Source organism: Lolium perenne, chromosome 1, assembly GCF_019359855.2.
Source record: "Lolium perenne isolate Kyuss_39 chromosome 1, Kyuss_2.0, whole genome shotgun sequence".
Classification (NCBI taxonomy): Eukaryota; Viridiplantae; Streptophyta; class Magnoliopsida; order Poales; family Poaceae; genus Lolium; species Lolium perenne.
The window spans coordinates 207,828,298-207,899,653 of NC_067244.2; the positions used below are offsets into that span (position 1 = coordinate 207,828,298).

Consider the following 71,356-nt stretch of genomic DNA (forward strand, 5'->3'; position numbering starts at 1 on the left):
CTCGGGGGCTACTGACGTGGGCACTACCCTTCGAGTAACCAACGTTGTCCTATCCTGTATTGACTAATTGGAGGCCCATGAAGACACCCGAAGGCTAGATGGGCCACCTGGACAGCGCACCGGAGGAAACCTTGGCGGGCAAGACAAGGAAGCAGCCAACAAGGAAAGATTAGATCTAAAAGTACTGTAAACCTAGTCGTACTCGGTTAGGACCCTTGAGACCTGGCCTCCTATATAAAGGCCAGGAGAGGGGCTGCCGAGGGACACAAGCAATCTTAGCGATCATAGCCAGCAAAAGCTTAGAGCTAGGTAACCCTAGCAATAGCCATCTCGCCGAGATCTCAGCCGAACTATTTGGCACCCCATTGTAACCCATTGTCATCATAATCAAGAACAGACAGGCAGGACGTAAGTGTTTTACCTCACCGAGGGCCCCGAACCTGGGTAAATCGCTCTCCCCGCTTGTCTATGAACCGATGTCTCGTGTCAGCTTGCAGGATTCCATCAACCCTAAGCCCCTATCGGAGGGCATTGGCGAGGAGTACCCTCGACAGTGCCCAGTTAGGCTGGACAGCGAGGAAGGACTCGCAAAGGGTGATGAAGATGGAAATATGGAGGATAGAGTTGGGAGTGAGGTGATGAAGTTGCAGACCATAAACAAAAAGCAACCCCCGAAGAAAAAGGTGAATGGGGGCAGAGAGACCGCGGATGAGATGATCGACGAAACTAACCCGATACTCCATTGGAGGGGTTGGGTAGCTCTCTTCGCTGGGGAAGCACAGCGCCTTTGGCTTCTTGCTGATCCCCAGTTTCTTCAGGAGGTTGATGTCTTGGGTAGAGATTTTGGATCTCTCCCACTCAGCGCTCCCTAGATTTGCGGAAGCCATCTTTGATTCAGGAGTGCTGTGCCTGATCAATCTGCGCGGTGGCATCAACAATGGCGTAGGAGTACAGTGTGAGAGTGGCTGAGCTCAAGGAGTTATGGGGCGCAAGAGGGGATTTTTGCAGAGGAGAGCAGAGGAGCGGCGCGAGCGAAAGTGCTGGAGGAAGAAGATGGAGACCTTAAATAGAGGTGCGGTGAAGCGGCGTACCGTTGGATGGAAAAAAGCGTGAGGCAGATGATGTACACGTGGAACAGGGGTAAAAAAGTAATTTCACCCTGGAAGAGTTACAGTGCGTGCGCCAGGAAAAGCGGAGGACGTGTGTCCCCCACTTGCACGATGTGTCAATACGATGCGTAATTTGGGCCCGCAAGGCAGTGAGAGAGAACTTCTCGCGATTTCCAGGAACAGCGGTCGTGGCTATCGTCAGCAATGATGTCATCTTAGCAGAGAAAAAATTTCGACTCAACAGTTTCATAAAAAAGGCGACAGCAAAAGATATTGGAGAGCCTTTGATCAAATACAAGTTTTTGATCAAATGCTCGGGGGCTACTTTGGAAAAATGAAAAATTCGAGAAAGACAAAATAGAAATGGTGTGAGCCTATGGTCAAATACAAATATTTGCTCATAGCCTCGGGGGCTACTCCCATTGGGAGCGCTGTTCGCGCACCCGAGAGATTTGAAAATTTCGGGAGAGAAAGAAAATATAGCGGCATAAGGCGTGGAGCCTACACCCAAGCACAAGTCCTTGGCTGTAGCCTCGGGGGCTACTCCCATCGGGAACGCTGTTCGCGTACCCGATGAAATTATAAAAAAAGAAAGATAGAAGAACAAGAGAGTATATTTCGAGTTATAAGTAACTCTACATATACTCCCATCGGGAGATCAATATAAGTCATCCGTTGACTCAATAAAATGTGCCATTCCAAGAGCCGAATAAGCACTCAACAATATATTCTCAGAACGCCAAAGTTGCGAATAATTTCTGAATGCCGCAAAACTTTGCGAAGGTAAGACCCCAGATCCGTTCTGTGTGGCGTGGCGCCGTCTCTGACGTCGGTTTGCTACTTTTATCCGTATCAACAGATATGAAGAAAAATCCTAACGGACGCGTTAGGTACCCGATAAATATGACTGGGACTCAATAAAATGTGCCATTCCAACAGCCGAATAAGCACTCGACAATATATTCTCAGAACGCCAAAGTTGCGAACAATTTCTGAATGCCGCAAAACTTTGCGAAGGTAAGACCCCAGATCCGTTCTGTGTGGCGTGGCGCCGTCTCTGACGTCGGTTTGCTACTTTTATCCATATCAACAGATACGAAGGAAAATCCTAACGGACGCGTTAGGTACCCGATAAATATGACTGGGACTCGACAGAATGGTAAGACCTTAAGCGGCGCCTGTCGAAGTTTACACCAGTATCCCGAGATCATGTCCAGGGACATGATCTTGAAGTAGGTTTTTGCGGATTGCCACTAGAGCAGTTAACTAGTACCTGATCCGTCAGATGAACTAGCCCCAACTACCATTATCCCTGTACAAGATAGAAATTCATATGAAAAAATATAGAAAAGTTTAAAGTTGTAGAGTAAAAATAAACAGTGGAGATTTTCCCTGACTCTACTATTCAAGCAAAATCTCGGGGGCTACTGACATAGGCATCCCCAATGGGCCTGCCGAAGATAGTACCCGGGGTTTACTGGAGGCCCACGACTCGAAGAATAAGAAGAATCGGAAGCCCAAGTTGTTATTAAGGAAAGCTAGAGTTGTATTAGGAGATAATGTTTGTAATCTTGCGGGATGAGTTGGAAACCCTCCCGGACTCTGTAACTTGTACAATACGAATCCCTCGGCTCCACCTCCTATATAAGGGGGAGTTGAGGGACAAAGATAGCATCGAATCATTGTCTCACAAACCCTAGTTTTCATATCGTCGAGTACTTTTTGGCTGAAACCTTCGAGATCTACTTGCCCTCTACTTCCAACTAAACCCTAGTCTACAACCCGTAGGCATTGACAAGTTAATCCCTTGTCATACTACGTGCCGATAAAGGAGTATACAAACCGTGAGCCTTCAGCTTGGAGTTGGACTTGTTGCAAGTAATGCACCTCTTCACATATCTGTCCACATCCCGCCTCATCTTTTGCCAATAAAAGTGGTCAGCTAGCATGAGTAGCGTCTTCTCACGCCCAAACTGACCCATCAAACCTCCAGCATGAGATTCCTGCAATAAGAGCAAACGCACAGACGATTCTGGAACACATAGTTTGTTAGCTCTAAACAAGAACCCATCATGTATGTGATATTTTTCCCATGCTTTACCAATAGCACACAAGCGATATGGTTCAACAAAATCATGATCAGTAGCATACAAATCACATAGTATCTCTAATCCAGGAATTTTAACATCAAGTTGAGTTAATAGCATATTCTTCCTAGATAGAGCATCAACAACAATATTATCTTTTCCCTTCTTATGCTTAATAATGTATGGAAAAGACTCAATGAACTCAACCCACTTAGCAAGACGCCTATGCAAGTTAGACTGAGCTTTCAGATATTTTAAAGCTTCATGATCAGAATGTATGATAAATTCTTTTGGCCACAAATAATGTTGCCAAACCTCAAGAACTCTAATTAAAGCATACAATTCTTTATCATATATAGGATAGTTCAACTTAGCACCAGAAAGTTTCTCAGAAAAATATGCAATTGGACGACCCTCTTGCATCAACACACCACCAATTCCAATACCACTAGCATCACGTTCAATCTCAAATTGCTTATTAAAATCAGGAAGTGCAAGCAACGGTGCAGAAGTTAACAATCTCTTCAGTTCATCAAAAGCATGATCTTGGGCTGCGCCCCACTCAAAAACAACACCCTTTTTAGTTAGTTCATTCAAAGGTGCAGCAATAGTACTAAAATTGGGCACAAATCTTCTATAAAACCCAGCAAGATCATGAAAACTTCTTACTTGACTCACATTCATGGGAGTAGGCCAATTTTGAATAGCTTCAATTTTAGACATATCTACTTCTACTCCATGCTTAGAGACAACATAACCTAGAAATATGACCTTATCTTTGCAAAATGTGCACTTCTCAAGATTACCATAGAGTTTATTATCACACAACACTTGCAAAACATGTCGAATATGTATAGTATGATCAGATTCATAGCGGCTGTAGATTAATATGTCATCAACGTATACAACCACAAACTTGCCAATAAAATCATGCAAAACATGGTTCATCGGTCTCATGAAAGTGCTAGGTGCATTAGTTAAACCAAAAGGCATTACTAACAACTCATATAGACCAAATTTTGTTTTAAAGGTTGTTTTCCATTCATCCCCCTCTTTCATCCTAATTTGATGATAACCACGCAAATCAATTTTAGAGAAAACACCAGCACCACTCAATTCATCTAGCATATCCTCTAAACGGGGAATAGGATGACGATATCAAATAGTAATGTTGTTTATCGCTCTACAATCTACGCACATATGCCATGTACCATCTTTCTTAGGAGCTAAAATAACAGGAACAACACAAGGACTAAGGCTTATGGGGATATAACCTTCGTCAAGTAGCGCTTGTACTTGCTTCTGTATCTCCTTTGTCTCTTCGGGGTTCGTCCTATATGGCGCCCTATTGGGCAGCGAAGCTCCGGGGATCAAGTCTATTTGATGCTCAATACCACACAATGGTGGCAATCCTGCGGGTACCTCCTCCGGAAACACGTCGCTAAATTCCTGCAAAACACTAGAAACACCAAGAGAAATAGGGGTCATGTCGTTAGAAACCAAAACCTCACCCTTGTACATGAGCACAAGAGGCATGGCTATAGGATCCTCACTAAATTCTCTCATGTCCTCTTTGGTGGCTAATAATACTAAGGAATTCACTCTCTCACTTTTCGTTATATCACTCACGGTATTACAATTCTCTCGCCTATCTATAGGTGCATCCTCCAAGTGTACTTCAACTTTTTGACGAGATTCGTTGACAAATTGTTGTGGTGACATAGGCTGCAAGTTGATTTTCTTGTCCTTGAACTCCAAGTGATATGTATTGGCACGGCCATTGTGTTGCATAGAACGGTCATAGAGCCAAGGCCGACCCAATAGTAGGTGACACACCGTCATAGGAACCACATCAAAATCAATGGAATCCTTATACGATCCAATCTCAAACTCAACACGCACCATGTGGTTTACCTTCACCTCACCATTGTCGCCCAACCACTGAATATAGTATGGATGCGGGTGCGGTAGATACTTCAACTTCAGCTTGGTACACAACTTCTTGCTTGCTAAATTGCGGCAACTCCCGCCATCAATAATGACCTTGCAAGCCTTGTCAGGACCAACTAAAGCCTTTGTTTGGAACAAATTGCAGTACTGAGTAGATGCACTGGGCAATACATTAAGAGCATGCTGAGACACAACAATAGTGCGAGCTTCAGACGGATAAGCATCTACACCATCACTATCATAGTCATCATCTTCTGGAGCATATGGATCAACATCATCTCCAGTCTCATACTCATTGTCCTCATTGATAATCATAACTTTGCGGTTAGGACAATCTCTCTTGAAGTGACCCTTGCCACCACATGTATGGCAATTCATATCGCGGTTGCGTGCAGTAGAGACGCTAGAACCACTCGTACTCGCAACAGGTTCGGACTTCTTTGTGTTGGACACATTGGAAACCGGCTTGCTAGACGGAGTAGAATAAGGTGCGGAGCGAGAAGATGGCGCCGGCGCCGTAGATGGGGATGCCCTAGGCGTGTAGCGCCTAGCTCCCGTAGCACGTCCTTTAATTTGTGCTTCTTCAAACCAACTGTGCTTTAGCTTCTCTTGCATGATGTAGCAACTCATTCATAGTAGTGTAACTGTGATGACGAACAATGCCTTTGATATCATACTTCAAACCATGTAAGAAACATTGCATTGTCATCTGAATTGATTCACGGACACGGCCGGGCTGCATAAGCATCTCCATCTCCATGAAATATTCATCAACATTCTTCACACCTTGTCTCAATAGGGTCAACTTATCATATATAGTTCACAAATAATTAGTGGGCACGAAACGAGATTGCATTGCCGCCTTCATAGCACACCACGTGATAATAGGCAGCTCACCATCCTCTTCTCGAGCATGAACAAGTCCATCCCACCAACGCAACGCATAGCCATCAAATTCAGAAGAAGCAATCTTGATCTTCCTATCTCCAGTATAGTTATGTAAGCGCCATAACTTCTCAATCTTCAACTCCCAAGTGAGGTATTCTTCAACATCAGCTCCTCCCTCAAACTTGGGTATGGAGAACTTGGCTTACCCAATCCATCTTCTTCATCAAACCCATGACCATGGCGTCCGGGTTCAACAAAGCCACGACCACGGTTACCACGTCTAGCACCACGACCAGGTGCTTCATCCTGAAGATTAGGATCTTCTTCCTCTTGTTGTTGTTGTGTAAGATTGTCAACAACCAGTTGCAATACTTGAAGACTGCGCTGGATATCCGTCATTTGATCTTTCATTGTAGTGACGGTCTCACTAGTAGCATCCAGATTCTGGGAAATCTCCTGAACAGTCCCCTTAAGTTCATCGTCCTGAGTGCGGAATTCACGTCGCATCTCATTACGAAGAGCTTCATACTCTCTCCATGTCATCACATCAACAGAATTCTTGTTTTTCTGGTTAACAATTTTCTCATCACTAGAAGACATGGTTAGTAGGTTAGTGCAGTAAAACAAAAATATATATGATGGTACTCTCACAACTCACTCAAAACTGATAAGAAAAGGAAATCTTACCGCTCCAAAGTGAATTAGTATTGCTTACCACTTGTAGTGACACTAGTGCACGGATGCAGTGAAGCGAATATCAAGGGTATAAGAACCAATCACACATCAAAGCAGGATATATGTGGGGTTGTAGGTAGGCTACCTATTTGCACCAATAACAAGCTCTAGCGCTAACCGTAGACAACCAATGATACTCACACAAGGCGATAAATGTGGCAATGCAACAATATGGATGAAAGGTTGCGGTGCACTCGAGAGACACTAGCAAAGCTCAACGAAACAGGCACAAGATTGCTCAACTATAGGTGCAGAAAAGTAAACTAGGCCTTCACTTGATCTTACTAGTACTTCACTTTTTTCACTCTTTTTTTGAATACTTTTTGTTTTTCTCTATTTTTCACTCTTTACTGAAATCTGATACCAAGATGATAAGGGGTTGCCCGATCTTCTCAGTAAGCACGGTGGTGATGATGATCACGGGGTGAACACAGCGGAGATAACTTGATGATGAGTGGTTGATAACTTGTATGACGCAACGAGATCTTTCGATTGGTCCCTGTCGCCAATGCAACAGCTCTCAACCCTGCAAGATATTCGCAACTCCACACTCTTGCGCACGTAGACGCCGACCACGAAGCGGTAAGTTGCAACCGTCTAATTCCCAATGGAACATCAGATCACGCAAGACTTTTCAGGATCTACACCAAATCAATGCAATATGGTGTAGGGATTCAATAGAGTTGTAAAGCAATCAACTATGAACTAGGGTTTATCTTAAATGTGGTCTAAACCTAATTTGGGGGCGTCCTGGGCACTTATATAGGGGTTCACGATGACCAGGGTTCGAGAAAATACAAGAATAACCGACCCAGATCGGGATCTGGTCGAGACAGACTCGGACACGGCCGGCTCAGGAGCCGGTCGACCGGGCCTGGGACCGGGTCAGGCCGGTTGAAACCAGGCCTGGCGTCGGGTGGTGACCGGGCTACGATTCCGGGCATACTGGATAGTGCTCGGTTGGCACCGGCTGAGGATCCGGTCGGCGCCGGGCTGGGCCGGTCAGGCGCCCGGTTGGACTGGCCTGGGACCGGGCGCGCCGGCGTGGCGGCCGGTCTGACCGGGCTTGGTGCCGGCCTGAACTTCTTCTTCTCCCCTCGCGCATGTCTCCCTCTCCTCCCTCGCGCTTCCATGGGATGTCTTCATGTCCAGCTTCATGGCCAGCTCCATGTCCAGCTTCACGTCCAGGTTCTTGTCCAGCTGCTCCTCTCCTCCTTGTGCGATGCTTGCTCCCTCTTCATACCTGATCATACATAAGTAATAGGACTTAGGCAATAAAAATTTCTCATCGATCAAAGTATCACTTAGGAACAAGTTCACCTGTTGTTTGAGTAGCGTCGCACGAGCTCGTGTCATTGGTCCAATCCCACTTCATTGGACTTGAGCTTCACAGCAGCATCGTCTTCATCTTGCAATGACGGAGGTAGTAGTGTAGTAGGGATGTCCTCATCATTGAGTGAAGCAAGTAGATATAGTATAACCACCAATAGTAGAGCTAATTGTACTTCAAATATAGACAGTCGTAGAGCACTAAAAACAGATGATTTATGGCTTCATCAGTGGGAGACAACTTGCATGTATAGTTCCCAGCCTAATTCATTTTCTTCATGTTATCTTAAGTGAAAATGGTATTATTCCAAATCATCCATAGCTACATTGGAGTTTCTTTTCCTTTAGGCTGCTTAATTAATAAAACTACGTGCCATTTTCCTTTCTTTGTTTTGCTTTATTGGTTTGCAGATTGTGTAATTGGTGGCGGTTTCTTTAATGAAAAATAGCGAGGGGGCTTGTTGTTTTGTTAAAAAGTTTTCTTATTGCTTTATTAAAAAGTTGTCTTCCATTGATACAAGGTCATTAAGGATAGAGAACCAACCTGGGGTTATGTGGTTAGGAGGGTGGTTGTACCCCCAACCCACCAGAGTTCAAACACCAGGTTTAACATATGTGTTTCTCATAAAGGCAGAATATTCATTCAGTGGGAGGTGATGTTTCGGTCGACAACGAGGTGCCAGTGGTGACTTCGTCAATTTCAAGATTCAATCCGTCGGGTCAATCTTTCGGAGGTCGCCGGTACCCAGGGCGCCGGTTCCTTTGGCGCGGCCAAGGACGCTGGGGGAGTTCCTTGAAGCAGCAAAGTCGCGCTCGGATGCTCTCCTGCAAACTCCAGCTGTCAGAAGGAGGTTGGTGGAACTAAACTTCCAACCACGTCGTAGCTCGAGGATCGAAAAGCAGCCGGGAGGGATGAACGCTGAGATGAAGGCGGTATAGAATCTGATGCGCAAGGTTGGCCTGCTCTCCGGGGATGAGGCGCCGTCAGCGGCTGCCCTTGAAGCTTACCACAAGATGTATGAGCTTCCATTGACGGATGACATGATTGAGGCGATCGCGGAGTTCTACGGATGGACGCTTTCCTCGATTAGAGGTTGCTCCCCACCGCTGCTGGGGATGTCGGGTGGTCGCCTCGTGGAGGCATGACCCTGACATGGGTTGCTCGGGTGTTGTTTGATCGCTCTAATGTTATACGAACCTAAGGTGATGGTGGACAACGTGCGAGGCCTTAATAATCGCGCAAGGCGTACAAGTGTTAGGAGTGTAGTTGGTACCACTGGTGCGTCTATCGTCTGTCTCCAGGAGACAAAGCTATCAGTTGTAACCCCTGCCATTGTTATGGAAGCGCTAGGCGCGAACTTTGATGCGTACTTCTGCTTGCCTGCGTCTGGTACTCGGGGTGGGGTGATTGTGGCCTGGATGAGCAGGGTGGTGCCGCTCGAAAGCGCCCACATAGGTGCTAACAGTATCACTGCTAGGGTGGCACCCTTAGGAGGGGAACCATGGTGGTGGTTGACCTGTGTTTACGGGCCACAGGCGGAGGCTGACAAGATCGCCTTCCTGGATGAGCTTCGCGATATTCGCGGAACCCACCAAGGCCCATGGGCGCTTTGTGGGGACTTCAACATGATCTACCGGGCTGAGGACAATAACAATGGTAATCTAAACCGTAGGATGATGGGCAGATTTCGCCGCTTCTTGGACGACTGCGAGCTGAAGGAGATCTACTTGCATGTCGACGTTACACATGGTCGAACGAACCTGAAACCCCTATTCTAGTTCGGCTTGACCGGGTGTTTGTCATGGTGGCTTGGGAGGAGCTCCACAGTAGCTGCAGCTTGTGCTGCTTGGCGACGGTTGTGGCAGATCATTGCCCCCTCCTCCTTGACTGTACCACACAGTCGGCGGGGCGGAAGCGGTTCCAGTTTGAACGTTTTTGGCTGCGGCTTGACGGGTTCGACGAGGTGGTCCAGAGAGCCTGGGATGTGGTCCAGTGGGACATTGACCCCTTCCGGTGGCTCACTGCTAAGTTGAAACTCACAGCACGCCGTCTCATGAGCTGGAGCGACAAAAAGGTTGGATGCATCAAACTGCAGCTTATGATAGCGCGGGAGGTGGTGCTGAGGTTGGACATCGCCATGGAATCCCGACTGCTCACCCCCGATGAGCGTCGACTCTGGGTGCACCTCAAGCAAGCCTACCTAGGGGTGGCCTCACTCGAGTGGACGATGGCTCGCTAGCGGGCAAAAATCGCATGGCTAAGGGAGGGGGACGCCAACACGACCTTCTTCCACCAGCATGCGGCCTACAGGTGCCAGAAGAATGTGATCCATAGCTTAAGGGTGGATAACGCAGTTGTCTCCGACCACGCGGCCATGGCTGAAGCTACCTTCGCGCACTTTGAAGGCCTGCTTGGCACGTCGGTGGCGAGGGCGCACTCGCTGGATTTGGACTTCCTAGGCACCACAACAGAGGACCTCTCCGAGCTCGAGATAGCGTTCACAGAGGAGGAGGTTTGAGAAGTGATCAGACACTTGCCGCCAGGCAAGGCTCCCGGCCCCGACGGGTTCACAGCTGAGTTCCTTCAGAAATGTTGGGGGTGGTTACGGCTGACTTCATGGCTGCCTTTGACAAGCTTTACACGATGTGTGGGCGCAGATTCCAAGGCCTTAACCAGGCCCTGCTGGTCCTGCTGCCCAAGCGCTCGGACGCCATGGAGCTAGATGATTACAGGCCGATAAGTCTAATTCATATCTTTGCCAAGTTGGTGGCGAAAACTTTGGTTACTAGGCTGGCACCTCGGATGGAGTCGCTGGTGGATCGCAACCAATGCGCCTTCATTCGCAAAAGGTGCATCCACGACAACTTCATGTTGGTCCAGCAGACAGCTCGTTTCCTGCACAGAGGGAAGGAGCCGAGGGTGATGCTGAAGCTGGATATTGCTCGGGCTTTCGACTCGGTATCCTGGGGTTTCCTCATGGAGGTTCTCCAGAAGATAGGGTTTGGGCTGAGGTTCCGAGAGATTGTTTCTCTGTTGCTGGCCACGGCCAGTACTCGGGTGATGCTCAACGGCGAGCCGGCCCCCAAGTTCTGGCATCGGAGGGGACTGAGACAGGGGCACCCCCTGTCACCATCGTTGTTTTTTCCTAGTGATGAACTCGCTTAACAAGGTGCTCGCCAAGGCAGCCGAGTTGGGTATGCTGCGACGGTTGGCGCAGCGAGATCTGGCGACCTCTGTGTCGCTATATGCGGATGATGTGGTGATCTTCTGTCACCCGGACGAGGCAGAGTTGAGTGCGGTCCGCGGCATCCTGGAGCTTTTTGGACAGGTTTCTGGCCTACGCACCAACTTCGCTAAGTGCTATGTGTCCCCTATTGCCTGTTCGAATGAGGAAGCTGTGGCTGCTGCGGAGCACATGGAGTGCGAGATAGCGCCTTTTCCGGTGAAGTACGTGGGTATTTCCCTATCAGCTGTCTACTAGGCGTCTGTCGGCCGAGACTTTCCAGCCGCTTTTGGACAGGCTAGCTGACAAACTGCCAACATGACGAACATCCATGATGCCGCAAGCCGGACGTTTGGCGCTGATCCGAGTTGTGCTCGCGGCGATCCCGCTGCACCAGCTAATGGTACTGGCCCTGAACAAAAAAGACCCTCAAACAGATCAAGAAGATCCTGCGAGGGTTCCTCTAGGTGGGCCGGGCAGAGGCCAATGGAGGTCACTGCCACGTGAACTGGGCAAGGGTGTGCCGGCCGCTTAACCTAGGGGGCCTGGGGATCCCCGACCTTGCACGAACGGCCATAAGCCTTAGGGTGCGTTGGCTGTGGAGGATGCGCACGAACCTCCTACAACCATGGCGCGGGCTGGACATGCAGTTCTCAAAGGCGGAGCTGGACATCTTTGCGGCCACCACCTCGATGATAGTGGGTAACGGAGAGTCCGCTCTCTTCTGGGAGGACCGATGGCTGGACGGCAGGTCCATCAAGGAGATGACGCCAGAGGTGTTCTCGCTGATTCCTAAACGGCGCAGGAAGGTGCGTACGGTGCGTCAGGCACTAGTAGACCGTACTTGGATTCCCGACATAGCTGGAGCACCGAGTCCCCTTGCACTATGGCAATATGTGCAACTATGGAGCAGACTGAGGGAAGTCCAGCTTTCAGAGGAACAGGACACGATGACCTGGTTGTGGCCGACGGACGGCTAGTACACCTCCCATTCTTGCTATGAGGCCCTCTTCCCGGGGGGGTCACCTCAGCATCATGGGAGTTGAACTGGAGATCTTGGGCGCCTCCTAGGGTGAAATTCTTTATCTGGCTGGCCTGTCTGGACAGGTGTTGGACGGGTGAGAGGCTGGCGCGTTGTGGTCTACCACATGCGCCCAGATGCCCGCTGTGTGACCAATCCGAGGAGACTATGATGCACTTACTCACTGGATGCTCATTCTCCAGGATGATCTGGTTTGAGGTCCTCTCGTGGATTCGATCCACCTCAGGACCTCCGGCTTCGGAGGGGGACTTCGTGGAGTGGTGGTCGCAGGCGGTGCGGACTGCTCCTCGCCAGGTGCGCCAAGGTACATCGTCGATAATCATGCTCACGGCATGGTGGATCTGGAAGCACTGGAATACTGCGATCTTTGACAACGCACAGCCTTCGGTGCCTTCCCTGCTCAACGACATCAAGACCGAGGCGCAACAGTGGGCGAGCGCGGGAGCCCGGGGTGTCTGCCAAATCCTCCCCTGGACTAGGTCTCCTTTCTTGGGTCGAGTTGTAGTGCGGGGTGTTTGTCCCCTGAACCTTTTCTATCTATCAATGCATCGAAACGCAAGTCTTTTGCGTCTTCGTGAGAAAAGAAAACTAGACTTTATTTATTAAGCATATATTCTGCATACATACGAGATACCAAAACGCACACTCGAGCTTTCAGTTACAAGAAGCCCGGCAAATTAAGAAAATTCCGCACAACACCGACGTAATTAATAAAGTGCATATACACGCACATCTAACTGACAAACACGGCCAATCGCCTGCGAAATCAATTAGAAGGAGAAAAAACACATCACTAAAGGAAAGAAAGCATCCCGACCAACTCGCTGGACACGGGCGCGAGAGCAAACGATCGAAGCGCAGTTAAAGGTTGTTGTGGATAACAATGTCGGGCGGAGGCAATGAAGCAACCAATTCAATTGATCTTCTTCGATCGCCACCAGTGGATCTTGAATTTCACGTCTAGCATTTCGGGAGATCCGCCGGCGGCGGCGGGAGCTTCTGTTCCTGACGGCTACCGTCCAGCACCAGCCACGCCATCTTCAGTCCCCAGCTCATGTGCACCTCCAAGTGGCAATGCATGAACCATACACCTGCAAGAATGCGAAACCAGGTCATATATGAGAATTCCGTCAATGGCGCGATCATAGCAGGGGAAGCACTGAAGCAGCAAACCTGGGTTGTCGGCGCGGAAGCGGATGGCGACCCAGCCGCCGGCGGGGACGCCGACGGTGTTGCGCTCGACGGGGTCAACGAGGTTGAACCTGGCCGGGTCGCTCGCCGGGTCGTAGTTCCCGGACCCCTGGCCAACGACGAAGAAGTTGAAGCCGTGCAGGTGCAGCGGGTGGCTCTCGGCGCCGATGATGCTCGTGTCCTGCATCACCAGCTCGACGGCGGCGCCGAACGGCAGCACCAGCGCCTTGGTCCCGTTCATCACGTTCGTGTTGTTGGGCGGTGTGCCAGTGTAATTGAACGGGTGCGCCGGGGCGAAGGGAAAGTTTGAGGCGTACACGCCGCCGGACATGCCGGTGTAATGCGACTGCAGCAGCGCCGTGGTGGGGAGCACGAAGGAGACGTTGTTGATGGACGCCGCGAACCGGGCCGTCCCGTTGGGGCCCTGGCACGTGCTCCCGTTCACGGGGACGCCGGCGGCGCACGGGTGGGTGCCGAGGCCGACGGTGAAGAAGAACTCCCGGTCCAGGGTTAATGGTACAGACGCCGGGTACGCGGCGCTCGCCAGGCTGCGGAGCTTCGCGGTGTAGTTGGACACGGCGCTCGTGTCGTTGATCTGCGGGAGCGTAGGCGTGAAGATTGGCAGGCGATTCTTGACGGCGGTATCGTGCTCCTCGTACTCGAGCACGCCGGCGACCGTGGAGTTGTCGAACGTGCCTGGGCGCGTGGTGCTATAGGGCCGGGCCAACATGTAGTACCTGGCGCCGGGATAGGTGGGCTTGGCGGTGAGGAGCACGTTGCTGGTCTGGCCGGGCGCGATGAGGAGGCTGTCGACGGCGAAGGGCTTGACGTAGAGCGCGTCCACGTCGACGACGGTGAGCGTGTGGTTGGCGACGGCAAAGAAGAGCTCGTCGTTGAGTGCGGCGTTGATGAGCCGGAGCATGTACGTCTTCCCGGGCCTCACCCTCAGCGTGAACGCGTCCTCCTTCTTTCCGGCGCAGCCGCCGTAGAGCGGGCCGGGGAGGCCGTTGATGGTGAAGGCGTCGGAGACGTTGGGCGCGCCGCCGGAGAGGAGCGCCTGGGCGATCACCGCCTCGGTGTCGTTCCGCCACCACTCGCCGAAGATGACGGGGAGCTCGTGGTCGGGCGCCGGGAACGGGTAGGGCACGCCGGCGGGCGGGAGGATGACGATGGGCCCGTGCACGGTGGCGCGCAGCCATGAGACGTGCGCGTGCCACCACAGCGTGCCGCGCTGCCCGGCGATCTGGAACCTGTAGACGTAGCTCTGGCCGGGCTGGATGGGGCACTGCGTGATGTACGCCGGCCCGTCGTACCAGCCGCTGAGCAGCTGCCGGACGCCGTGCCAGTGGATGCTCATGTTGTAGGGGGAGTTGTTGACCACGTTGACCTCCACGTGGTCGCCCTCCCTCGCGAACAGGGTGGGGCCAGGGTACTGCCCGTTCACCGTCACGATGCTCTTCGTGTTGCATAGCTTCGTCACGCTCGTCATTTGCACCTGACATCATTAATTTCAATTTTCATTCTACGTGTTAAACCCAATTAGTCGCATGCATGGAGCTAGCTGCCCAATATATATATATATACTATGTTCCCTCAAAAAAATACTATGTATGTAGAAATATATTATTCAGTTTTGCCATGAATGAAGAAAGTGGTGTTTGTTCCGTGCACGGGACCTCCCATGTATGTAAATCATTAGGATTTGTTGCATAAAAAAACTTAATAAAAATTAGAATTTTTTGTCGCACGGATCTCGAAGTATAAAACAAAGTGGATTCGATGGTACAAACATGTATGAGATGTCCCGTGCACGGAACATATGCAAATCTCCACAAATAATACTACTACCCCGCCGTTTTATATTTCTTATCGGAATTTAAACTAAACCACCGCAAGAATTATGGGAAGGGGGAGTACTACAAGTATATGCATGACACACTTACATCGAAGTGGTACTTCCTCGTGACGGCCTCGGCTCCGGGCACCGCCGTCGCGCACAGCACCAGAGCCGCCACGATGAGGAGAGAGCACCGGAGAAGAGACATTGCTACCTTGATTTCCTTGCTGATCTCCGTGTGCTTTAGTGATCGCAATGGAGGCGCTCGAGTTCTGTATATATACAGGAGATCAGAGATTCATCCGTCCACAAGATGAGTGGGGCCGACGCAACCTTTACAATCCAAGGTCCCTGTTCTGTTTGGTTACTTTCAGTCGGTTTGGTGTCCGGGTAGCTAGGATATACTTGGCTGATGAATATGATGATGAGCATGCATGCACGCGGGTCGCCTCCACGTCGCGGTTCGCTAGCTGGAATTAGATGAAACTGTTTTTTGGCAGTAGATGGATAGACTTGTAGCTTTGGAGTGTGGCGAAATTAAAGTCAACCTGATGGGGCTGCACTGTTCCATATATATTGTGCCATTGTGTAGATCAAGACCACTCTTCATTTTCGTTCCTTAACACCCAATACATTATTCTTCCCGAAGACGAAATGAACTGGTAGCATTGTGGTAAGTGGTTGCTCGAAAATAACACCCCTACATTGTGTGAGGATTGGACCTACTCCGGGATGAAAACACGTGGTCTGGCTATGATGGTTAGAGCATCTCCAACATATGAAGTAAATTATACATCACCTGTGTTTTTGTTGTTTTTCAGATTTTTATATGATCAAACTTTGTCCTTAAAACTCAAATAATGTAAAATATATCACCTCTTCTCTAAAGTTGCTCCACCAGATGATGTATTATACCTTACCTACAACACTTCAAATAATTGTTTTAACTTTGACATATTTAAATGAAATTTAAACTTTGACAACTTAATTAAATATCCATAGCTCGATAGTCACACATATACTTCATACATCCATAGATCGATACTAGACACAATTCAACATTGAACACTCGATCGACACTTCCACGGTAGACGCTAGACACTCGATCGACACTTCTGATGATTGCCCGCCGACCTCGCGGACGAGATCATTCCACCAGCCGGTATCCATCTCCGTGCTCGAATCGGCTGCGGTAATCGAGGATGATGTATAGACCGTCGATGGGGCGGCAGAGGATGGCGTCGAGGATGGCGCAGAGGCTACTGCACCAGCCGCCGTGGCGGCTTGCTGCGCGTAGTACTCCAGCTCCGCAGAGACCTACTCCACACGTAGTCATAGTTCTCATTAGTGTTTTCTACAAGTTTGGGGAGTGATGTTTTGGCACATGGGAGCGTATGCTCCCTTTATTTTAAAATACATGTTAGACACATTTTAAAATATCAAAAAATTGAAACGAAAATTCCACACGTACATCTTCATGTGCTACGCGCTCACAGAGTCGTTTCATGAAAAATCGACATGTCATGTGACTTGTGTAAAAAAGACAAAAATCGGTGCTGAAACAAAGACTTGTCACAAGATAAATTTTCTTTTTTTCGTTTAGACTACAAAAAATATCTTTTTTTTCGTGAAACTTGACGAATACACATATATTATGGAGATGTACATGTAAATTTGTTTATCAAAAAATTTTAACACTTGGAAATATATTTTTATGGTAGAGGGATTATACGCACCCGGGAGCCGAATTGGGTTTCTGATAAGTTTGGCCAATCTCAACATTGTTTCACTTTAGGAGAAAATTTATAAGCCTTATTTTATGTAACGGAGGTATTCTTTAGAAACTTTGAAATACCCTTTAAAAAAATTGAAAATCCGGGCTACATGTAGCCCTTGCTCTGTTTGGCTGCCCTAGTGCTGAATAATAGTTTGGTATTCTTTTCTATATACTTGGTTAAACTTCAAGAAAAGAATAATTTTGACCAAAACTAATACGTACTACACCTTGGCATAGATAGAGTGAGCACTAGTACTCTAGTAGTACATTGCAAATTAACATGCTTGTTTACCGACAAATTGATAGAGAGGTATATTAACAAAGGTTTAAAATAGCACGTTATTTCTCCGCTAATAACGTGCTATAGGATATCTAGAGAGTTTACGCTAAATTTTAATAATTTTGCTCGCTTTGGCGATATTTGAGAAATAGCATGCTATATCGCGCTAAAACTTCATAGCGTTAGCGCTACATTTTTCAGGCAAGTTGCTTTCACTTTTTCGTGGTGATGAACTGCAATATGTTGGCTCCACTTCTAAATCAGAAGATAATATCGCTAATGGTAATGATTTTTAATAAATAATTTCTACTATGTTGTTGCCTTGTGAAATGCTGATGTTAGCCTTCTAAAATATTTGAGATCAATTTTTATATGTGGTTATATACGTATGATTCAGTCGCTTTTGGACTATATATCCATTCGTTCTAGTAAAATTATTTATTTTTAGGCTATATTTAGTATTATTTTGAAAACGTTATTTAAAATATACCACGCTATTGGCACGATATAGCGTCCATAGCGTTTGAAAGAGGTTGCCGCTATTTCAGTTAGCATGCTATTTTAACATATTCAATTTCAGTTTTAGCTGGGCGTCGACCTAACCCCATAGAAAACATGTTAAATCAACAGTGGTTGCATCCTCGATCCCTTTTTTGATGTTCTCAGCACACTTCACCACACAGAACACACATACTTTTGAGAGAGGAGGCAACCTAAAGCTTAGGCAAGCTAGCTGAGCTGAGCTCTATCCAAGCCCCAACTTACATGACAAGCGACTGCACGCGAGCAAATCAAAAGGAGATTGGTGAGAGACATGGACGTGAGGAGGCAACCTAGAGGAGGGTGTGTTCATCTGTTGCTGCCTTCTCTGGTCCCGTGACTGCAGCTTCGCGCTTTTGTGCGTCTGTTGCAGACAAACATTCTCAACTCTGAAGCTGTAATCGAGACACGGAGGAGCTAGCTAGGGCTCGTGTGCTTGTGATGGTTAGCAGGTATGTTGCTTGGCCTGCTTCAAGGCTCCAACGCACGCGGGCGGGCGTACGTGGAAGGGGATGGCTGAACCAACCATATGTTGCTTGGCCTGGTTGAGCTGCTGCTTTGCTTGCTTTCTCGCTATGCCTTGTCTTCCCTTTCCTTTTCAGCGTGTGTACGTGCATGGAATGGATGTAGAGTAGATGCATTCTAATCAGGTTCAGGTAGCATCTATTATCATCAATCATTAGTCCTTGCATTCGCTTCATAGGTGTCTCGAACTTCTGTTTATTTCCATGTTTGGTGGCAGATCTTATTCGCCAACTCTTTCTAGAGAACACATAATACCTTCCTCCAAAAATAACTTTCTCAACCTTTTTCAGATACGGATATATCTACAACTAAAATGTACTTGTATCTACACAAAACTATGATAATTATTTTTACACAGTTAGTAGAACCCTATATATGTATATGTCAAGCAAGTTTTTTTTCGATAAAAAGAATATATTAATATCAAAAGATACCAATTACACCTAACATCTGCAACAACGTAACATCCTAATGGCAGTACGCACACAGCCAAAAAAAAAAGAGAAAATAAAACTAAAAAATAAAAGTCCCGCTAGCATCTCAGACCTAAGAACAGCAATACATCCACCACCAAAACAACACCTGAAATACACCCAAAATTATCGAGCAAGTTAGAACTACCAAACCCTTGGCTGTACGGTTAGGTATCGCTGATCAAAAGGCTATGATTAGAGAATCTCATCTCCTGTCGCGGTATGGCGTCCAACAGGAACATCAGATTGAGCTTATGAGGGGCATCGTCATCAACAACCGCGTATGGGAAACGTCTCTACCTAGTCGACAATATTTGAAATCAGATAGAAATTAAAATTTCATTTGAATTTTGTTATACATTACAAAGTTGAATGAAATTTGACTAAAATTTAAACTAAACTATACCCTAAACTACCCACCATCGGTCGGGGGAGAGATAGGCCAGTCTGGCCATCCTCATGGCGCTTCATGGCCCGCGCGCGCCCTCCTCTCGGCTCAATCTCTAGACGCATGCGGCCTCCTCTCCGTCTCTAGGTGGGCAGCGTAATCAACGACGGCGCCACTAGAGGGTCGAGCCTGGTCCGTCAACCTGGCTCGCCAAAACCTGCGGTCGATACTGAATCTTTAGAGCCATTTATTTTGTTGTATAGACTTATTTCTCTGCTTCAAAAAATTAGAGCTTACATATTCGACCCCCCTCGTCTCAATTCCTGGCTCTACCACTAGGCATAATTGCTGGTGTGGGGCGCTTCTTTGCGCCTCGCCCCGTTCCGCCCTGCCTTCGACCCTCTGTCTGTGCATCAAGGCCGTTGGTTTTGGCGGTGCTTCCCTGCACCATCGAGCAGCCTATTCAGCGCTTTAAGCGGGAGCGATCATCAGCTCCGCTCGAACGAACGGCCAGTGGGCCAGGCCCATTTAGTCTGTCTTTATTTTCTTTTTCCCTACATGACAACCCAGCGTGACTTATCTACTTTGATTTAAAATCAGAACAAAATCGAAAACAGAACAAAATTCAAACCGAAAATTTTCAAAATTGAATGATTTCTAAAAACGAACAATTTTCAAATTATAAGAACAAGTTTGAAAAATGAACGATTTTTAAGAACGTACAATTCAAAATTGAACAAAATTCAAATTCAAAAAAGTCCGAACTAAAAAATACTCAAAATTTTAAAAGTTCATATTAAAAATGTTCAAACTTTTCATAAAAAAATTCAAAACAAAAAATGTTCAAATTCGAAAAAAGTCCATGAACAGAAAAATGCCATGAAATATTTTATGAATAACATAAAAATGGTCGTGACTAGAAAAAGGCGCTAAACAAATTTGCGAAGAACAAAAAAGAATCCATGGAAAAAAAGATCATGAATTGAAAAAAGGTTGTGAACAGAAAAATTTCCTAAGCAGAAAAAGCCGTGAACTAACTTATGTAGAACAGAAAAGGAAGGTGTCCAGAAAAATGCCACGAACACATTTGCGAAGAACAAAAAAATTGTGAAAAAGAAAAAGTTGTGAACAGAAAAATATCGTGAACGGAACAGAAAAAAGGTCGTGACCAGAAATATGTCCGAAAATATGTCGTAAACGGAATTTTTTTGAATTTGAACAATTTTAAGTTTGAACGATTTACGAATTTGAACATTTTTAAATTTGAAAGATTTTCTAATTTGAACTTTTTAATTTGAACGATTCTTGAATTTAATTTTTAAAAAAACTACACAATTTTCAAATTTTAACGATTTTCCAAAAGGAACATTTCTTTAACCTGAACAATTTTAAAAATATTGATGTTTTTGAAATCAAAACAATTTTTAAATCTAAACTTCTTCAAATTTCGGAAATGTTCAAACTAAAAAAAAATCAGATATGAAAAAGTTCCAAATTGAAAATGTTCAAATTAAAAAGTATGCAACTTTAAGAAAAAATGATATCTGAAAATTGTTCAAACGCGAAAAATGTTCATATCTATAAGTGTTCGAAATTAAAATTGTTTAAACTTAAAAATTGTTCAAATTTTTTAAAAATCAAATCAAAAATGTTGAAACTTAAAAAACGTTCAAATTCAAAAAAATCAAATTTTTGAAAGTTCAGAAAAACCAATCGTAAAATAAAAAAACTGGAGGAAAAAGCCCAACAGAAACCAGTTGTAAATGAGAAAACTGAGAAAAAAACGAAGGAAATCCAATTCCATCGCTAATGGGCCGGTCCAACTCGATCCCCTCTCTGAGCGGAGCGATCGCTCGCTCCCGCGTTGGGCAGAGAATAGGAATTGGCATCGAGTATACATTGTCGTGTGTGCCCGACTGGATTCCTCATTTTGGACGACCTGTTGAGCATCATAGGCGGTGGCCTAAGAGACACACTCTATGTTGAGGTCAATGATCATCTGTCGGCCGAGCGGCCTCCTCATAGCACTCTCTGGCAGGAGAAGTCCATGAAGGAAACCACCAGGGCCTTGTCGGCCTCCTCCAGGGCTCGGGCACGGTTTCTCTCCTGGCGTGCCGCTGCTAGGAGGCGAGCGTCGATGCCATCTTCAGCCCGTTAGATCATTGAACTTCCTTCTCCTCCTTGTCGAACTTGCCGTAGTCAAATGAATCATTGTCCGAAGGCGGTGGGCTCTCCTCTGACAACCGGGGGGGGGGGGGGGGGGGGTATGCTGCAAAGGTGGGACGCGATGGCCCAATATCGCGTAGGTGGTTGGAAGGCGGCGAGGCATGTTGCATGCGAGAAGCAGAGAACGACGAGGAGGGGGTGTGGATTGGCTCCTCACGCGGTGGTCGAGCTTTATAGCTGGAGCACACTGCGGGAAACCTAGCGGGAAGAGGCAAGAAATGGTGGGAAGGAGCGATAGTGGGCATTTGCATCATCGCGTGGGGAAGACATAGGAGTGACCCCATGAGAAAGATGAAAGCGACGAGACATCTTGCCTGCCTCCTAGAGAACCGTCGCCACCATTAATAGGTACGATGAGCAAATGTGTGCCTATGACAGGGTTGCCCCGCTTGTGATGTGGTGTCGGCAACAACTTGTGTTCGGCACACCGAGGAGGCCCCATGTGGGTCAGGGTAATCTGAAGCCGCCGGACAGCTCTTGTGGCTACCCCGAACCCAAGCGTCCAAGAGGCCTCTGTCTATTCTTTAATTCGCCCAATTTGAAGAAATCAAAATCAGATAATAAAATGCTTTACTTATCATACCAAGACAACCGGACACTTCACTTCAGTGAGTTGAGTTTATTTTGTTTCTTGTCCCGGGCTTAGAATTTATGAGATGATAGTACCTCATATGGACTTAAGGACATGGCGGTTTGGGTAGGCGAGGATGGGGGAGAAGCAAGCCAAACATGTTTGGGGGCCACGACTCGGCGCCAGTTTCTATCCGTTTGGATTTCATTATTGTAATAGTTTTTAGATGTTTTAATATAGACTAGATACAAATCAAAATAAACGTACACACTAAAACTTGTTTAGATGTTAACAAGAAAAGAAAAACTAAAAGATGCTCTCTGCTTCTGAGTTAGCCCAGGCTACCAAACACACCCTAAATTGATGGATCCAGCTTCGTTTCACTCGACTCAATGGAGGTAGCACTTCACATGTTCCAACTGTCTTGTACGCCAGTCTCGTCAGAAGACGAAATCTTTGATAAAATCATGAGAAAATACAGGATTCGTCAAAAACGTTTGGTGGGTGCCACGATACAAGCTTCAGAGCACGAACCTCGACCAGCGGCTCACTGTAATGAACAACAGGGCCAAGCCAGCCGCGGAAAGCCTACTGCATTCCTTAACAGCTACTAAAGCCGGCATGGCCGATTAAACAAGGGCGCTGATTTATACAGTTTTCATTATGCTGCTGCAATAACAAAACAAGATTATCTATCGGATGAGCGCGTGCCATGTACAGCTGTAAGTTTTTTCAGCGGAAATCACGTCGGCACAACAACGTCGGGAAGCGCAGGCGACCCATCATCATCAGGCACCTCGGCGTCCTTCGCGGGCTCTTCTGGGCTCTTGCCCTCTTCATCCAGGAACCCCTGCTTGAAGAGATCGTAGTTCGTTAGCTCTGCCGCTTTGAAGGGGCGGTCTCCTAGTACCCTGGTCAGGTCGTCCTGGTGGAGGACCTCCTTCTCCAGCAGCAACTCTGCGATTTGGGCTACTTCCGCCTTCTTCTCCGTCAACAGCTCGACGGTTCTTTTGTAGGCCTTGGCAACCCATTCCCTCACCTCGGTATCGATGATGGATGCTGTCTGGTTGCTGTAAGGCTTGTTCATTTCGAAGCCATCCTCCCTCTGGGGGAAGGATAGAAGACCAACCTTCTCGCTGAAACCATATACAGCAACTTGCGCGTATGTCATTTTTGTAACTTTCTCCAGGTCGTTCTGAGCACCAGTCGAGATTCTTCCAATCAAAACCTGAAGGAAAAAAAAAAAGCACAAGGGCATTTCCATTAGTGTACTTTCACAGGTAATATTGTGCATAAAACACAGCCATTCTTTGAATAAATGGATAAAAAAGATAACACAGCGTGATGCATTAGCTTGATACAGAGGACATTTATTTTTCCATACAGACATGTTTTTTGCAGTAACTAAGTAATAACCTTAGATTACACATCCATCTTTAAAAAGAAGCCCTGACACTGGTGGCAACTAACTTGACTCAATATCTCTTATGCTAGTAGAACAAATGTCCATATACTACGTAAAATGATGTATGTCAAGGAACTCATGATAACAGATAATTAAATGAACACACACAAATATCAATTTGCATCTCTTGATTGGATTCATTTTTGCTGCATTTTCTGTTAAGTATTCTGATTTACCTAGGCTAACAAAGCTTGCTGCCATATTGTAGCAATGTTGTACATATATTCACCAATCCACTAACCTAACAAACCAAAAGTACTGTCTTGTAACGTTTCAGATGCAGCAACTAAGACTGATGTTTCGTCTTTTCAAAGGCAAAATGAGACCAAGGATTCTAGTCAGAAGCCACATATTCATTAAACTTAATCAGTGGAGCTAAACTGTATAAGTTTTGGAGATGTCCACGAATTTTAGCCCATTTAATAAAAAGCTCCAGCACTAAAAATAGTAAAGGTGTACCTCCTCCGCAGCTCGGCCACCTAATGTCATGCATGTCATATCGAAAAGCTGCTCCTTTGTCATTAGAAGATTTTCATTTGGGACATATTGTGCAAAGCCTAAAGCAGCTGTTCCACGAGGAACAATTGTAACTTTCAGAAGAGGCTCTGCATGTTCCAAAAACCATCCAGCAACAGCATGCCCTGCTTCATGGTAAGCAACAGTACGGCGCTCCAGTTTGCTAATTACCTGCAATTGAGTGGCATACAGATGCCATAATCAACATCTAAGGAAACATAAAACATAACTAATATACGTACAAAACAAACTGCATCATGCAATAATATACAAGAAAACTCCCAAGTTACTTACTTTTGATATTTGAAATAGAGATCACATATTGAACTATTATTAGAAAAAGCTTGAAAGGGGATAAATTATTATAGCTAAGGTTCTCGATTAATACATTGGTGACCCAACTTTGTCACAAAATGGAGTATAAGGCATACTACATGCATATAGAATTGCAGGTCTGCTTATGTCTCTATCTTAACCTTGTTTATCTAGTTCTTCCTCCAAAACAGTTACTTATGACTACCTACACAAAGCCTAACAAGAAAATGTTTAAATCAGTCATCTTTTTTAACTTTCTCAGGTTGCATGTCAGTTTGCAAGATTACTACTATTGCTGGTAAATTGGCATAGTTTTATATCTACCCTGTGACTTTGCTTTCATTGGTTGCAATGGAACATGGGCTGCTGCCCCTATGGTCAGAAGAGAATAAATTGTCGTACGGCCACATTACCTTGTTTTTCTTCTCCAAACCACCAATAATCCTGTCAATTGCAGATTCAAAATGCTGCATTGTAATCTGAGTTTCATCGGTTCTTGCAGCAATCAAAGCAGCTTCATTACAGACATTAGCAATGTCAGCTCCAGCAAACCCAGGTGTCAAAGCAGCTAGCCTCTGCGAGTAAAATGTTGGTTCCTGGTCCAATTTAAGCTTTGTAAGATATATGCGGAATATCTGATCACGGCCCTTTATATCTGGTTTGTCAATTGTTATTTGCCGATCAAACCTTCCAGGCCTTAGCAGTGCCTTGTCAAGGATATCAGGCCTATTTGTACCAGCGAGAACAACAACACCAGCGGTGGTACCAAATCCATCCATCTCTACAAGCAGCTGGTTCAAAGTACTTTCACGCTCATCATTTGAACCAGAAAAACCTCCACGGCCTCTTGCGCGACCAATTGCATCGATCTCATCAATAAATACGATACTGGGTGCACACTGACGAGCTTCTTGGAATAAGTTTCTTACCCTGGATGGTCCAACACCTACAAACATTTCCATGAAGTCGGAACCAGAAATTGACATGAAGGGCACACCAGACTCTCCTGCTGTAGCTTTAGCAAGTAGCGTCTTTCCAGTTCCAGGAGGACCTACAAGCAGTGCACCTTTGGGTATCTTAGCTCCCAACTCCTCATACTTCTTCGGATTTTTCAGAAAATGCACAAACTCCATTATTTCTTGTTTAGCTTCATCGCAGCCAGCTACATCCTTAAAATACACCTGGAGCAACAGAAAAGCAGTTGTCAGGGTGATGCAGCCAATAACATATAAGCCAAGCTAATGCTCCTGCATATCTAAACAATGGCAACTATTGGAGCTCCAGAATTACGTTAAGTGGTTGTAAATATTTTGGCTGCCTCTTATGAAATTTAGAAAGGAATGGTAAAGAAAATGCACGGAACAAGAAGGAACTAACCTTATTTTTTGTATTTTTGTCCATCTTTGTCACCGTTGCTTTTCCAATGTTGAAAATACCACGGCTACCCTTCCCCCCAGGACCACCTCCAATATTAAATCCACTCTGCATCCTTTTCCCCATCAAGTATAGCAGTCCAACAAGGAATGCTGTTGGGGCAAATCTCATGATTTCTTGGAACCAGTTTACCTCAGCAACATAAGTTACTGGAACATAATCATGCGAATCTATACCCAGAGTTTCCTGGGCTTCCTCTAACTTTTCTTCAAACGAATCAACACTTCCAATATTGAAGAAATACTTGTATTTGCCAGGAACCTGTCTGCCTGGAGCACCACTGGTCGCAATATCGGTAGTTTTTTGGCCTTCAACATTCGCCTGTGGTGTGCTCCTGACGTAGACCTTTGCCACTGTTTTATTTGTAACAACAATGCGCTCAACTAAGCCAGGTTCTAGTAATTTGTTCTTGAATTCTTGGAAGCTTATCTGCAGAAGTGACAAGAGCGAGGTTTTTTCATAAACATTGAACTAAAGAAAATGCACCAGCCATACATTAAAAGAAAAAAAAACATATTTAAACCAGACAAACAATGCCAAGTTACCATTAATAAAAAACTAACACTAGTTCTGAAGATTGCATTAACGTTCAAAGATAAGAATAAAAAACTACAGGTACAAGCCACAGGGTAGAAAATTCAACACACCAGGTATTGCGTAAATATGTATGCAAGGGAGAAATAATTATAGTAATAACTTCTCACTGGACTATATTGATCAAACATCAGCTACTCTGCCAAATAGCATATCATCTCTACATCTTTTTAGACACGTTATAACCTTAGGTATTCCATTATCATCAGCGTCTGATATCTGCTATCCGGTGTAGGAATAACATTAGTTAAATCGTCTAAAGAGAAAGCACAGGTATTTTCTCTGCCATTAGTCAAAACCATGAGCAGACCACATGACGATAAACACGACCACAGTGTCTGCTGCTGCTTTTCACGCCTAACTAATCTTCGATTTTAGATTGGAAGTGACGGGGCAAGTACAGGATGCAGAGGTCATTATGGAAGCAATAAGGTTGTTTATCTTTCTGGAGTTCTCGAGGCAGAGCAATGATTTAAGAACATTTAAAAACACTCCCAATGACGGTCAATTTGGCAGGAGGGGAATGAAAATTACCTCCTTCTGGTCTGATGAGCCAGAAGACAAGGATGAGAGCATGAGGCCAAGAAGCAGTAGAGGTCCAAGGATATTCTGTATTTGCTTCCAAGTACCGTCCTGGAAGCTCCACTGGTCGTCCGTATTGGATTCCTCTGCATACACAGAATTGCAATTTCATCACTGTTTAAGATAAACTGCAATCTCACACGGTTGTGACCAATCCACTGCCAGCCCATCCAGATGTACAAACTATTGATTCCATTGTCACACCAATGATAGCGCAACGGAATCATGACATAGTTATCCATCGTATTGTTCACACAGATATACTAGCTAGCTAGTGTGTGAAGGTGATAATCTAACTGAGATCGCGCGACACAATCACGGAACAAGCATGGAAAAGATGGGCGACTTACGCTTGGAATCCTTGTTGCTCCCTTCCCCTTTGGGCGCCTCCTTCTTCCCCTTGGGGAAATAGTTCTCGTAATCTGAAATCACAAAATAGAAAGCGCAAATCTTTCAGCGCCAGGAGGAGCGTACCAGGAGTGAAGAAGAAATCAAGGCGTGGTGATGGCGGACTTACTCTTCTTGGAGCCGCTGGAGAAGAGCCTGCGGAACTGCGGGCTGGCGAGGAGGTACCTCCAGTCGGAGGTCCTCCAGGCGGAGGCGGCGGCGGGGCTCCCCAGCGAGGCCGTCAGGTACCCGCGGACGAGGCCCAGCGCCCCGGCATCCCCGCCGTGGGCCGGCGGGAGCGGCGGCGCGGGCGGCGCACGGAGCCCGCCGAGGGAGAAACCCTAACGAACGGCACAAAGAAAAGAAAAAGTCAGACCTTGGGACTCGGCCCACCTCCCAGACGCGTGGGGGATACGGGGAGAGAGAGAGCGAGAGGGGGCTTGCCTGGCGATGGCGGGAGGAGCGGGCGGAGCGGCCGACGGCGCGGGCGAGGGTGGAGAGGCTCATGGCTGTGGCGGCGGCGCCGTGCGCATGGGACGGAGGGGCCGGCGGGATCCGGGCGGCAGACTGTGCGTGCGGCCGGGACGAGGGGCACGAGATGCGTTCTTCGGCGGGGCGGGGGATGTGTCCTCCTTTTCTTGTTGTGGTTCCGTTCGGCGGGGCTGGCGTGCGTAGGAGGTCGGGGAGGAGGAGGAGGCGCCGCGGCGGCGAGGAGGGTGAAAGACGTCGCCTTTTTTACCGAGAGGGGAGGAGAGGAGAAACGAGATGCGGCTGGCTGCGGTTTCGACGCGCTCACGGGATCGCCGGTGGCTTTTTCTTCGGATAAGATCGAGTTTACCAGCCCGGCCCGAACTGTCTCCTCCCATCGTGGGTGACGTGGAACGAGGGGGCCGGCTCCAGATGAACCAAGATGGAATCTAGTCAGAAATTTATCTTACAGTAATATTCAAAAAAAAAAATCCACCGACCAATTCATAATCATCAACACAAGGAGCTCTAAAAGTTAAAAAGAATTATCAACAGATTTTTAGACCACCTCGGGATGACTGGAGAGAGCCGAAGGCATCCTCTCTCACTAGAACCGGCAAAATTCACCGTAGTAGGGCATACGAGAAGTCATCATCTAACGTCCCAGAAGACCAACACACCAGGACCGCAATCATCGCCAAAGATGGAAACCATGAATCGGAAGAGCCACCTTGCAACCACACCAACCAACGGGAACACCGACTTGGTCTCACTAGATCAGTCAAGAAGACAACTCCAAACACCATGCACCGGCACTAGGCGCACCGCCGGAACGGGGTAGGACAGGGAGGACCTCGTTCTGATTTCAGGACGTAGCCACCACCTCACTATCCTAAAGAGACATTGCAAATACCTAAAAAATAATAAGTGAAACCTCCCGCCAGCAAGAGGCCATAGTCCGCCGCACCTCCAAGGCCGCAACGCCATCGAAGATGGGGCGGACTGGTGGCAGCGCCAACGAGAGGGGCGAAACCCTAGATTGGTTTCTCTGGGTACTGATTCAATCTTGGGTGTATATTGTTCCGCTAGCGGAAAAAAAGCATTCTAAAATTTCAATAAAAAAAATCGAACAAATACTTTGTGTGCACATCAAGTTTCGCGAAAAAATGATATAAAAAAGATAAATAATGTCTCATAAAAGCTTTTCTATCATCCAACTTTTGTCTTTTCTATGCGCGAGATAAATAATATCGGTTTTTGTGAGAAGCCTTTGTGAACACATAGAACTCAGAGATATACACGCGACAATTTTTGTCTATATTATTAAACATTTAATTTCTTTTAGAAATCATCTCAAAATCCTGGAGCTGTTGTGGGTGTCGAAACGCCTCGTCCTAATATTCTTGCTTTGTTTCATGTTAATTGTTATTGATTTAAATGTATCTAGGTACATCAAAATACGTGACAACTAATATGAAACAGAGATGGCAGTTTGTTTTATAGCTCTCAATAAAATAGCGGGCTATAGCAGATAGCCACGATAAATTTTGAAGCTATAACTGGGCTATAGAGGCTAAACCATATGACTGATTTGCTAAATAACGAATAAAAACAATATGTGGGCATCATATAATCGTATGTATATATATATAACATAATAACATCTCCACATAAGAGATATACATAATCAAGACATAGTTCACAGCAATAGTACACTCTAACAACCAGAGCAGCAGTACTCCAATGCGGGCGTGGGGACCTAAGGTGGCATGGGTCGCTCGCGACGAGGAGAGCTTGAAAACCTCGCCACTTCTGCATTCAGCAGCGCGGTGAAGAGCTTTAGCACCTCCGACGAGTATGACGTTTAGGCTCAGCAGCGATGATGGTTAGGTTCATCATCGAGGGTGCGCCGCTAAGGTTGCCTCTCTTGCTCTGCCTAGTTTGGGAGATAAGGGAGAGAGGATATTTTGTGGCTAGGGTTAGCATCGTCGGGATTCTGCCAAATAAATGGGCTAATCTGCTGAAATATTTGGTCCAAAATTTTTGGACCCATCAAGTGAAAAGTTGACCGCTATGGAGCTAAATTAGGGCTAAATAGCTTTATTAGGGCTACTAGCGGCTATTTTATTTGGTCTTTGAAACCTCTAGCTGTAGTTGTAGGCTTCGCGAAAGGCTATTTTAAGCGGAGTTTGTAGCGATGTTTTGTGATTCCCTTCGATAGTCGGTGACTCGGTGATTGGTTTTGTGTTCGCCCTTACAAGAAGGGAACCGGGTGAGAACTCAGAGGTGGAAACGGAATATCAGCTCAGCTGGGTGTGCCTGTGACCAGCTTCTTCCAAAACTTTTCCGTTTCCTGCTACGGAGTACGAGAGGCGGTGTGAGCAAGAGCGTGTCAGGTCATGGTCCAATGAGGCCAATTCATTCGCGAAAACGAAATGCCGGCATCCGAATAAAGATGCTAATTAATCAGTGTTTTCCTATGCTGACACGAGATAGTATCCATCTTGTTTCCCAAGAAAGGATGATGCTTGATCAACTTCCACATTGTTTTCCTTCGTATAGCAACACAAGTCAAACAATGATCGATGTCGGTTGCCAGAGCGATGCGGCGAAGGTAGCAAAGCAGTGACGTCAGACACTAACTGAAACTGGAGCCGCACACAACACATGACACAACATCTGATGACTGTTGCGAAGCGAGCAGCTCCACCATGCCTTCCCGCTTTGCCTCCTTCAGACAGTCCTTTTTTTATGTACGTAGTCCCTTTTCAGCTCTAAAACTCAGCCAGGACTCGGGAAACTCTTTCTTAGAATCTCAATATGGAGCATCTAATAATTTCTTCCTCCCCGTTGCTTTCAATGTTGCGCAAATTTTAGCAAAAATCTGAGTCACCGACGAACAGGCAGGTGCCAAACGCCAAGGTTTCCGGAAACAGCCAAGCTGGCGTTTCGTTCACGAACAAACAGGAGCAGCAGGTACTACACGAGAGTTCAATGCAAGAGATCATTCCAGCGCAAAAATGGCCAAAATGGTGAAAAGCACAGCCTAATTGGCGTGAGACTCTGTTGCAGACTAAGAGCATCTTCAGTCGCGTCCCCAAACCGCGTCGGATTGAGCGTTTGTGACGTGTTTTGCTCGTGCCGCGTTTGGGGGACGTCGCTCCCAAGCTGCGTCCCCCAAACGCCGCCCCCAAACATTAAAAAACTCATTTTTATTATTTTACATTTTTATCTATTATATACTAAAAGCAAAATACGGATGTTTTAAATAGAGACACCACGTTAATCCACATCATCATAATTATTTTTGATAGTTAGATCTAAAACTGATGGCTAGGATTTCTAATATTTACGTAACAAATATGCCAGACATGTTCCAATTAATTAGTACACACATTTGGCCAACACGATAACATATCGTGCCATGCATACCCTACATATATCACATCAATTATTTTTAATAGTTAGAAGAGTACCGTGTAGTCTGGCTTATCCCGGCCGGACAATCACGTGTGTCATGTGGTCTCCGGTAATTAAGATAGACAAACCGTCAAAATAATAGTAGTTGTGATCTACTATGAAAGAAAAAAAACGTTTGTTGATGGTTTGTTTCCCACACGACACAAGGTGCAGCCCTCATCCTTCATCATATAAGGAAAAAATAAAAAACAGCTGATTTGATTTCTTACAACATGTTCGGTTTAACACAAAGGAAAATAAATAAGATATTTCTAATGAACGTAGATGCAGGTGCGTCCCCTAGCTTAGCTAGACCATGTTACATGGCTGATGTGATATTATAAGCCGCTAAGGTACTGATCTGCATTGTATATATGTACTCTATGCAAGTTTATATTTGTCCGCTAAATACGTTCGTATTAATATAATTTTATTAAATTTAAATATATTTGGGAAATTTTGATAGAATTATGAATTCTTTTTGAATATCTCGGCGGAATACCAGCCAGTATTTTTGATATTCCGGAGAATGGAAATAACGGTGTATAGCGATATTTTTACCCAACCGAGAAAAAAAACCTTGATTATTGTCCATAGAACTTTTTTCCGCGAGAGAAAAGATTACACGAATTCAACATATATTATACACAAGATAGGGTATGATCCATGCTGATCTACATGTACATCTACCGATTGGATCTCACATAATTGTTTTTCGCTACGAACAAAATTTACCTATATTAATATTATTTTCTAAAATATTAGCAAATTTAGGAAATTTTCAAAGAATTCTAAATTTGTTTTGAATATGTCGGAAGAAATATCAGCCGATATTGCGACGACTACAGGTAATTTTACCCAACCGAGAAAAGAAGGCTTGTCTATATGTAGAATATTTTTCCGCAGGTGAAAAGCTACCGCAAATTAAAAAAATATTATTCAATTGATAGAGTACGAGTAATGCCAACGTACACATTTATCTACCAGATTTGATCTCACTTCAAATTAATGGAAATTCGGTAGAATACGTACTACTACCGTCTCTCCCTGCAAAAACACAAGCTCAGAGTAGTGCATTGCTAAGGGATATCTTCGTAGTATCAACAAAAAGAAAAAAAAATCATACACAAATTCAGCTAGATCGTGGTGGAAATGCAAATATGTGCAAGATATAAATGATAAACCGTGCAATATGCATATCATAGGTTGAGTATATTGATCCATAAATATGCATGTTTGAGCAAACGGGTCAAAACAAGTGGGTTTCTAATTTCAGTTATAACATATATAAAGAGATACAAATGTTTATAAACATTAATTCTGCTCTAGAATGTAAACCTTACTCGGGCGATAGGAAACTCTTGACAGATTCACATTGAAATGAGAATGAATAATTGCAATCTATTAAACAAAAAATCAATGAATTACAACAGAAACTATAATCCTGAAGTTCTCACATCTATCGATCTATCTTCGTGGACTTTGAAATTATATTATTCCCTTCAACAAAAAATGTCACATTCGACAAATTAAAGTGAATGCCCTCGCATTTGCGAGGGCCACGCTGCTAGTTTCAATAAAGAGAAGTAATATTCCACAAACTAATACATAATTGGGAACGTGGTTTACACGAAGACACAATTTGAAACATGGTTTTCCACAAATTAATACATAGTTTGAACCATGGTGGACACAAATATAAAATTTTGCAAAAAAACTAAACCTAACTAGGCCGTGCATCGAAGGTTTCCTGTGTTCGCTGCTAAGAAAGAACACTCGAGGGCACACCAAGTCACCCAAACTGGAAAATTCAGCGGGAGATGGTGCCCTTGTTGGTTCTACCGATGACGAACATCCAAAAATCTCCGTGCACGTATTCGCTGCGAAGAAACAACACTCTTAATCAGTCGTCCTCCTCGTCGGTGCTCGCAACCCTGTCCTTCTTGGCCTTGCCGGCCACGGCTTTCAGAGCCAATGATGATGGTTGTAGGCAGAGATGGACAAAGGAAGAAAAGACGGCGGAAATGATCTGATGCGAGCAAACACAGCTATTTATGGCGGCTTTTATTTGCCACATCAGCGTGAGCAACGAAAATGCGTGTGCCTCAGCGTTTAAAGCCGCCAGAGCCCGCCAACGGTGTTATAGCGCGTGTGCATGTTGTCAACTTGTTATGAACTCAACTTGCAAGACACATTTAGCCATACCGTAGAAGTTTTCATGATATGTAACTAATTATGCACTAGAACCACCGCAAAGATACTTGTTTGACGGTTAGGATCTCCATTATAATATTATAGATTATTATAATATATACTGAACAAACATACATACACAAAAAATATAAATGTATTCACTGCATAGTTTTTGCAACTCTGAAAAATAATTTAAAGAGAACTTCCATTGCAAACTAGAATTTAAAAATAGCACGAGCAAACTTTGAAGCTATATACATAACAATTGTTATAACAAATACAACACTATAGTTAAGTATTGTGAAACATCCTTATGTCGTCAACTATGCGATCTAATAAAGATGTACTCATTAAGACTATGCTATGATATATGTTTAAGAAAAGTATAAAAGTTAAATACAAAATATATTTATTTTTCTTTGCCTTGAGTCAAAATTTATTTTGGAACGGGCTTTTACCGTAGTGTGGACTGGCTCCAGGTCTGACCGTCTATTTGAGGATGTGAGGTGGAGGAGAATACGAGCTTGACGTTGAGATTGACCATGAGTGTCTTCCATAGGTAGATTGTGCGGTTTCCCTCTTGGTATATCGTATAAATAGGTGGTTTGTCTAAAAAAGATTTTCAGGATGTAAAAAATTATCCGTTCTATGACATGAGATAAAATGTCCCATTATCGAAAATTTATCAGCGAAAATGGATATTAAGTATGTGTATATGTTTGGTGCAAGACAAAACAAAGAAAAAGTCAGTGCCAATGGCTGACTAAGCTGGTCGTGAAATTGATAAAGAAGTGTAAAGTTCTTCAAGATTAAATTTTGACTTACTCCTTATTGGCACGCCTAGTTTCATCGTCGCCCCACCAAGTGAAGGCTCCGCGCCGGGCTCAGGTTGAAGTCTCGCTCCCGTCCGATGTGCCTCGTCATCGGTCCTGGGCGTCAGTTGTTTCTGCTCCTGTTGGCTCTTTAGCCCCGACTGATATGCAATCCGCTTTGGAGAAACAAGCTGAGTTCTCTGAGGAGGTTGTCCGTCCTCTTCACGAGGCTGTGGCTTCTTTGCACAACTGGATGCTAGCTATTGGTGGCTTCCTAGAGCGGGCGGAAGCTGTGTTGGGTAGGCTCTCCCGGACTCCTGCCGAGTCTTTGGTTCTGCCTGATGTTGGCAAAGTGGATGCGAGCGAAGCGGGTCTTCATGGGTGTTTCTCTCCCCGTGCTAGGGTGTGCTCGCCGCCGGTCATGCAGATCATGCCTGAGCTCCTGGAGTTGTGTGGTGGTGTGCTTACGCCTCCTCCCGTCGAGGAAGTGTGGCCTGGTTCACATGAGTTCTCGGATGTGGCTTCTCCATGTGTCAGCCACTTGCCTTGGAGAAGTGTGGTGATGTTGACGTTGCAGTCTCTCCCTCAGCTGAGTCCGGCAGTCAGGTGGTTCCTATTGGTGATGGGGTTGCTAAGGCTGGGTTGGTGCCAACGGTGCCCGGAGCTATCGTCGCTAGAGAGGTTTGCGACTTTCTCGCCACATTAGTTGTTGCCTTCCCTGGATCCGTAGTTGGTTGACGAGTGCCTCACAATGTTGTGGCTTATCCTTTTTGGCGCGGCGTTGGAGTGTCGTGTTGAGTGTTTGCGGTTGTTGTAGGTTTTCGCTCGGTTTTCTCCTAAAAACCGAGCACCCTCTTCTTAATTAATGGATGAGGCAAAGCTTTTGCCTCCGTTTCAAAAAAAAAACTTACTCCTTATATGCATGTAGTGCACAAATGGACAATCGCTCTACATTCCAGGGGCGATGCAAATGGACGCTATTTGCATCCGCGCGGTCAAAAAATGCGTCAGGAATCAGACCCAGCGACCCGACGCATAGTGATCGGGTTGTCCGCGGAGCCCCAAACGCGGCTCAAATATGCGCTTTGGATGCGTCTTTGCTAACGCTGCGCGGTCGTGCCGAATGTCTGCTCGCGTCTAGCAGACGTTTCGTCAGCCCCGCCTGGCCGCGACCCAGACTTGATGCGTCTTCTCAGGCGCACCAGTACTGCGCCGATGCTTCACTTCAGTAGTCTGCGCCACGTTAATGGCGATGCCTCGCCTGCCGAGCGTCCGCCGCCCACGGCTGCCAACGAGTAATGGCGATGACACGCGTGCATCTCATCTCTTCCAAAACAAACCCTAGCCGCCACACATCCTCCACCGTAGCGCCGCCTCCACACAGCCCTCCGCCTTTGCTTTGAGTTGCGTTGGACACGGCCAGCCTACGGCGCCTCCACCCGCGACTCCACCTCCCCCGGTGGAGAGCTCCGACGAGGAGAACGATGAAAGCACGGACAACGTCAACGACGCGACCATGGACGCGAAATTCATGCATGGCTGACGCGGAGCAGGAAGCAGAGGAGGAGTCAGCGACCCACGCGGCGTTCGACGCCGAGCAGGAACGTCGCAGGAGGCGGCGGTCGCAGAGGACGACTCCTCCGAATTTGAATGGTCCTCTGACTCTGACAGGCCTGACCCGGAGGAGAAGGCGGTGGAACAGAGGGCTTTAGTCGAGTCCTTCGAGACGCTCAAGAAGACCGAAGATGCCGCCAACGTGGCGCAGCAGCAGCGGCGGCTCACCGAGCTCTAGCGGCCGAACGACGGGTGGCAGGCGACGAAAAAGCTGATGAGGAGGGAGGGAGGCAACGACGGGGCCACGTTGTGGGGCGGCAAGTAGTCTAGGGCTTATTTCTCCTTTATTTCGTAGTATATTATGCTTTTCACTTGAATTAAAAATATTATTGGAAATCGAGCGATATGCTTGATAAGCAACCCAAACCAACAAAAAAGGAAAAATATTATTGGAAAAAATATGGATCGCCCTGCTAGGAGCATACCCAGAAGTAAAACGGACTCGCAGTAAAAAAAAGACCATTATGACAATTTTCATGTCTGCGGGGCGACGAGCTTTTCAGCGTCCGATGTATGTCGTCCCGTTTGAGATGCCCTAAAAGTAATGTGTCCAGAGCATGTCCACACTGACTTCTCACACGTCCAAAATGATCCACGAATCTAACTTCGTGAGATTCTCGTGAAATAAAAGTCGAAAGACACACAAAAAAATGTTGTCATTAGCAACGAATTACGTGTCAGCTCAAGGTACAACTGTTGTTTCTGCTAAAAGAAAACGAAACCTGGCAATTCTTCTAGACAACAAGATACCAACATGTGAAGAAGACAGATTAATTAATGAGTGTCCGATGCTCTTGCGACTCCAAAGGATCATCTTGTTTCACAAGAAAGGACTGCTGCTTATTCATCTCCAACTTGGTTCTACTCGCAAAACAAAGACAAAGCTTTGTTGGTTGGTTGCCAGGAGTTGAACGGGTGCGTCAGGAAGCAAGATAGCGAAGCAGTGGCGTCATCAGGGAACTCCAGCCATACATGGGCACCATCCATCCATGCCTCCTTAATTGGGACGAACAGAGTTGACGTGCCTGATTTTCTGTCCGTACGTACCTTTGGACCATCTTTGCCGTTTTCAAACACTTGTGAGTTCTGATGGAAACCTTCTTCCTCTCCCACCTATTGTTTTCAGTGTGCCATAGATTCAGCAGAATCTCGGTCACACGACGAAAGGTTGGCCCTCTTTGTTCCTGTTTTCATCAAGGCACGTCACCACAACGCAAAAGGTTTTTGTATAAACAGAGTTTGCAGTTTTGCACAAAAGCATTTCTACCATACACCCATTCGGGCCAAAACCGAAAAATAACTGTCAATTTACGGTACGAAGTCGAAAAAGAGTCCCACGCAAATATGACAAAAAAGTCCAGCCCTGATTTTTTTGCAGCAACCCCTATCGAGGCTCCAATTGCTGGATATACTTAGACCCGCAGATACGGTTTGGTGTTTTCCCATCGCGTCGAAAATCACCCGCCGGAAATCACCTGTGCCTAAACTCCTCTCACGCTCACTAGCTCGGCCCTCTGCTCGCGTTCGTCTACCTTGTCACCGCTTAGAGGTATGATTCTGCCCGTACTTTTGACTAATCCTTAGACGCCTTACATTTTGGGACGGAGGGAGTACAAGGAAATTGAGGACAACAAGAAGCATATGCAGCCGCGAGATAATTTTGTGAAGCATCACTGGGAAGTGTTTGGCCGCAAATTTAGTTCTTCATTATTCCGTTCTTAATTTCTGTAAACCTGTTGTTTTCTCCTATTTGGACCATTGGATGATGTTGTATTGTGTGATGTTGGAACAACAATAATTTTGATTTGTATTACTATATACTAAGGTTAGATATACAAAAAAAACCCTAGCAAAACCCTGTTTTGCGATGCCCGGCGATTCGGCGGAACGGATTGGGCATACTCGAAACCGTAAAAAAATATTCCAAATTACGTTACTGGTATGCGAGATCTGTTTCACGGCGACACTTTGAGCAGAAAAAACAAACCGATGTTGTTAACCGCATCCGCGTTAGCAGATACTCTTATTAGATTTGGCATATTGCAGATTGAACGCCACGGTACACGAGCGGCTGTCTCCATGCTTGTTAGGGGTGGAGGGCGAGAGGACTGTGCTTCAGGGATCCTAGCGCGGATACGTTTTTGTGTGCGTGGAAAAGTTTATGTTAAAATACTGTGCTTGATGATTGTGAGGAGGCTGGTGATCGATGTTTCACAATGATCTTCTTGCCAAGTGAGGGGTAGTAGCATAAGTTGACTTCGTTTTCTGGTGGTGCTCCTCTAGCACCAAATCTCGATTAACGTGGTGAAAATCCTAGCTTTGATTGGTTGATTGTATTGTTTGGATATTGTTCGAATTTTCCTGGGGTGAAACCCCCTAACCCCGTTTTGGTTGTTAGATCAGGTGACAACGGAGCTTCTGCATTGTTCTGTTCTTGGATGTGTTGTTGTAGGAGAATTACTTTTGCAATCTGGATGTTATCAACGGTGGTGGTTGTTTACTACCACTGCGTATCGCTGATCACTTTGTTGGGACCTTGTTATTCTATTTTTTTTCCTCTTTATGTTCTTTTGGCTGTGTGAATCTTTATTGTCTCGACAAAATCTCAACTAGTTCTTGATATTATGTTATCGCAGGGAACGAGTATCAACCACTGTGGGTTTTGAAACTTCTAAACATTTCAAGTATCTTGTGCCAATTCCTTCATTCGCTTGCCTTCTACCTTTCTAGTTGACTGAATAGGCAACAGTTCTGCATATTCACCTGCAAATTGGACAGGCAGTAACAAATTCAGTACTATTAGTTTAACCCAAGAACGGAAACAAGAATCACTGTAAGAGCATTCATATAAGCAATACCCGAATGAGCACCAACTGCTACCAATAAGGCTGGCTACTTTCACTGGTTATGGATAGCAGTAATACTCAGATTTGTTTGGACTCAGCAAATTCGACTTCACCAAGTACCGAGGACAAGGTATTTAGGCCCTGTTTCATAAATGTAGGATTTTTTTTTGTAGGAACCATGATGATTATAAAACCCTTTCTCCATCGTCCAGAAAAACGAGGGTTTACAATGTAATCCTACTCTACTAAGACAAACAGGTCAGCTGATTTGGATTTATAGTGTTAGGAACTTAGGTTACATCTTCAAGGTTATTAGCTGCAGATCATATGCTGCTATTTGTTTCAGCCAGCAGTCCGCTTTATGTTTTGATTGGATAGCTGCATCTGCTAAGTTGGATAGTGTCATCGTATTGGCACTGTTGTGGCTGCCCCATCTAATTGCAGTTAGGCTGGGCTCGAGGAAGGGCGTAGTTAAGTTTTTCTTCTTTTTGAGCATTCAAAACCGGGACAAGTTTGCACTTCGTAACAAAATCAAAATCGGGTTGATCTGTGTCATCCCGGTTGGCCCACGAAGCCCAACTCCCGGACGTTGTTTGAGCCCGTCGGTGAGCACCTGGGATTCTGGGAGGCAACGTGCCCGAGCGAGCTAAGCTGGGTGTTTAGTCCCATACTGCTTACTAACAGAGGGGATACACCTCGGATGATCCTTTATATAGGCCACCTGGTGCTACCTTAAAACTTACTTACCTGGACGGGGTCAATGGTTGATCAAGAAGATCCATGGCCTGGATTAATGGCCTCCATTGCACTTGGGAGAAGCACTACTTCACCATCTCCTCTTGAGGAGAATGGACGTCATAATTTGTGATAGAGGGGGTACGCGTTCGCGCGGCCCCTACCAATTTTCAATTTAAATGTTTTGAATCTGATGACTAATATTTGCCTAATGTAATACTTCCTTTTGAGGTCAACACGAGCAACGAGATTCTATTGATTAAAGCATACACGCTTGTTTGTGTGTTAGAGCATCTCCAACAGGCGCGCTAAACCTCCGTTTGGAGCGCTAAACCTCCGTTTCGGCGCGCTGCAAACCGCTGGCGCACGTGATACCGAATTTTCCCCCGCCGGAGGCTGTATTTTGCAGCGCGCGTTGGTGCGGGAAAAAAGCACCTCCGCCGGAGGCTGTATTTTGCAGCGCGTTTCGACCGTTTTTTCAAAAATAATCAAACGAACAATGAAAATTTGATCGAAAATACGAATATAATTAAAAAGTTCAACGATACAGCGCGACATAGAGGACGAAAATGCTACTCGGATAAAGCTACTCGGAGGAGTCCCAATCGAAGTCCGACGAGTGGGTGCTCGGAGTCGTCTCCGACACCGGCGTCGTCGTCCACTCGAAGGAGGAGGAGGAGGAGGAGAGGACGATCGTCGACGGCCCTGCGCCCTTCTTCTTTTCCTCCTCCTTCCTCGCCGCCTTCGCGGCCCTCCGCGTCAAACCGGCCGCTCGGCCGCGCCCGAACGCCGTGGTAGCCGGAGGCGGGGCGGCGGCGCGGAGGCATCGTCGGCGGCGCGGAGGTGGAGCGTCGGCGGGAGAGAGGGAGAGGTGTCGTCGGCGCGGAGGCGGAGCGACGGCGGGAGAGAGGTAGAGAGGGAGAGACGCGTGGAAAGTTCAGTCCGGTGGCGCGCACGCGCGTGTCGCGTTTATAGCGCGCGCGGCAGCGGACGCGGCAATTCTCCCGCGCGGGATAGCTCAAACGCGAACGCGCGGCAAAAAATTTAGCGCGCGCCCTTTTTTCCTGCGTCCGCTGGAGCTGCGCGCGAGCGCCCACGCGCGCCAAATCGGTAGTTTTTTTTTCCGCGCGGCTGTTTTAGCGCGCCTGTTGGAGATGCTCTTAGCATTGTTGTTTCTGATATAGTACACTTTATTATGAACTTGCACACGATATCTGTATTCCATTCCAAACGTCCTGGAAAGTCCTGGCAGGTTTCAACGTCTCGCACAGAAATGACTGGGAGTTCTGCTTTTTCACCGCGTTCTGGGGATTTCTAGCAGGTAGAGAACATCGGTCGTTTGCCTTCGTCATGTGCTCCAGCGTTTTGCTGCACCGGCGCACTAAATTCTCTGCAGTACCAAAAGGCGCTTGCTTGCCTCCTGGGAGGTAGTAAGGTTTAGGACTGAAGGGGGAGGTGGCACGAATCTGCAACACTTTTGCTGTTGCGGCACTGTTGTCAGGGGTCTTCGAAACATTTCATGGTCCTGTTGAGGGGGGACGAGGTAGGTCGAAAACACGTGGTAGACTACTGCAGTCTCACGATATATATCGGGTTCATCTACTACCCAACCAACGGAGACCGGACAACTACCTAGCTGCTAGCTTCTCCCCGTCAGGTCGACCTCCAACGTTGCGTCGCTGCTGTTCTAAAACGTGATCCTGTTCCCGTTGCGGAAGAAGGAGAGAAAAGAATCGCATTGCACCTACTCCGTACGTAGCCGGTGTGGTGATCATGGATTGGCCGTGCATCCGTTTCCTATGGATGGCCTCATGCATGGTTGTTGCTAGTTACGATCACACGACAGCTTATATTATTCAGATCATCGTAATCCTCGGGTCATAGACAAATGGCGGTAATGTTTGCAGAGTTTGTAGCCGTCGTGGTCCGAGTTGTGGTCCTGGTACAGTGGTACACCGTTGGTATTCTTGGTTCCTATGTTTTTCTAACATACTTTCTCTGTTTCTCTGTTGTGGTCCCGGCTGCCTCCTGCAGGGAGGTTTCGCAAGGAGAATGGTGGCATGGTCGTTTTGGGCGCGGCCGTCTCCGGGCCTGCGACGACAGCGCTTTCTCCTCCCCCGCCGCAGGTTGGGCAGGCGTGTGGGCTGTGCTCGCGCGCGCCGCCACTCCCGTCCGAGCCAGCTGCGGCCCCGGCGTCCGCCCCGTCGCCGACCGGCGAGCTGCTGCTGCCTCGTGGAGTCCCGTCTTGGTCTTCCGCTGCTGATGCCGCTGTTGTCGACGATGAGGAAGACGAAGAGGAGCTTGCCCCCCAGACGCCGCCGCCTTCTTCGACTCCGCCACGCCTCCTAGTTTGTCCGGTCCAAGTTGGTGGCCATCCTGTGGAGGTTGCACCTGCGGCCCTCCCCGTGCCACCTGCACGTGCGGCACCCGTCGTTCCCTCGTCCAAAGCCTCCAATGCAATCGGCGCCGAGGAGTACGCGGAGGAGCTCGGCCCCCCGTCGCTGCGGTCTGCTGCCGATGATGGTGAGGCCGGTGCAGGAGCGCTGCCCCTCGCTGCCACGCCGTGGCCTGCTTCTTGGGTGTCCTCTGCGGACAACGACGACCAGGACAGCGAAGAGGAACTGGTTCCCCGGACGCCGCCAGCCACCAAGTCCTTCATTGTTGGTGCTGATGTTGAGAAGGTTGATGGCAAGGACATGGAGTCCGTGGGGGCGAGCATGATGGTTGGCAGGAGGTGATGCCACGGCGTGGCTCACGCCGCTCGGCTCTGCCAGTCCCGCCAATTGCTCGTCGTCCTATCCCTGCTTGGCTCAAGGGTAGATGTTGCAGGTGCCTTGTTCCTGGTCACCGTGTCGCGGTCTGTTGTGACCCCTTCAGGTGCTCTCGATGCCTTGAGAACAGTCATCGCGCAAGTGACTGCCGTAACGCTTGGCGTCCTCTCAGCTTGTTGGCAGGCCTTGCCGCGTCATCGCCCTGCCAAGCGACTGCTCCTCGTCGGGCCCAGGTTGAGGTCTCGCTGCCGTTTGATGTGCCTCGTTATCGGTCCTGGGCGTCAGTTGTTTCTGCTCTTTAGAGAAGCAAGCTGAGTTTTTTCACGAGGCCATCCGTCCTCTTCACGAGGCCGTTGACTCCTTGCATGGCTGGATGCTAGCGATTGGGGGCTTTCTGGAGCGGGCAGAAGCGGCGTTGGGTAGGCTCTTTCTGACGCCTGCCGATCCTTTGGTTGTGCCTGATGATGACAAAGTGGGCGCGAGTGGAGCGAGCCTTCATGGTTGTTTCTCTCCTCGTGCTAGGGCGAGTTCGGTGATCACGGCTCCGGTCATGCAGATCATGCCTGAGCTCCTAGAGTTGTGTTGTGGTGTGCTTTCGCCCCCTTCCGTCGAGGAAGTGAGGCCCAACTCGCACGAGTCCTTGGGTGTGGTTTCTCCGCCATGTCAGGCGGTGGCCTTTGAGAAGTGTGGTGCTGGTGACGCTGCAGTCTCTCTCTCGTCTGAGTCCGGCAGTCAGGTTGTTTCTATTGGTGATGGGGTTGCTATGTCTGGGCCGTTACGAACGGTGCCCGGAGCTGTCGTCGCCGAGAGGTTTGCGATTTTCTCGCCACCTTGTCAGTTGCCTTCCCCGGATCCGCAATTGGTTGACGGGTGCCCACCAGTGTCGTGGCTTGTCTTTTTGGCACGGCATCGGAGTCTCGTGTTCAAGTGTTTGTCTGTGTCGCTTTGTGATTTGTGTGAGTGTGTTGGTTGTGTGGCCTTGGCCCCTTGCTGTAGGTTTTCGCTCGGTTTTCTCCTAAAAACCGAACACCCTCTTCTTAATTAATATATGGGGCAAAGCTTTTGCCTCTTTTTCAAAAAAAATGTTATGTGAGATTTATCTCAATACTAAATTTATCTTAATCCTGATTCATCAGACCTGGTACATCATATATATATTCGAATTTAGATAAATTTCGGACAAGTTTTATGGAATAGAGGGAGTGCTTTGGCGCCACACCTCCTACTAGGCACTCACGTTGCAACTTTCAGCTTATGCCTGCATAGTCTACAGACTACGGAACATCGGGCAATTATTTTTACATCGTGTAACTTCAAGGCTATGCATCATCTAGTTTGATAGATCATCTGTTGGTCTTATCTAGACAAAATGATTTTATTGAAATTAGAAAGCACGTGACTAATGGCAGGCACAATAGGATGATGTCAGCCTACGGCTGCCATGTTGGATTTTTTGCTTATGTGGATGAGAGAGGACGAAAAAATGTTGCATTTTCTTAGCTAAGGGAGGATCCCTTTGAAAATAAGAACAATTTATTTTCTCCATTGTACGATATGTATTAACATATTTTTCTAATAGGGATGACAATACAAGATAACACATTGTATAACTTATTGTTATTGCCTTCTCTAGTTGATATGGATGGCTAAGAGAAGACTCGCCTTCTCCACCATCGTACATGCCATAAGAGAAGACATATTATAGAAGGGGGGAAATAGCAAACTCCAAAGAGCGGAGCTCGAGGTCCATGGAGCCCTATTTTAAGAAGAAAAAACTAAAAATTCCACATAATCTTTTTCTAGAGACACACCCTAGAAGGTTAATCATATAGAAGAAAGGACAAGAAGACCAGTAACTCACCAAGAAGGCTACAACTTCTCGCACCCAACACCATACAATGCCATGAGGGCCTAATACCACTGTTCACGTGGATAAAACCACGGTTTCGGCCTAATACCACTGTTCACATGGATAAAACCACTGTTTCGGCCTAATACCACTGTTCACGTGGATAAAACCACATATCAAAACAGCCATGAGCCCATGAGGGCCTGAGGGGGTTAATTGACATGTATTGCATACTTAATGGGGTTATATGTCCCAGTTAATAGTTAGGGGGTAGCGGCCATAACACAATAGTTAGGGGGTTATGTGGACTTCTTTCACTTCTTTTTTGTTCATTGTTTTCGAAAAACTTGAACTCTTAATAACGAGACCATGCTAAAAGATGTATTATGTTTTATAACCCGACTGAATAAACTATGAAGGAATACTAGTGACCATAATCTAGGTGATGTCCTTTTCAGTCTTGTGATTCTCACGGTGATCAGAGGAGTACCCAATTTCGTTTGCAGCACAGACACATGAGGAAGTCGAGATCCACCCATCATAATATTGTTGTTACAGATGTTTAATCAACTCATAGCAGAAATCTAAGAGTTATCGCATGGTAGATCGTTCAATGGGCAGCGGAGTTTTTGACCTCCCACGCGTATTGCGTCAGTATTGCAAGACATACATAAATGAATAGCTCACTTTGATTTAAACAAGACTTTTTTTATCATGTATCCCGTTTACTGTTAAATATTAATTCCATCAAAAAACTCTCTTTAAAAGTGATATCAAGTTGATCATTAATTTATATATGGAGTCTAGTATCATCACTTGGGGAAGACACTGACTAAGATGCTTCCGCCTTGCCGTACATAACGCACCGGAATCCCAAGCCTAGGGCAGTGGCCAACACCGGCAGTGCATCACATTGCCCCGTTCTTCAAATGTCGCATCGACCACCCCGAGATGGCCTAGATGATGTCTTCAAGAAGACAACGACACCATGGTGTCGTTGATGCCTGGTCCAGTAAACATGAGCTGATATGCATAACTTGCTGCCTATTAGGCTTGAAAAATAGAAGTATGTCATCAGCGAAGAGGAGATGGGACACACCTGGCGCATGCCGACACACCTTAAGTGGCTGCACTAGATCATTCACAACATGTTTCAGCAGTGCTGAAAAACCATCAGCCATGAAAAGAAACAAAACAAAAATTGGGAGAGTGGGGCCACCTTGCCTTAGCCCATGTGACGAAATATCTCACCGAGGTAACACATCTCATGATATCGTACTTTTTTTTTTTGAAAAAACACCCTATATATACAACGTTGCAGCGTCTTATTGATCTAAAATGGGAGACCAACTCTTCTGCAACAACTTGGTTGCGTGTATCTCATGATGCATAAGCTAGAGAGATACGTACATCTATCTTCCATAATCGAAAAAACAAACTTAACTTAAAAGAAAGACTTACCAGTAATTAGCAACTGCATCGAGGATATTATAGCTCTACTAAAATATCCTTTGTTTTCTAGAACATGGTTATTAACTTATTATGCTAACAAATGAGACGTAGCCATCCATCCATGCTTTGCCGGCGGGTCGCGAGTAGTTTTCTCCGCGTTTCTTTTCCTGTTTTTCTCCTGGACGATGATGATCCGATCGAAGCCCAACTCGACCGAATGGGCAATCATCAATCCACCATGCTAGCCGATACTCCGATGGCAACTCGAGACTGACCGTATCGCAGTTTAATATCACCGTCTAGGGTCGACCGCCCCCGCCGTAAGCGTGGCTCCGACGCCTCGGTCGAGGATGACGAGGTCGTTACATACACGGCTACGTACGAGAAGCGCAGTGCACGCCCAACCAACACCACTCGCTCCACGACGCCAAACGCCGCCCAGGCTACGACAGCTCTAGCAGTTGAAGAGCGAGGACTGATGAAGGTGGTACTTCAACTTGACGCCAGACGAAAAACCGGCCGGCCGTTTGCGTCGCAGCTAACTGGCTGCAGTGCTTTTTTTGTCAAATCGCAACCAACTTTAAGATCTTGCTCCTCTCGATCTACCTGCAGATGATACTGGAAACGAAAGGCTACCTGTTACTGTGTCAAGTGTCATCCTTCAGGTTACTACGTATAGTACTATAGCGTAATGACTAACGGCGCAACCTTACTGAATTCGAAACATTCTGGTCTGGCGAGCAGAAAACTTCCATGCTTAGTTACCTGATACTAGTTACTGCTGAATAGGTGTATAGATGTCAAGTAAAGAAACTGACGCGCCGATGGATTACTTTTCTAAGAAAGAGACTCCCTTGTTATTTAGACATGCATTAGGGAATACTAATTCATATCCATCTGGACCTGGTGGTTATCTCACCTTTAAGCATTAGACATGGTGCTTATTTCAGACATGTACTACTAGTTGTTGGTTCCCTAACCTCCATGGTTTCCCTTAGTTACCAAGACAGAACGAGACACTTTTAACTGGGTCCCAGTCAAAAAAAAGACCAGGTCAGATCACAGGGTAGCATGCACATCCAATCTGGCGAAAGCAGCAAGCTCCACCTCCACTGCAACAACCCCACGGCTCTAAGCAATAAGCCAGCAGCATTCACACACTGCAAGCTTCCAAAATATATGACACGAGATTACAACAACAGTGATTTGATTCTGCTCCGACATTCACAGGGTCGAGAAGAGGACGGCAAATGAAAAGATTAAACAAAGGTGGTTAAGGATTTGACCCTGAGGGCCACAGTTAACTTGAGAAGTTCACAAAGGAAGCTGCATTCCATTTTGTACATGGCATATATATGTGGTGCAGCAAGAGGCTACGAGTCTATCTGAAAAGGAAATCGAAGGCTAGCAAACATAGAAGGCTAAAGATGTTTTTGTCATTCACGGTGAAGCAGGGGTGAATCTACCAGCTAGGCTTCAACAGGCTGAAGCCTACCCTCCAATTCTACAAATTTTCTTGAGTATATACACTCTGCGGCTGATCGAGAAAGAAAACGAAAATCATCGTTCCAACATGAATCAGGGATGTATTACGGTATAGGAGGGAGTGAACAGCAACTTGAGCCTTAGCCCAACTATATAGCCAATGATTTGGTCGAATTTGGGCTGGTTCACATCGCAGCTTAGATTCATATTTGCCATGGTTTCTAAATTGAGCTCAGTGCTTAGTCTTTGGGGTTTCAGCCTACCCTTTCTTTTAATGCTAGATTCGCCACTGCGGTGAAGGTCCCATAAACCTTTCACATGTTTCAGTTAAGAGGTGATACACCACCACATTGAATTATTAGTGGGAAGCAAGGGGTAGTACAACACAATTATGAGATTATGATTTTCCTCTTTTTTCCAATGATTAATAAACACAGGCAGATAAAAGGTCTGGAACAGTTTGTCCACATTCAGACGACAGGACTGCATCGAAACACCCCTGCCGGGCACCTTTTGTTGTTTTGCATCAAGCTAATACAATGCTAATGCATGCATACATGGGTTGCATGATAAAGTTTTTTTTTTAGAAGTCCACCGATCATAATCATTCATAGTACTTAAAAAAACCTAAAAAGTAATAAAATTATAAATAGGTTCTTAGGGCATCTCCAATAATCTGACACATTTCCGATACCAAAAGTATCCGTTTTGGTCCATTTAGGTCAGGCGGGGACAAGAAATTGGCCATCCCGCCACCCTTAACCGTTTGAGTTGGGACAGACCCATCGGGCCAACGCATTTTGGTCCGTCTTGGACATTTTGATTTTTTTCCCCTTATTTCACCCAATTAGCTCATATGAATGAAAAGCGTCAATGTTGTAACCGAATTAATTTAAGTAATGTACATCTTAACATTGTTTACAACCATTGTAGTCCATCAAATAAAAAACATAGTTTACAGGAAAATAAATAAAATGGTAAGAAACTCGTTTCCTGCCAATGCTCATAGATATGCTCAATCAAGTACATGGATCTCATGATGCACATGGAGTGATGGAGGATGGGATTGGTAGAGTGCAAGTAGTCCTTATAGAGCTTGCAGTAGTGGCCGGCATCTCAATTGCGCTTGAGATTGCTCCTGTGTGGCCTTGTCGAGCCATTGTGCATAGGCCTCTGCCCATATGTGTGCTCATGGATGCGGGTGGTCACGCCAATTTTGAGTTAGGAAGAATCGTGCAACGATGTATCAACGATATTGTTGTAGAAAAACTCAATCGATTTGACGAGGTCCATCTACTACAACACGAGATTATGGTAATATATGCGTCACTAGCCAATATCCATGGTCCTCTAGTTTTGTACCTCAAACTCGTCTGCGCAAATAGCTGAACATGTCTTGAGGCATCGCAACTGGTGGGTGGTTCCAAGGCAACGGGCCGTGAACTGGGACCTGTCCTGATGCCGGCAAGTGCACGCAACGAGGGGCAAAGGGTGGGGCGATGGGTGGGGCAGGCGACGGTAGCCCAGTAGGGTTGTGGCGCAGAGGGAGGGGCGCGATTTGGGTGGCGAGTGGCGAGTGTGCCACTGGCGGGCGTGCACAGGAAGTGGAAGAGGGGGAGCACGCGGATAGCAGCCCGCGATGCATTTCTTGCCCAAATTAGGGTTTGAAATGGGTCATCGCGGACGCCTCCGAACATTTGCATCGGGCCGCTAGGCTGGGGTTTTTGTGCTCTCCTGTCCGCTCAGACCAATTTGCGCCGGGCCGCTGGAAATGTCTTTTGACCACCTAGCGCCGACTGTAGATACTAGTGTGAGGAAGATGCGCCACCGTCCTTGCATATCCATCATCAGAACCATCAAAACTTGTCATACTAGAGTTTGTTGTAATATATAAACGGGAAGTCGTCGTGATAAGGCCGCAAAGGAGCATCGCACCAGAGCAACAACCATCACCAAAGATGAGTCACGCAGATTAGAAGAGTCGAACACGAAACCATACCAACGAACACAAAAACTGAATGAATTCCAGGAGATCCGCGAGACACACACAACTCCGCGCACCCTCCACCGGCGCTGGAAGCACCACCAGAGCGAGGATAGGATGTGAAGGACCTTATCCACGGGACGGGGAGCACCGCTGCCTCAACAACTCGAAGAATATAACCTAAACAAAAAACGGAACTCTCCCGCCGTTGAAGGGCCATGGTCTGCCACACCTCCAAGGTCACAAAGGCACCGGAGACGGAGTGAACCGGCGGCTTAGCCCGCGAGGGGGGGGGGGGGGGGGGTAGAACCCTAGATGGGGTTTTTGTTTTACAGTGTCCCCTCTCTCTCTCCTTGAGCCTCGCGTTTTGGATTGGATATATCCTATCTGGATGCATGATAAAGGTTGAATGGATGAATCCACATTGTTCCGCTTAGTTATTGCCATTGAGCATAACTGAAACTGTGATGGAGCTAGTGCGCGCTTTGCTTTTACTAGCACCTGAGAAGGAAACTGGTATTCCAAGACATGCCTGCGATTTGGTGCGCCGTCATCTCGATCGTCAGCCGATTCAGGACTCACACAGCTGCATGGTGCACATAGGAAGTAGCTAGCGTGCTCAAACTATTTTTTCCTCCTGATCCAACAGTTTCTTCCGAGGTTCGAAGGAAAAAATAATTAATCTCTGCCGTCAACCTGCACCGGTCGATCGAGCAGAAAGGGGGAGTAAGCAGCGGCCCTATGTGAGGATTTTCTATGTACGTCCACCAAACCCAGCCAAGAGCCAACCACTACCGTGTGACCCCCTACCATGCACGCCACCACGGCGGACGAGCACGTACTGGCGTACTGCTGCAGCCGTTTATATAGCCACTCCAAACCCTACTCATGCCACTCACTCACCACCTCGATCCATCCATACATCCATCGGTTCTTGCTTGATCGAGAGATCGACCAAACGCAGCTACGCCATGGGTGCTCACCGTCTCCGGTGCGGCGCCTCCCCTGCATGCCTCCTCCTCGCCTTCCTCCTCGCCATGGCCATGCCGGGCCTCACTGCCGGCCTCACCCGCCGCTACACTTTCAATGTGACGATGGCGACGGTGACGCGGCTGTGCAAGACGAAGAGCATCCCGACAGTGAACGGGCAGTTCCCGGGGCCGAAGCTCACCGTCCGGGAGGGCGACCGGCTCGTCGTCACCGTGCACAACAACATCAACAACAACGTCACCTTCCACTGGCACGGCGTGCAGCAGCGGCGGAGCGCGTGGGCGGACGGGCCGGCGTACATCACGCAGTGCCCCATGCGCCCCGGGCAGAGCTACGTGTACCGCTTCACCATCGTCGGCCAGCGGGGCACGCTGTGGTGGCACGCCCACTTCTCCTGGCTCCGCGCCACGCTCTACGGGCCCATCGTCATCCTCCCGCCCCGCGGCGTCGCCTACCCGTTCCCCAAGCCCTACAGAGAGGTGCCCCTCATGCTCGGCGAGTGGTTCAACGCCGACCCGGAGGCGGTGATCAAGCAGGCGCTGCAGACCGGCGGCGGCCCCAATGTCTCCGACGCATACACCTTCAACGGCTTCCCCGGCCCGACATACAACTGCTCAGCCAACAGTAAGATTCCCCCAAATCGTTGTATACGGTGCAGTAAAAACATGTCGTTGATGTATTATGTGACGTCACCTGCAGATACGTTCAAGCTGAAGGTGAAACCCGGGCGGACGTACATGCTGCGGCTCATCAACTCGGCGCTCAACGACGAGCTCTTCTTCGCGGTCGCCAACCACACGCTCACCGTCGTGCAAGCAGACGCCAGCTACGTCAAGCCCTTCGCCGCCAACACGCTCGTCATCTCGCCGGGCCAGACCATGGACGTGCTCCTCACCGCGGCGACCAACCCGTCGTCCCTGGCCTTCGCCATCGCCATCGCGCCCTACACCAACACGGTAGGCACCTTCGACAACACCACGGCGCAGGCCGTCCTCGAGTACGCCCCGCAGCGCGCCGCCGCGCTCCGGAACCTCCCGGCTCCGCCACTCCCGCGGTACAACGACACGGGCGCGGTCACCAACTTCTCCTCCAAATTCCGGAGCCTCGCCAGCCCGCAGTACCCGGCGAGGGTGCCGCTCAACGTGGACCGGCACTTCTTCTTCGCCGTCGGGCTCGGCGCCGACCCGTGCAAGAGCCCGGTGAACGGGACCTGCCAGGCGCCCAACAACACCCGCTTCGCGGCCTCCATCAACAACGTGTCCTTCATCATGCCCAAGACCTCGCTCCTCCAGGCGCACTACCAGCGCCGCTACAGCGGCGTGCTCGCCGCCAACTTCCCGGCCGCGCCGGTGCGCAAGTTCAACTACACCGGCACGCCGCCCAACAACACGTTCGTGACCCACGGCACCAGGGTGGTGCCGCTCGCGTTCAACACCACCGTGGAGGTGGTGCTGCAGGACACCAGCATCCAGGGCGCCGAGAGCCACCCGCTGCATCTGCACGGCTACGACTTCCACGTCGTCGGCACGGGGTTCGGCAACTACGACGCCGCCAACGACACCGCCAAGTACAACCTCGTCGACCCCGTGCAGCGGAACACCATCTCCGTGCCCACGGCCGGCTGGGTCGCCATCCGCTTCGTCGCCAACAACCCCGGTATGTAGCTTCACTTTCCCGTAAACTCATGTTGGACCTCTGTTGACTGCATCACTGAACTGTTCACTCTTGTGTGGGGGTAGGTGTGTGGATCATGCACTGCCACTTCGACGTGCACTTGAGCTGGGGCCTATCCATGGCGTGGCTCGTCAACGACGGGCCGCTCCCCAACCAGAAGCTGCCGCCTCCGCCGTCCGATATCCCCAAATGCTCCTAGTCCACGGCTCCGATCTGCGGCGGTTTTGATCCGTGGGAGACTCAACTCGATCGAGCAATCCAATTGACCGGTCTGGCCTTAACTGAACTGAATGGTGTGCCCGTTTTTGTGATGTTTGGTTTTCTTGCCTCTCTGTCTCTTGGAGGACAAGAAACAAAGGTTGATGTAAACTTTATTAAAAAGAAGAATATTTGTAAGCTTGATTTTGGAAAGGAATGCTATTATATTCATTGATACTGAACTTTTTCCGTTTCATCATCGACATTGTACTTCTTACACTGTATATACAATATGAATCGAATTCTGGGCTAGGTCCAAACATCAATTTCTTGCATCTTACCATCGAATTTGGGAATGGAGATTCTGTACACATGGGCGGCAATCCCTATATACCGCTCGTTGCGTCTATTAGCTAGGAAACGCGTACCTTCTCCCATTGCTATTACCAACAAATGGGCCAGCCCAGCAGTAATCCGGTGTTTTCTGGTTTATTTCAGTTTTAGGAACTTTCCAGAACCTTCTGGTCGGAATTTCTGCTATTCTTTCGATTTTCTTTTTCTAAGCCGGTTTTCAGCTATTTTTTCGGTTTTCTATTTTTCTGTTTCCTTTTTTGTTTTGTGCTCTTTTCTTTTCTTGTTTTTTAACAATATATGAACATTTTTTAAAATGCGAATAATTTTAAAATCTGAACATAATTTCAAAATATGAACTTTTTGAACTGAACATTTTATCAAATCCGAACAAAATTTTAAAATATGAATGTTTTAAAAATATTAACGATGTTCAAATATGAACATTTTTCAAATCTGAACAAATTTCAAAATATAAACTTCGTAAACTGAACTTTTTTTTTCAAATCCGATCAAACTTTTCAAAATATGAATGTTTTCCAAATATGAACATTTTTCGAATCAGATACAAATTTCAAAATATGAATTTTTTTTAAATTGAATATTTATCAAATCCGAACAGTTTTAAAAAATCTGAATATTTTTCGAATACAAAAAGTTTATAAAATATGATTTTTAAAAAAATTAACAATTTTCAAAATTCAGGACTTTTTTTAATCTGAACATTTTTTGAAACTAAAACAGTTTTCAAATTTTGAACATTTTAAAATCTAAATACTTTATTTCCTCAAAAAATCAAAATTAACCGTTCATTAGCGAACCTGATGTTTTACTAGAGCGAGAGTATGAACAGATGAAAGATTATGGGGCGAGCGACCCTGTGCTAATGGGTCGGCCCACGCGGCACGACGCTTCAAGTGTTGCGCCTGTAACGGACGGTCAATCCTATTTTACGCTTATTGCGTCCGTTTGTGCTAACGCGTAACTCTCTTGTTCTTCTCGCAAATTCTGGGCCTAGCCTGTTAAAGATGATGAGCAGAAACGATTACGATAACGACGCACTAAGTTGAGACCACTGGTGAAGAAGCCAACCTCGCCGGAGATGGGGGCGGTGCGGCTGGCCACGACAACGCCGTCGAGGCAAGGGATCGACCTCATCGGAGTTGGTGACGACGCAGCTCGCAACGACGGAGCAGGTGGAGGTGAGGCAGAGAACTTAGGGGAGGGGTGGGGAACTTAGGGGAGGGGGTCGGGTGCACGCTGTCCGACGAGGCTCCGACGACTTAGGGTTTCGGGTGCTCATGCGGGGGAGCTCGCCGGAGATGGAGAAGGGGTGGGGTTTAGAGGGAAGTCGGGGGAGGCGGTGGACCGGCGGCGGCTCGAGCAGAGCGGGGCACAAAGGCGTCGCGGTAGCGGCGGTAAGCGCGGGGCGGCAAGCGGTTGTGGCCGGCGGCGGCTACGAGGAAATCAAGGGCGATGGCAAGAATAGAGGCAACAAAGGGATTAGAGGTGAAGACGATACACACTAGGTGGGCCGGCCGAGAAGCATGTTTGGTTCAGGCGTAGATGTGCTTAGGGACGCTAAACGCGTTGAAAAGGAGCTCGTGTAACGGATACAACGAGCGCCGAATTGGAGCTCCCCACATGGGCACTAGTTAAGTACTTGGACAAGAGCAGCCCGGCCTGACATGAAGCATGCTACTGGGCTAGGCTTAGGCTCAAAAATCAGGCCCGATGGTCGGCCAGGCCAGGCCCAGGCCTAAAAATAAGCAAGATAACACTACTGCCTAGCCCAAGGCCAATTAGGCATTTACTACTTGGGCCGGTTCTAGGCCTTTCTGCATCGGGCCTTATTAGGCCTAGCCTGAGGTATGCCCAGATATAGCACCAATAATCCCCTTTTTAAAAACAAAATCATATTTTTGGGTTTCAAAAAATATTGAAAAAATTCAGGATATAGTGTATATCCCACAATAAATGCAAACTATCCGTTTGAAATTAAAAAAGTGTGATTTAAGTATCATATTTTAAAATGTTAAAAATACTACTCCTTCCGATTAATAATAAGTGTCATGGTTTAGTTCAACAAAAATAAACAAGACCACGAAACTTATTATGGATCGATGTATCATATTTTTCTATTTTCGTGTAACTTATAATAAACATAGCATTTTACATTGCGATTTTGTATAACCAGGCGAACTTTTCACTAATCTGACATTACTCTTTTCTTATAAAGGGTGCTTTATTATTTAAAAGGTTTAATCATTACATCCGACCTACAAAAAGCACGTACAAATTCAAATGTATTAACCGAAAAAGTATGAAAATGCGCAATATAAGTAAATATCTCGGAAAATACAAAGAGGACCAATCCATAGATTACGTTGCTATCCATGTTAGATAAAAATATCCATCACCTTGTCTTCCAACCGCATAGACACTTCCACAAATAATTTGCGATACTCGGCACGTTGCAGAGACAGTCATGAACAGAGCATTGTTGTGTATATGTAGATAAACTCTTTGAGAGAAGAATTTTATCAGTAAAAACATTGTCATTTCTACATAGTCATAGCAACCCAATAACGTCAAGCGCTCCCACCCCAATAACTAGCTTAAATCTATGATACAACCAATTAAGCAATTGGCAAACATATTTATAATGTTGCGTGGAGCGTGGTGGGTGCAAGGTATAACCTGGATGACTAGCCATATAGTAGATCTAACAAATTTTCACTCGAAGAATAAGTCCTTGTCTTGAGGGAAGACAACACACTTCTTACTTTCTTACTTCCATGAAAATTGTGGTTCGCAAGGTTGTCCTTTATAAGGATTACACCTCAACGAAGATACCACGCAAAAAACTTTATTTTTCAGCGAAATCTTGAGCTTTCAATTTTTATTATTATCTACTGGCACATCTGGCTAGATTAAAGCTATGCACATAGATTCCAGAGAGAATATACCACTCTTATGCAGATTCCAACGAAGCCCAACATGTTTGTGTGTTAACTGAATCGATGCTATAGTAACTCATTCCAGGATGCTAGTATAAACCAATGAGATTTCTTTTAAACGTCACATTTGGTGGAAAAGTTTACAACACCTTCACGATTGTATTGCTTTGTGCCATACTATATTGTACAAAGTTGGATACTGATGTCTACGCACGCTTCTATTTTTGTAGACAATGTTGGGCCTCCAAGTGAAGAGGTTTGTAGAACAGCAATAAGTTTCTCTTAAGTGGATCACCCAAAGTTTATCGAACTCGGGGAGATAGAGGTCAAAGATACCCCTCTCAAGAAACCCTGCAATTACGATATAATAAGTCTCTTGTGTCCCTAACACACCCAATACACTTGTCAGATATATATGTGCACTAGTTCAGCGAAGTGATAGTGAAATACATGTTATATGGATGATTGTAAGTGGTAATTGCAATCTGAAAAAAAAATGGCAGCAAGCAAACATGTAGCATAACTGGTTGTAAACGATGTTTCAATGCTTAGAAACAAGGCCTAGTGATCATACTTTCACTAGTGAACACTCTCAACAATGATGTCATAATTGAATACATAAATATTATCTCTTCACTACGCTACTCTGAACCACACTCCAGTTGGATAACAAACACAAATTCACCACGTAGGGCTGCATAAGCACTCCTTAAAGTTCGCGTTCCCAATCTATGGACGCCCCACGCTATCACTTTGAGCATACAAATATAGTACTAACAAGACACCACAACTCATAAATATTGCTGTAAATTAAGCTTAAGAGACACATACGGTATGCACACCGTCACCTTCACACCATGGGACAAGGTGTCTCCGAAGTTCACATAATAAAACCACTTGAGTAGCATAATAGTTGAAGAATAACATCTACTTATTCAAATAGATTACAAAGCTCATGATCACATAAAGATCATACCATGGGGGAGAGAGATAGACCACACAGCTACCGGTAAAGCCCTTAGCCTCGGGGGAGAACTACTCCCTCCTCATCATGGGAGTCAGCAACGGCGATGAAGATGGCGGTGGAGTCCATGGAGATGGCTCCAGGGGCAATTCCCTGTCCCGGCAGGGTGCCAGAACAGAGACTTCTATCCCCTGAAACTTGTCTTAGATGGCGGCAGAGCTACATGACTTTTCATGGACGGAGGCTGGTTGACTTAGGGTTTTCGCGTTGGGAGGCAATTTATAGGCGGAAGGGCGAGGTCGGTGGGTGCTCGAGGGCCCCACACCATGCCTAGGCGCGGCCAGAGGTGGGACCGTGCCTAGGGGTGGTGTGGCCACCTCGGCGCCCTCCTCCGTCTCTGCTTTGGACTCCGTCTTTGGGTCGGGAAAATAGGAACTTTGGCTTTCGTTTCGTCCAACTCCGAGAATATTTCCTGTACAACTTTTCTGAAATACAAAAACAGCAGAAAACAGGAACTGGCACTGTGTCATCTTGTCAATAGGTTAGTTCCAGAAAATTCATAAAAAGTGTCACGAAGTGTAAACAAAACATATAGAAATTGGTGTAAAATAAGCATGGAGCATCAAAAATTATAGATACGCTGGCAACGTATCAGCATCCCCAAGCTTAACTCCTGCTCGTCCTCGGGTAGGTAGGTGATAACAAAAAAAAAATTGAGGTGACATGCAGCCAACAGAATCTTGATCAAGTTATTGTAAAAGCATTGTGAGCTGGGATCAAAGTACTCTAAACATAGGCATGATAAATATAATTCTAACAATAGAACTTGGCAACTATGTTACAACATGAAAAGTAACTCAAATAAAATATCATGAATAATAGTGCACTGAAAGCAACTATTTGTTTTTTAGCATAGATAAAACATAGCAAAGTGGTACTCAGCTTGTCCTTTATGAAATAGCAAAACATAAATGCCAGGACACCTTCAAATTTCAAATGGCGACTAGATACAAGTAATTTGAGAACAAGCAATAACATAATCATGAATCAATCAATAATAAATTTTGGGACTATGCACATTATACTCAGAATGAAAACTATGCTCTCTTAACTGGTGCATAAAGTAAGAGGATGAAGACTCAACATAAAAGTAAAAGGAAGACCCTGCGTAGAGGGAAACAAGATTACTCATGTGCTAGAGCTTTTTATTTTAAATGCAATAGAGGTGTTCAAAATATATTTTGAGAGGTATGTATGTCTATGTCAACGAATGACATCAAATGATCTATCATCCTTTCATGTTTAATGTCTTCAAGAGCGGCTTCCATAGAGAGAACAATAAAGTTCCTCTTCTCCTTTGTTTAAACAAGCTAAGTTCATGATTTCTCAAGTATATAGTGTTAGGAGATTTAGATTATTGGTTCAATTTATATTTAGTGGGTGGACACCCGCGTATGCTCTTTTTAAAAATTAAGAACTCGCACATTGTGCATGCTAGTCAAGGTGTGAAGCCATAATAAACATGAAAGAGATGATAAAGCATTCAACACTTCCTCATAAGCTAAAACAAAACACAAAACATGTAATAATTTTTAAAGGTTTAAAGATAGCACACAAGCAATTCACTATGGAGTGGCAGTGAAATACCACATATAGGTAGGTATGGTGGATACAATGGCAAACTTTGGTTTTTGAGAGTTGGATGCACGAATAGAGCTCATACTTAATACAGGCGAAGACTAGCAAAAGACTGGGAGCGACCAACTAAGAGAATAATAGTAGGCATAATCATGCATAGTGACAAAACATTATTAATCAAAGCATAAAGTGATATTATAAGTCAAAAACTAAATGATCATAGTGGCTTTAGATGACTGGTTAGTAGTCATAACATGATGTAAACATGTGCCAAGTCAACCCAATAAAGTACCAAAGGAGAATACCACAATATTATGCTTTGTATAATGGAAACAAACATAATTCTTTCAATGTCACATTAAGCACTCTCAGCAATTTGAGACAAGTCGTGCTACAACAATAACTACTAAGCATATAATTAAAATAACATCCAGCATGACATGCCAAAGTCTATGCAACAGTCTAAACATGCTTCCTTTTGCTCACTATAAGCATGAAACATTTTACCCGTTTCCAACACCAATCAATTTACTTGAAAAAACTCTCATATATAATAATCAATAAAGATGAGAGAGACAATCATACCTAACTAAATAAAACTAACAATCTCTGAACAAAATATGAGTGAAAAACAAGAGCTAAACGCAATACTAGCAAAATAGAACACTCGGAGAACAATAAAGAATGAAAAACTAGAGTGCTATATGTAATGAAAATGGAGTGTGTCTCTGTCCAAAACAAATATGATGGGATCCAACCATATGCTACAACAAACAAAATAAAAGAAAACTGAAAACAAAAATAAAGACGCTCCAAAAACAACACATATCATATGAAGCAATAAAAATACAGTGTCTTCAAAAGATGACCTGATACTTTGTTGATGAAGAAGGGGATGCCCAAGGCATCTCCAAACTTTGACGCTTGTACCTCTTGGATATTTCTTAGGGTGATATGGGAATCCCAAGCTTGAGCTTTTGTCCATCCTTCATCTCATCACATCTACTTGAAAACTTTCTTCATATAAAACTTCACACAATTTTTATTAGCAGCATTAGTGCAATCAAAATAACAAGTTTATTTTGGTTCAGTTTTAACACAAGTCAAACATCCATTAAAACATTAGATACTGTAGCAACTTCTTTTAAAAGCTATTTCTCTCAAAAGAACTCAAAAAGAAAAGGATTAAGAGGCAAATGCAAATAGTGAACAACGGGTAAAGATCAATTTTTTCGAAAATTCTCTGTTGCTCAAATCAAAAAGTGCGAAACTAATGAAAGTTAGAAAATAACTTGAGGCGTATGCACAAAAATTATCAGATCAATATGACGTTTTGCCTGGGAATACGAATTTTTTGGTGACAGCACAGAATCTGTTTCAGGACAGCAACTTCCCCAAATCTTACTTTCTTCCTATTAGAGGCTATTCTTGGCACAAAAACAAAATAAAAAAGATAAGGAGAGGTTATTACAGAGATAACAACTTCCAAGTCTCAACAAAAGAGAAATTACTGATATAAACATGGTTTATCTCCCAAGAGTGCTTTTCTTTAACGTCTTTTAGCTAGACGCAGTAGTTTGAGAAGACTCTCACATAAGAAATATGAATTGAATTAAAAAAGACCATCAAGAAGCAAACATAAAACAAATTTTAGTCTAATCCACTTTCTATGCATAGGAATCTTGTAAATAAATAAATCCACAAAGAACAAAGTGACAAGCATATGAAGATAAAACAAGTGTAACTTCAAAACTTTCAGCATATAGAGAGGTGTTTTAGTACCATGAAAACTTCTAAAACCATATTTTCTTCTCTCATAATAATTTTTAGTAGCATCATGAATAAACTCAACAATATAACTATCACATAAAACATTCTTACCATGATCCTCATGCATAAAATAATTATCACTCCCCACATAAGCATAGTCATTCTTATTAATTGTAGTAGGAGTAAATTCAACAAAATGGCTATCATTATTATTCTCATCACCATAATCATCAAATATAAGAGGCATATTGTAATCTTAATTAATTTTCTCCTCAATAATAGGTGGACTGAAAATAACATAATCATCATATATTGGAGGCATAGTATCATCATAGCAAATTCTCTCCTCTAAAACTGGAGAACTAAAAAGATCATTTTCATAAAAACTAGCTTCCCCAAACTTAGACTTTTTCATAGCATTAGCAATAACGGTGTTCAAAGAATTCATACAATAACATTGCTATTAGCATGCAAATATAGTTCCATAGGTTTTTTTAATTTTCTCTTCAAACACCTCATGTCCTAACTCGAGATAAATACTATAAAGCTCTCTAATTTTTGTTGTTGTTTTCCATCAAGCCTAACTAGTGAAAATAAAAACAACAAACAAAAAATACAATTGCAGAATCTAAAGGAAATAACTTCGAGTACTCACCAGCAACTAAAAGACTTAGAGCATCTCCAACAGACACTCTAAATTGCGTCCGCGCTAAAAAAAACGTCGATTTAGCGCGTCGAAGGCAAAAAACAGCGCTCCAACAGATGCTGTAAAACTGAGCGCGCGGAATTTTTTTTAGCGCAGGCGCTAAATTGCGCTATCTTGTGCGGCAAATATACGGCCTTCGTTGCAGCGCGCTGCAACGCGCGACGCTTCAACCGTCATGAAATTTCACCCGCGGATGTGCCGCCATGGCTTGGTCTGCCCCAACCCTCGGAGCGCATCTGTCCATGGAGCCAACGGTCGCTCCTACCTTTCACCACATCGCCGTTGCACGGAGCCGACGGCTCGACGCCACAGCCGCGCCACATCACCGTCGCAGGGAGGCGACGGCTGGACGCCACGGCCGTGCGCCATCGCCAGCCAAAGGACCCGACGACTGAACGCCATGGCCGCGCCACATCGCCGCCGCAGGGACCCGACGCCTGGACACCAAGGCCGCGCCGCATCCCCATCCCAATCCTTCAAGACGACGGCATGAAAGCCACGGTCTGGCGCCGACTCGTCTCCCTACCCGACCGTTCCCGGCCTCCAGCACGCATCCGTCGGAGGAGGCCAGTGCACATCTTCAAGGCTGGCGCGGGGATCAGCTAGCTAACGATTGATTGCTGTTTTTGTGCAAGGGGGCAGGTGCGCTTGTGACAGGAAGAAATTGTATTTGATTTTCAGTCTATTTGTTTGGTCCTGTTTGATCTTCTTTTGATACACATATGTGGATAAAAGTGTTTTTGGCGCTGTATTTTAACGCGGCTGGTAAAGTGCTGTGCGACGCACGCTGCAAAATACAGCATCCGGTGAAGTTGTCGCCTGCCTCGCGCTCTAAAAGTAGATACACCGCGCTGCAAACCGGTTTTACAGCGTCAAATTTTAGAGCCTCTGTTGGAGATGCTCTTAGTAGCCAGAGAATGTGAGTACTTTTTACCTTACCTCCCCGGCAACGGCGCCAGAAAAGAGTTTGATATCTACGCACGTTTCTATTCTTGTAGACAGTGTTCGGCTTCCAAGTGCAGAGGTTTGTAGAACAACAACAAGTTTCCCTAAAGTGGATCACCCAAGGTTTATCGAACTCAGGGAGGTAGAGGTCAAAGATATCCCTCTCAAGAAACCCTGCAATTACTGTACAAGAAGTCTCGTGTGTCTCCAACACACTCAATACACTTGTTAGGTGTATAGGTGCACTAGTTCGACGAAGAGATAGTGAAATACAAGTAATATGGATGATTATAAGTGGTAATTGCAATCTGAAATAAAAATGGCAGCAAGCAAACATGTACGTAGCAGAACTGGTTGTAAACGGTATTTCAGTGCTTAGAAACAATGCCTAGGGATCATACTTTCAGTAGTGGACACTCTCAACAATGATATCATAATTGAATACATAAATATTATCTCTTCACTATGCTACTCTGAACCACTCTCCGGTTGGATAACAAACACAAATTCACCGCGTAGGGCTGCATAAGCACTGCTTAAAGTTCACGGTCCCAATCTATGGACGCTCCACGCATCACTTTGAGCATACAAAGATAGTACTAACAATACACCACAATTCATAAGTATTATGTAAATTAAGCTCAAGAGACAAACACGGTATGCACACTATCACCTTCACACCGTGGGACAAGGCGTCTCCGGAGTTCACATAATAAAACCACTTGAGTAGCATAATAGTTGAAGAATAACATTTGCTTATTCAACTAGATTACAAAGCTCATGATCACATAAAGATCATATCATGGGAGAGAGGGATAGACCACATAGCTACCCTCAGCCTCGGGGGAGAACTACCCCCTCCTCATCATGGGAGTCAGCAACGATGATGATGATGACGGTGGAGTCGATGGAGATGGCTCTGGGGGAAATTACCCATCCGGCAGGGTGCCGGAACAGAGACTTCTGTCCCCCGAAACTTGTCTTAGATGGCGGCGGAGCTACATGACTTTTCGTGGACGGAGGCTGGTTGATTTAGGTTTTTCGCGTCGGGAGGTAATTTATAAGCGGAAGGGCAAGCTCGGTGGGCGCCTGAGGGCCCCACACCATGCCTAGGCGCGGCCAGAGGTGGGCCTGCGCCTAGGGGTGGTGTGGCCACCTCGGCGCCCACCTCTGTCTCTGCTTTGGACTCCGTCTCCAGGTCGGGAAAATAGGAACTTTGGCTTTCGTTTCGTCCAATTCCGAGAATATTTTCTGTACAACTTTTCTGAAATACAAAAACAACAGAAAGCAGGAACTCGCACTGTGGTATCTGATCAATAGGTTAGTTCCAGAAAATGCATGAAAAGTGCCACGAAAGTATAAACAAAATATATAGAAATTTGTGTAAAACAAGCATGCAACATCAAAAATTATAGATACATTTGCAACGTATCAGATACTATTCTCGAGCATGTTGTTATCTTCTAAGTCTTACTTCCGTGCAAAAATTTTTTTGAAATACACCATATATTAAGCATACAAACCCGACTCATTAAAAACCTTCCAGCCCCCTTGGTACCCTGAAAGGAAAATAGTGCATCTAAAAATTTGCAGCTTGTGAAGAGACAATGTCAAGTTACATCAAGGGTGATCAGCTCCTCCACACATGGAGGGCTTGCATCACGAAGTAAGCCATTAAAACCTGACTTGCCTAACTGAGCTAACACATGTGCTACACCATTACAAACTCGATCAACTTTGCTAACAGAGATGTTCCCAAACACACGGAGAAGATCTCGAGCCTCCTGGTAGAGAGCCCAACCTCCAGAGAACTCCCGTCCAGTGCCCGATATGGTTTGGATAGCATGGAGGCAGTCCGACTCAACAATGGCTTGTCCACTACCAAGAGCAAGCAAATGTTTGATCCCCGATAAAAGAGCCAGCATCTCAGCTTTCTCCGCACTTGCAGGACGTAATAAATTTCCATTCAGTAAGGAGTACTCCGCCGTTTTGATCACGTATAACAATACCAAGCCCAACCTTCTTAGATAGATCGTCCCAACCAGCATCAGCATTAGCCTTTAGAGATCCTTCCACAGGAGCTGTCCACTAGGGAGAACCAAGTGAACCTGCACCAGAATTTTGAGTAGAGGAATTAGGATGTCTAACAGTCACGAAGGAGTTATGATAGCTGTGAATAAAGGACGTCGATGCCACTATTGAAGCTTTCCTATCGCCAAACACAACATTATTATAGTGATGCCGGACACGCCAAAGGAGGAATAGAAGTTTCGGCCGAACCTCCTTCTTCGTGTTGGAGAGCAAGTATAGGAGTCATTCTTTACCACTGACTTGGAACATCTCTTCCGCGCAATTTTTTTGTTATCACTCTTTTTACATGATTGTCCATTGCTCTTGCTCATTACTCTATTGTTTGTTGGAGAGGTCATTCATAAACAGGAGCGTCACGCCAACGTACACGTGAGCTTTGAAGAACAGAATACTCATCAGTATAAAGAGTATATTTTTTGAAAAAAAGTACCAGGTGGCGTACCCTCCCTGGCGAATCAAGGCCCTACGCGAACACAACAGACAGGGCACTCCACTGACCGCTCCGTGATCTCCGATTTTCTCCACGATATAAGCAGACAAATGCCATCCCGGGAGCTCTACCACTTGGCTGTCTCGTCCTGTCGTCACCATCACTCGCTCGCTAACTTTCTCGCGCTCTGCTAAAGCTCCTCCCGTTTTCCCCCTCTCCGCTACCACGCCAAGCTTCATTTTCGAGCTCACGAGCTGATCGCCCAAAGGAAAGCGCAGGAGGCGCATCCATGGAGCTGCGCGCCGGATATGGCAAGTGCAGGCTGTCCACGAAGAGGAGCGGGAAGCAGCGGGCAATGGCCGCACACGTCGACGGCGGCAAGAGCGAAAGCGGCGGGTCATCGTCGTTATCGTTCCGGCGGCGGTGCGCGCGGCTCATCAAGGAGCAGCGCGTCCGGTTCTACATCGCGCGCCGCTGCGTCGCCATGCTGGCGTGCTGGCGCGAGCGCGACTACCCCTGAAGGCTGAAGCTGACTGAAATGTATGTACTAGCTAGCATTACACTCGATCGGTGGAGAAGCTGTTCTGGCGATTTGCTGGTTTTTGCTTCTCCTTGACATGTGTCTCTGATTATTCTATATGTGGTTGATGATCTAGAGGAGATGGAATGAGAGATTCTTGACCATGTACTTGCTCCGTTCCACATTGTTTGTCGATGATTTAGTATAACTTTATACTAAATTAACGATAATTAATATGGAACAGATGGAGTAACATTGTTCTTTAAATCTCTGTGCGCCTTTTCCACGTCCATGTTTTCTTTCAGAAAAGAAAAACAGCTTGGAATAGCATGTTTTAATTACATCTTTGCTGCGTGGTTAAACCGTTAAGGAGAAAAAAGGAAGAGAGAAAGGGCGCAGGCAGCGCTGCAGCCGCTGCTTTACTGTGTTCTGCCAAGCAATGTGGCGCTGCTGCATACGGACTCTCTTCTGCACTGTTGAGTATCCAGCGCTGACGCCGACACGCCGTGAATTATCACACCCTAAACGACGCAGTCCGTACCTGGGCATTCTGTTGCTACCTCCTATGCCTCGCAACTTGCCAGCCATTTACAGCTTAAAGCCTCCCTTTGGGTGGACAGTAGGACCAGATAAGATATGTAAGTGATAAGAGCGGCAGTGTGTACTGCTTCATGGCTTTCCCCTACGACTAGCTACCGGTGGCATAGCCTGCATATGGCATATGCTATCTATTACACAAGGACATGTGGTTAAATAACCATCTCTCCTTTAGGAAATTTCAACTATGTCATACATTAAGTTCTATTTTATAGAAAATGGAAGCTTCTATATTACCTCCGTCTTGCATCGTGAATTCGCGATACTCAAATACTTTTTAAGAAGGTAGGCATAGTGATTTATGTAAGATTTAAAATCTATTTTAAGATTCCATATCCTTTTCTATGACACAAAAGTATTATATTATCTAAAATTCGTGCTTAAATACAACTAGTCTAGTCCAGTATTGGATATTGTGGTGGCAACGAGATTCACTTTTAGTGGCCTTCTAATATGGCTACACTCACATGTGGGCTTTATTAGTTAGATTAGAAGTCTAGAACCTAAATTTTGGAATTAATCAACAACTTCTTGATAGTTTGTAGAACATGTATGGGTGTAACTGCTTTTGGTGAAGTTTTACATTGTCATCGACTTCAGTTAGTACATTGTAACACACAATAGCCACTACCACACCGAAGACGATGACTAGAAGAGGGCAAGATGAAGACGATATAGTCTTCTACTATGTTTAATAAGTTTCTAGTTTACTGTAACAATTTGCTTCAAGCAAATTTATCTCCAAATATGTATGCAATTTCTATGCAATTGCCAAAAACCTAACTAGCCGGACCACGACACGCGATCTTTCTGCGGGGCGACCCAAACGGATGAAAACTGACCGATGGATCGCCGTGGGTCGGCCCACGGGAGATGCCTTTACATGTGCACTCATATATTAGTACATAAGACCATCATAGAAGATAAAATATATGTGTATGCAACCAACAACGAACTATTTCACAATTTCCATGAAAAATTCACTACTCAAATAAAGACATAAAGATACAATAGATCATGGGAAAATAATAGATTGCATCACAAATCATGTTTTCCAACAGATTACAGTAGGGAGATGATGGGGATATTGTTGTAGATGTTGATGATGAACACGTTGGAGGATGGGTGGAGCCTACCGGAGGCGATTCTGGCAACAGTTCCAACCTCCGAATTCCTTCTTTCTCTTTGTTTCTTGTTTTCCATCTCCGCATCCCTCTCTCTGAGATTCCGTCACGACCCTTTTTATAGGAGTTTTAAGTCAAGATGAAGTGGATGGCGGTGGAATCATTGGCATCGGACGCTCGAGTCACAGACAGGAGGGGATAGTTTGGTCCCACCGCCAATTGGGCCTGTTTCTCCCTCGGGCCTCCGTTCGTGAAGTTCCAGTGCTCTAGGTACTTCCGATGAAATATTAATCCTTGAAAAATCTCAGGTCCATTTGACTTCATTAAGGTCCCTGAAAGATGAAAATACACAAAATAGGGTTTTCATGTTATGCACAGTTATAACCCAAATAAAGGGGATCATTGATAAATCTCCACAAATTAATATAAAACATGGGTATAACATTGTATATGATGCAAAATATATGGGAATATGTATCAATAAACTAGAAAGTTCATGTATGTTTTTTACGTGCATCAACGTGGTGTTCTTTGAAGCCTATAGTCTAGCCTGCTCCTGATTTGCTCACAAACTATGTTGAGGATGAACTCTGACAAAGGTGCTTCCCACACCATAGGTGGTTTGGGATGATACAGAGCTAGACGAGCCCTAGCGTTGTAAGGCACCATCCAAGAAATAGAAGGCTTGCACATTAGGTCGGGAGAAGGAGGGACGACCTACAAAAACAATTGAACAATGCTAAGCATGGCTATCGGTTGCACATTATGTAGAATCAACCTCCAAAAATGAACCTTGCACAAGAGACATAGGTTCTTATAGTTAGGAGAGTAATATTTGTGGCCTTAGGTTGGCGAGATGGACGGAGAAGAAGGCATGACAACCGTGATTGTGCTTATCGGAGAACAAGGCAGGACCACGGTGGCCATGCTTGACCGAGTGGAAGGCATGACGCCCTACAAAAAGATTAAATATCTTAACCATGGAAGTGAATCCATCCTATGGCAAGCATGAAAAAGAGTTTCTTAGAACCTAAACCAGTCAATCACTACCACATCCATCCTATGGCAAGCAAAAAAAAGGGTTCCATAGAAGGTAAATCGGTCAATCACTACCACATCCGTCCTATGGAAGGCATAAAGAAAGGTTCCATAGATCTACATCTTACATATCTAATATACCACATCGAGGGTTAACTCTTTCTTATAGACATTGGAAAAGGATTCAACAGAACAGAGGCCGGGAACGATGGGGAAGGTACGCCGGTGACGAGCGCCACCGTGTTCATCATCGTAGCCGGTTAAGAAGAGCTAAATAGGAGAGGGGGTGAATTTATGCGGGCAATAATGATCAAAATTAATTTTTGGTGCACCGCTAGAGCTTGCGCCATCTCCGCCGTTTGCAGCCGCTCATATGCGGTGTTGTCAAAATAGCACGCAACGAGGGTGGCTCCCTGGAAACGACCGATTTTTCCGTTTCCTCTGGCCTGTCCCCAGGCTGTTTTGAGGCGCGTGTTTGGCCACGATATGGGCGTGGACTCGATCGGTGACCAATCGGGTCATTTTTTGCTCCCCAGGGCCTGTTTTGAGGTGTTGTGGGCTACCAATTGCGCACTACGACTATGGGAGGAGGTCTGGGTCGCCAGATACGCCGCTGATGGGAATCCTTCTTGTAGGATTTGTCACTGGTGATGCTAGGACAACGAAAACCGTGATCAAAATTGAGGTGAGGTATTTACGGTTTTTTGATGCTGCACAGTCACACACGTTTTGCTGCGAACGCATGACCGAGATGTTGTGACAATCTCGGGCGTCTACTGAAAATGCTTCCTTCTTTGCTTGAAATGTACCAGGGCTACAAACGAATATCTCAGGCTACATACCTGTTTTTTTTTTTTGACTTTTTCTTTGCAAGTTTTGTTGCGAATGATGGGGATTTAATGGGATATGGGAACTTGTTGCATACTACCATTTTTCTACTGCATCGGTGTTTCGAAATGGTGCGATGCTTTTTTGTACAGTTTTGATCTCGTGGGATAAAATGATTTATTGATGTTGGAATAGTATAAAACTTGTGCCACTCACGTGGGGGTTATGCTGCAAGGGTCAGCACTGTTCAAAAGAAAATCTAGTGAACTTAAAAAATCGATGGTGGGAATGGCGAGGATTTCCCCTAGATCCTCTGGGGATGCTCAACACTATTCAAAAGAAAATTTAGTTAACTTAAAAAGAATCTGAGTCAACTTTTAATCTTAGTCAAATTTAACATCGAAAAATAGGAAATTTTCTTTTATGGTAACGAATTTCAGAATCTTACATCAAATTTCAGAATTTTTTCAGAATAAAAAAATAAAAAAAACGTATGGGAGGTGGTTTTTTGTATTTTTTCAGAATTTAATAGAATTTGAAAATTTTCAGAATTGGATGTATGTGCCAATTTTCTTTTCAGAATATTTTAACATTTCAAAAATCATTCAAATAGGCCTAGGAGCCAAAGTGGATTTTCACTTGGATCTTCCATGCATGTGGCACATGCTATTATATGAGGCCTGAGTGTAACTACATCCAGAAGTATGAAGTATTTTACCTTTTTATCTATGCCATATATTTAATCAAACTTTACAAAGCTTGACATTTTTTTCTTATAATAAAGTAATAACATGGTTTTTTGGTATAAGCGAATATTAGAGCATCTCCAGCCGCGTCTCCCACGTCCCCCAAAGCAATTTGGGACGCGTCGGATAAAAAAAACTGTTCCAGCCGCGTCCCCCAAAGCCCATTTTTGTCCGACGCGCCCCGATACGGTGTCCGGCTCCCCGAGCCCGTCCCCGTCCCACAGGGGACGCTCCGGGCACGCCGGACACAACGAAAAGCGAGGCGGGCTCCCACATGTCGGCGACTATTTGCATAAACCGTTGGTTCGCGCCTTTTTTCTCGTCGCTCCTTCCTTCCCGCGCCTCCCACCCCTCCGCCGCCGGTGGATTTCCCGGCCGTTTGGACGTCTGATCTCTGCTGAGAGTCGGCACCGTCGTCGCGGCTGGGGCTCCCGCCGGTCGTTCCGCCGCCGCCGCTTCGCCGCCGCGTCCCAGAACGCGCCGTCAAATCCGCCCCACCTCCACGCATACAAGGTGCTCGACGACTTGCCAGGTAGGCGCGATTGGCCGCTGTTCGTTGCGTCGTCTGCCTCGGCGCAATTTTAATCATTGATTTTGCTTTAGCCATGGACAACGACGATGAGATGCTTGCCCTGCTGCTGGAGGACGAGCTAGCCTTCGACGACGACCTGCAGGAGCATTTGCTGATCATCGCGTCCCTCCAGGACATGGTTGACGCTGAGGCGGAGAAGAGGAAGAGGCCGCGCCGCGGAGGCTCAAGGCGGGGGAGAAGGAAGTCCAAGCCCCGACAGAGGATGGAGGGGCATACCATGCTGCACAACGACTACTTCGCCGATGATGCAACACATGCGGACAATTTTTGGCGCTGGTACAGGATGAGCAAGGGCCTGTTCATGAATATCCTCCACGGCGTTCGAGAGTTCGACCCCTACTTCAAGCTCAAGCTCGATGCTGTAGGCGTTGTCGGGTTCTCGTCCATTCAGAAGTGCACCGCCGCCATGAGGATGCTTGCATACGGAGCACCTGCCGATACACATGACGACTACCTTCGCATGAGTCAGTCTACTGCCATTGAGTGCATGTACAAGTTTTGCCGAGCTGTGGTGGGAAAGTTTGGCAAATACTACTTGAGAGGGCCAACTGAGGAAGAGACTGCAAGGATCATGGCACAAAATGCTGCCAGAGGATTCCCTGAAATGCTTGGAAGCATCGATTGCATGCACTGGGCATGGAAGAACTGCCCGTTTGCTTGGCAAGGTATATACAGAGGGCGTCATGGATATTGCAGTGTGGTGCTTGAAGCTGTGGCAGATTATGACCTGTGGATTTGGCATTCTTTCTTTGGTATGGCGGGATCACACAATGACATCAACGTGTTGCAGCAGTCTCCGGTGTTCAGCAGACTAGTGGAAGGGCATGCTCCACCATGCAACTATGAGATCAATGGCCACGAATATACCAAAGGCTATTATCTAGCCGATGGTATATATCCAAAATGGACCACTTTTATCAAAACAATATCGAATCCATCAGGTCTGAAGAATTCCCACTTTGCTACGCGACAGGAGGCTTGCAGGAAGGATGTCGAGCGGGCATTTGGTGTGCTTCAAGCACAATTTGCCATTGTCCGGTACCCTGCTCTAAGTTGGTCTCACGACCAAATGTGGGAGGTGATGCAGGCTTGTGTGATCATGCACAACATGATCATCGAGGATGACCGCAAGAATCATGCCAGGAAACATGTTGGTCCCTATGAGTGTGAGGGCCCTCTTGCGGAGGTTGATCATGAGTTGCCCGCAGATTTTGCTGATTTTCTCGCCATGCACACAGAGATCCGTGACAGCAATGTTCATGATCAACTTCAAGCTGATCTCGTTGAGCATTTGTGGAGGATCGAAGGAAATACCGTGGCACCTTGATCTAGCATCTAGCCTATTTATTGTTTGTTGTATTTTAATTTAAAAATAATCCTCGCAAACATTTTTATTTATATGGTATATTTGATAGCCGCTACTATGATCACGACAATTCGGCGGGAACGATCTCTTTTGAATGCAACAATTTGAATATTCATTTGGGGACGGCGTTTGGGGGACGCGGCTGGGGAGCGACGTCCCCAAAACGCGGCACAAAGAAAACACGTCCCCCAAACGCTCAATCCGGCACGCTTTGGGGACGGGGCTGGAGATGTTCTTAGGTCCCATCGGGCATCTGACATCTGGCATCTGGCGGGGTTGTGGTGACCGAATCGATCAGAGGCATCCTCCGGGTAAAAATCACGCAAAAGGCATAACCATCCTGATTCCTCCCACTCGTCCCCATCCCAGATCTGTCTATTATCGCCTCGACCTCACTGTGAATCCACCATCGCCGAATTTCTCCCCCTTCACCTCCGCTAAGGTACGTATCGCATGCTCCGCGTCCATCTTCCTCCTCTCTGCTCGACCCTTCTAATCCCCATGCCCATCACCCTCAGCAGGTCCTCGCCGTCGCCACGGCAGTCGCTGCCTCTCTCCAAATCGCCGTCGACCCGAGGTGAATTCGACCTCCTTTGCCTGAATTGTCATGAACCTATAATAGATTGGTTGACATGGATGCTGCGAGGTTTCTGAGACTGTTTTAGAGCACTGAGGCTGTGCCTTGTGATATAATG

The 71,356-nt window shown here is 46.1% G+C and overlaps 4 protein-coding genes and 1 non-coding gene across 6 annotated transcripts in view; 3 read left to right on the forward strand and 2 right to left on the reverse strand.

The window, feature by feature from the left end:
* Nucleotides 1–12,942: 12,942 nt before the first annotated feature.
* LOC127321907 (laccase-12-like) lies at nucleotides 12,943–15,651 on the reverse strand. Its single transcript, XM_051350867.2, has 3 exons — nucleotides 15,499–15,651; nucleotides 13,538–15,050; nucleotides 12,943–13,455 (listed from the first exon to the last, which is right to left on the reverse strand). Exons 1-3 carry the CDS (start codon nucleotides 15,598–15,600, stop codon nucleotides 13,325–13,327), a joined length of 1,746 nt encoding a protein of 581 aa, XP_051206827.1. The 5' UTR covers nucleotides 15,601–15,651; the 3' UTR covers nucleotides 12,943–13,324.
* Nucleotides 15,652–22,612: 6,961 nt separating this feature from the next.
* LOC127321912 (ATP-dependent zinc metalloprotease FTSH 8, mitochondrial) lies at nucleotides 22,613–28,270 on the reverse strand. The gene is made up of 8 exons (XM_051350874.2): nucleotides 27,910–28,270; nucleotides 27,596–27,806; nucleotides 27,429–27,500; nucleotides 27,031–27,164; nucleotides 25,846–26,331; nucleotides 24,882–25,649; nucleotides 24,097–24,324; nucleotides 22,613–23,400 (listed from the first exon to the last, which is right to left on the reverse strand). The coding sequence occupies exons 1-8, from the start codon at nucleotides 27,970–27,972 to the stop codon at nucleotides 22,915–22,917; spliced, it is 2,448 nt and encodes an 815-aa protein (XP_051206834.1). The 5' UTR covers nucleotides 27,973–28,270; the 3' UTR covers nucleotides 22,613–22,914.
* Nucleotides 28,271–39,596: 11,326 nt separating this feature from the next.
* On the forward strand, nucleotides 39,597–39,755 carry LOC127327992 (U1 spliceosomal RNA). Its single transcript, XR_007868906.1, has one exon. It is a non-coding gene; the product is annotated as a U1 spliceosomal RNA (small nuclear RNA).
* A 10,263-nt stretch (nucleotides 39,756–50,018) lies between these two features.
* On the forward strand, nucleotides 50,019–52,232 carry LOC127321919 (putative laccase-11). Its single transcript, XM_051350880.1, has 3 exons — nucleotides 50,019–50,747; nucleotides 50,823–51,779; nucleotides 51,863–52,232. The coding sequence occupies exons 1-3, from the start codon at nucleotides 50,105–50,107 to the stop codon at nucleotides 51,994–51,996; spliced, it is 1,734 nt and encodes a 577-aa protein (XP_051206840.1). The 5' UTR covers nucleotides 50,019–50,104; the 3' UTR covers nucleotides 51,997–52,232.
* An 18,701-nt stretch (nucleotides 52,233–70,933) lies between these two features.
* The window catches only part of LOC127321946 (peptidyl-prolyl cis-trans isomerase FKBP20-1), a 2,717-nt gene continuing 2,294 nt past the window's right edge, over nucleotides 70,934–71,356 (forward strand). The window contains exons 1-2 of one of the 2 annotated variants that reach the window (XM_051350906.2): nucleotides 70,934–71,103; nucleotides 71,180–71,238. The gene's annotated coding sequence lies outside the window, so the exon portion shown is untranslated. The remainder of the gene's footprint in view (nucleotides 71,104–71,179; nucleotides 71,239–71,356) is intronic. The other variant, XM_051350901.2, reaches the window with a different exon arrangement.

What these genes read in the sequence shown, in the direction of transcription:
- LOC127321907 (XM_051350867.2), bottom strand. Translation starts at nt 15,600, where the DNA reads ATGTCTCTTCTCCGGTGCTCTCTCCTCATCGTGGCGGCTCTGGTGCTG. An exon ending in CGAGGAAGTACCACTTCGAT is followed by an intron (nt 15,051 to 15,498) that starts GTAAGTGTGTCA and finishes TAATGATGTCAG; the next exon opens with GTGCAAATGACGAGCGTGAC. An exon ending in CTTCCGCGCCGACAACCCAG is followed by an intron (nt 13,456 to 13,537) that starts GTTTGCTGCTTC and finishes GCATTCTTGCAG; the next exon opens with GTGTATGGTTCATGCATTGC.
- LOC127321912 (XM_051350874.2), bottom strand. Translation starts at nt 27,972, where the DNA reads ATGAGCCTCTCCACCCTCGCCCGCGCCGTCGGCCGCTCCGCCCGCTCC. An exon ending in GCTCCTCCCGCCATCGCCAG is followed by an intron (nt 27,807 to 27,909) that starts GCAAGCCCCCTC and finishes GCCGTTCGTTAG; the next exon opens with GGTTTCTCCCTCGGCGGGCT. An exon ending in GTTTGGAGAAGAAAAACAAG is followed by an intron (nt 24,325 to 24,881) that starts GTAATGTGGCCG and finishes ACTCAATTGCAG; the next exon opens with GTAATTAGCAAACTGGAGCG.
- LOC127321919 (XM_051350880.1), top strand. Translation starts at nt 50,105, where the DNA reads ATGGGTGCTCACCGTCTCCGGTGCGGCGCCTCCCCTGCATGCCTCCTC. An exon ending in ATACAACTGCTCAGCCAACA is followed by an intron (nt 50,748 to 50,822) that starts GTAAGATTCCCC and finishes CGTCACCTGCAG; the next exon opens with ATACGTTCAAGCTGAAGGTG. An exon ending in CTTCGTCGCCAACAACCCCG is followed by an intron (nt 51,780 to 51,862) that starts GTATGTAGCTTC and finishes GTGTGGGGGTAG; the next exon opens with GTGTGTGGATCATGCACTGC.